Source organism: Phocoena phocoena, chromosome 11, assembly GCF_963924675.1.
Source record: "Phocoena phocoena chromosome 11, mPhoPho1.1, whole genome shotgun sequence".
In the NCBI taxonomy this organism is placed as follows: Eukaryota; Metazoa; Chordata; class Mammalia; order Artiodactyla; family Phocoenidae; genus Phocoena; species Phocoena phocoena.
This window is the reverse complement of record NC_089229.1, coordinates 9,131,816-9,202,521: the sequence shown is the minus strand read 5'-3', so window position 1 is coordinate 9,202,521 and position 70,706 is coordinate 9,131,816. Positions and strand designations below refer to the sequence as shown.

The 70,706-nt window shown below is 51.1% G+C and overlaps 1 protein-coding gene across 1 annotated transcript; it reads left to right on the top strand.

Annotated features, from left to right (window-relative positions):
* Positions 1-37,174: 37,174 nt before the first annotated feature.
* TAB1 (TGF-beta activated kinase 1 (MAP3K7) binding protein 1) lies at positions 37,175-48,694 on the top strand. Its single transcript, XM_065888125.1, has 11 exons — positions 37,175-37,201; positions 37,842-37,978; positions 38,350-38,503; positions 39,594-39,680; positions 40,179-40,317; positions 41,287-41,400; positions 42,026-42,137; positions 43,913-44,057; positions 45,624-45,846; positions 46,741-46,903; positions 48,487-48,694. The coding sequence occupies exons 1-11, from the start codon at positions 37,175-37,177 to the stop codon at positions 48,692-48,694; spliced, it is 1,509 nt and encodes a 502-aa protein (XP_065744197.1).
* Positions 48,695-70,706: the final 22,012 nt, after the last annotated feature.

The window sequence follows — 70,706 nt, the reverse complement described above, 5'->3', positions numbered from 1 at the left end:
GAAGAGCCCCACCACCCGTGGAAGGCCCGCCCTTGAGGCTGCTGTCCCCCCACCCCCAGCCCGGCGTGAGGAAGCGTAACCCTGGGACACAGTGGGGCCGGGCTCCAGCCCGCTAGCTTCTGCTTGACCCTGGGGCTCACCTGTAACAGCCTTTCCCCTCAGTCTTCAAGAAGATTAATGGAATTGTGATCACTTAGTAGTCACACCGTCCTCTATTTGCACTTTCTGTCCTCGTCATCATTATTCAGGTTATTCCCTCCACTCTTTACAGTTACCACTTGTCACATATTGCCAAAGGACTTCAAAAATTGACATCGAAGGACTCAGATCTGCCATCTGGGATGGGGGTGGGGGAGCGATTCAGAGGAAAGTGTCTCAGGTTGAGAAGACCGCGCCCCAAAGGGGATGAATAGGACATCACAGTGAAGAGTGTCACTCTTCCAAGATGACCAGCGCTCCACACTGTGATGTGGGTTTTAGAAAGTTATCACGTGGTGGCCATTCATTGGACTGGAGGAAAGTCTGTAAAAGCCTGAAAGTGTTGTCACAGAGGCAGGACAATTTGCAGAAGTGTGAAAACCCTTGAAAAAAATACTAGTTTTCAGAATCAGGGCCGCTACATAATTTGCAGAGCCCAGTTCAAAATTAAACGCAGTGCCTCTTGTTCAAAAAGCAGTAAAAAAAAAAAAACAAAAAAAAACCCTGCAGTTAAAGGTGCTAAAATATAAAGATTTTTCTTTTCAAAATATTTTATTACTTTTTTTTTTTTTTTTTGCGGTACACGGGCCTCTCACTGTTGTGGTCTCTCCCGTTGTGGAGCACAGGCTCCGGACGCACAGGCTCAGCAGCCATGGCTCACGTGCCCAGCCACTCCGCAGCATGTGGGATCTTCCCGGACCGGGGCACGAACCCGTGTCTCCTGCATCGGCAGGCGGACTCTCAACCACTGCGATACCAGGGAAGCCCATTTTATTACTTATAATGATAAGTAAGGGGTAATAGTGATACATGAGTAACACCATAAACCTAAAATTGAAAAATAAATTTTTTATTGTCATAATTTTATATAATACAATAAATAATAATACCTTGTTAATATGATATCCGATCATTAAATTATTCTGGCTTACTTTTTTAAAATTCATTTATTAAGTCATCAAAACATACTTTTGTCAACTACATTTCCATTGACATAATTAAAAGCTATGACAGTCATTCTTGGCAAATGCAAGATCACAAATAATTTTTTATAATTTTTAATTTTGAGGATCTTTCTGCTGATGCAGTTGTTACTGGAGTTGTTAAGAATATTTTATAGGCTGTCACATTAGGAGAAATTTCTGATAAACTACTTCAAAATACATCAAATATTAGTACATCTAGAACTGATGATTCTTGTGGAACAATTTTTCTAAAAAGACTTAACTCTTCATACAAACCAATTTCACGTGTCTGAATTTAATTTTATATGTAAAGTTATACAGTGACATTTTAATGTTTCCCCTAACATTTTCTGTAACTTGTGGAAGTTGTATAAGAAACTGAGTGACTTCATGATTTGTATATAATTTTTTTTTTAATTTGGTTGCACCAGGTCTCAGTTGAGGCAAGTGGGTTCCTTAGTTGCAGCTCACGGACTCCTTAGTTGTGGCATTAGAACTCTTAGTTGCAGCGTGCATGGGGGATCTAGTTCCCTGACCAGGGTTTGAACTCGGGCCCTCTGCATTGGGAGCGTGGAGTCTTAACCACTGTGCCACCAGGGAAGTCCCTGTATATAATTTTAATAACCTGTTTATACATTTGCTTGCTCTATCTTCGGTTACAAGGAAAAATTAATTTTAAATTGCCTTCTTCATTAATAATGAAACTTCAGTGAAAATAGAATTCTTTTCTGAAGAATATGATCTTTAAATTTAATTTGTATTTCTAAGCCTGTGAATACTTGCTTTGCAATGCTGCAGCGGTTTTTACAACCAGAGGTTCTAGTGCTAATGAATTCTGATGACTCCCTGATATGCTTTATTGCAACATCCATGTGTATGCTTTAGTTTTGTGATAATTTACTGACATCTTACTGTGTGAGTGCTGGCAGTTCCTGTCCCAGACTTAGGCCGCAGAGCTTATATTTGTGTATATGCTACAGAACGGGCTCTTCCATATGGGGTTCCTTCTCTCACCACGGCCTTGGTGGACTGCTACCATCTTCTACTGCTGCCGATCTGGGCTCAGATCCTGGCCCCTTGCAGCCCCACGGTGTCCCAGATTGCCCAGCCAAATGGGTGCACGTGGGGTGGCCAGGCCAACTGCTCAGCACCCATACCGCCCACTGCCTGCTGTTCTTGATGGCCAGAGCCTGCTTGCTGCCACCTGGTGTATCTTCTCTGCTCATACACATGCATCATCGTCCCACTGGACTTCTCTTACAAAACAAGTTCAAGGAGGGCTTCCCTGGTGGCGCAGTGGTTGAGAGTCCGCCTGCCGATGCAGGGGACACGGGTTCGTGCCCTGGTCCGGGAAGATCCTACATGGCGTGGAGCGGCCGGGCCCGTGAGCCGTGGCCGCTGAGCCTGCGCGTCTAGAGCCTGCGCGTCCGGAGCCTGTGCTCCGCAACGGAAGAAGCTGCATGCTGGCATTAAACCAAAAGCTGGGTCCATTCTGAGAGCAGGGCTCTGTGTGACTGCACAGGTCACGTGCCCATGAGTTCAGCCCTACCCAGAATACTGATTCTGGCCCCCTCTCCATTTCTCCTTTATTCTATTCTGAATCTTCTTTTTCCTTCTCCTTTTACTCTCCTTGTCAAGTACATAGCCACACTTGACTGTGGGCCTGTAATATTGTGCTATAAGAAGAAATACATATTTGATCTTCATCCAGTCCCAGTTCCTGGCACAGAGCTCCTAAAATCCTTGGAATTTCTGAATGATATGTGTAAAAGAAATGTCTTTTATTATTCATAATAAGCCCCTTTCAACCACACCTGAGCAGATGTCAATGAGGTGACTTTTGGAAAGCCCCTAAGGATGGGGGATTAGTTCCAGGGGTACCAACCATGTGCTTAGAGGGTTGGAACTTTCAGCCCTACCCCCTGACTTCTGGAGAGATGGGAGGGGCTGCAGATTGAGTTCAATCACCAACAGCCAATGATTTAATCAATCATGCCTACATCATGAAGCCGCCATAAAACTCAAAGGGGTTCCAAGAGCTTGTAGGTTGGTGCTGGGAGGATGGCAGGCCTGAAGAGGGTATGGAAGCCCTGTACCCACTTCCACATGCCTTGCCCTATTCATCTCTTCCATCTGACTGTTCCTGAGATGTATCCTTTTATAATAAATAGGTAAAAATAAGTAAAGTACTTTCTGGAGTTCTGTGAGCCATTCTACCAAATTATTGAACACGAGGAGGGGGTCATGGGAACCTCTGATTTATATCTGGTAGGTCAGAAATAGTTTCTGAAGTGACGGCAGTCTGTGGAACTGATCCCCTAACTTATGGGATGGGACCCTAACTCCAGGTGGATAGTATCAGAACTGAATAGGGTTCGGTTAGGACACCCAGCTGGTGTCAGAGAATTGGTCAGTGTGGGAGAAACCCCACACTTTTAGTGTCACAAGTGTGAGTGGGAGTAGGTATAGAAGAAAACAGTGTTTACCTGCTGTATAGCCCAGGGAACTCTACGTCACTATGCTGTACAGTAGAAGTGAACACAACACTAAAACAACTATACCCCGATTAAAAAAAAAAAAAGGGAAGAAAACTGTTTTTTTCTTTTGGGGCCAGCGCTATGCTAGGCACTTTGTATTATCTATTTCACTTCTTCAACGCCTATGGATAGAGGCACTAAGCTGATCCCATTCTACTGAGGAGGAGCTGGGTAGAGCCAGGGTCACACTGGGGCAGAGCCTGAAGCACCGTAGTGCACCCACCTTCAAAACCCATGGCTCTGCTGCGCTCTAGAGCCCGCGAGCCACAACTACTGAAGCCCGCGCACCTAGAGCCCTTGCTCCACAACAAGAGAAGCCACTGCAATGAGAAGCCCACGCACCGCAACGCAGAGTAGCTCCCACTCGCTGCAACTAGAGAAAGCCCGTGCGCAGCAACGAAGATCCAACGCAGCCGAAAATAAATAAATAAATTTATAAAAAACAAAAAACCCATGCTCTGGGACTTCCCTGGTGGTCCCGTGGTTAAGACTCCACACTTCTCCTGCAGGGGGCGCGAGTTTGATCTCTGGTTGGGGAACTAAGATCCCGCACGTTGGGCGGTGCAGCCAAAAAAAAAAAAAAAAAAGCTCTTATTCCCCCGGCTCTGAATATTTCTGGATCAGCAAAGGCGTCAGCTTTGGTACCCATCCATCCTCTGGGCTTACCCATCTCTGCTGTCTTCCCAAGCCTGTCCCAATACATGTCCTAGAAATGCTACTTCAAAGGTTTGAGAGAGCTCCGAGAAAACCAAAAACCTTTTACTCAAGCTTTTTCCAAAGTCTGCAGGCTTTTCAAGTCACATCAATTGGGTGGTGGCATTGGTTGAGCCCTAGAGTCAACATGGCAGACTCCCAGACCCATCCTTGGCCCTTTTCTCAATCCATACTCGCTTCCTGGGTGAGCCCATCTGGTCTGTTGGCTTTAAACATCCACCGTATACTGACCACTCCCAAGGTTACACCCCCAGCTCAGGTCACTTGTAGATCCAAGCGCCTTTACACGGAGATACCTCGTCGACATCTCCCATTTAACATACTCAAAGCCCAAGTCCTGATGATGTTCCGCCCTGAAACCCAGACTCCCCAGCTCAGTGAACTCCGTCTTCCACATGTTCAGGGTGAAATCCTTGGAGCGGTCCTTGGTTCCCCTTTCTGTCATATTTCACATCTGATCCATTGGCAAATGCTGTCAGCTCTTCCTAATTCTCCATTTCCACTGTGGCCTCTAGTCCAAGCCCTTCTCATCGTTCTCCTGGACCACGGCAGGAGCTGCCCAGATGGCATCCCTGCTTCCACCGTGGTCCCCTCCAGTCTGTTCTCAACGTCAGCAGCCAAGATATAACTATTCAATATTATCATAATCACTGCTCCCACTATACGGTGCTATAATGTGCCAGAAACTGTTCTAAGTGCTTTCTTTATATTAACTTTATATAATCCTCACAATATCCATACAGAGTGAGTACTATTATTATCCTCATTTTACAGATAATGAAACCGAGGCACAGAGAAATTAAATAACTTGTCCAAGAAGGGAGGGATAAATTTGGAACATGGGGTTAATAGATACACACTACTAAATATAAAGTAGATAAACAACAAGGACCTGCTGTACAGCACAGGGAGCTCTATTCAGTATCTTGTAGTAACCTATAAGGGAAAAGAATCTGGAAAAGAACACATACATACATATATGTATCTATACGTACATACATACATAAAACTTATCCAAGGTCACCCAGCTAGAAAATGGTGGAATTGGGAATCTAAAGACCAAAGAATTCTTAATCACTAAGCTTTTAAAATACAGGTTAGAGCTTCCCTGGTGGCACAGTGCTTAAGAATCTGCCTGCCAATGCAGGGGACACGGGTTCGATCCCCGGTCCGGGAAGATCCCACATGCCGCGGAGCAACTAAGCCCGTGAGCCACAACTACTGAGCCCGTGAGCCACAACTACTGAGCCCGTGCGCCACAACTACTGAGGCTGTGCTCTAAAGCCCGTGCTCTGCAGCAAGAGAAGCCACCACAATGAGAAGCCCACGCACCGCAACGAAGACCCAATGCAGCCAAAAATAAATTAATTAAAAAATAAAAATTAAAAAAGATAAAATACAGGTTAGCTCATGGTCCTCTTCTGCTTAAGACTCTCCAGAAAGTTTTCCTGTCCTTCTGAGCATAAAAGCCAGAGTCTTTACAATGACCTACATGGCCCCACAGGATCTGCCTCTGCCACCTCTCCCATCGCATGTTCTCCAGCCACACTGGCCTCCTCACTGTGTCTTGAACACACCTAGCACGTTCCTGCCTCAGGGCATTTGCACTTGCAGTTTCCTCTGCCTGGAATGTTCTTCCCCACTCCAAGTCTCTGCCCACATGACACCTTCTCAATGGCACCTTCCCTAGTCATGCCTTTAAAAACAGCAGTCCCCACCCCCACTGTATTTTCCTCCATAGCACTTTTTTTTTTTTTTTTTTTTTTTTTTTTTCATAGCACTTTTTACCATTTAACATGTTTGCCTGTTTATTTCTTTACTGTCTGGCTCTCCTCACTGAATGTACATCTCACGAGAGCAGAGATTTTGTCATTGCTCTATCCCAAATACAAAAGTACCTGGCATTAAAAAAAAAGAAAGAGTGGATATATGTATATATATGTATAACTGATTCACTTTGCTGTACACCTGAAACTGACACAACATTGTAAATCAACTATACTCCAATAAAAATTTTTTAAAAAAGGTACCTGGCATAGAGCAATTAGGTGCTTAATTGGGAATTGCTGAGTTACTGAATTGATCTTCCCATCAAACCTCCACTTTTCTCTGTGTTCACCACCTCAGAAAAAGATGCCATCAGTCTCCAGTTCCTGCCGGGGGTCTTATCAGAGATTTATCCCTCTCTGCAGAAATACACCCCTGGATCTTATTGACTCAACTTCCTAAATTTTTTTTTTTTTTTTTGCGGTACGCAGGCCTCTCACTGTTGTGGCCTCTCCCGTTGCGGAGCACAGGCTCCGGACGCACAGGCTCAGCGGCCATGGCTCACGGGCCCAGTCGCTCCGTGGCATGTGGGATCTTCCTGGACCGGGGCACGAACCCGTGTCCCCTGCATCGGCAGGTAGACTCTCAACCACTGTGCCACCAGGGAAGCCCCCTAAGTATTTTTTAAACCATCCACTTCCCACCATCCCTTCTGCCACTTCCTTGGTTCTGCCCTTTCACAACAGATGCCAGGAATGCATACAGTAATACACTGAGTTTGCATATTTTGAATTTTTCTGTGTCTTCTCCACCCCTGCCTCTCCCCATCCATCCCCAAGTCCTCCCAGCCCGGGCCCCAACCTGCTCCTCCTGTCTCAGAAAACCCTCCACCATTGGCCCAGCTGCCCGAGCCAGGCACCCGGGAGGCATCCTCAGCTCCCCTCTCTGCCAATCTAAGGCCATTCTTTCTATTTTACCTATTTGGATATTTTGGAAAACTGCCCATTTCCTTTCCTCCTCATGGCCACCATTCTAGTCCAGGCCACCACCCCTGGACTTTTATTTGGGTTTTCTTAGCAGCCTCTTAGTCCTGGTCTCCCTGCCTGCTGCCTGGCCTGGGGTGATCTTCCAAAAACACAAGTACGATCACGTGACTCTCCCGCTTAAATGAAGCCCTACTCCTTCCCGTGCACCCTCCCCAGCATTCTGCCACATTCAACTTCAGCCATTGCCCAACACCCCGCAACCCACCCCTTGGTCGAGCTGTTCCCTTGGCCTGAAATGCCTTCTCCCTTCTCTGCCTGCCCAATTCCTCTCCCCTCCTAGACCCAGCTCCGAGGTCACCTCCACTGTGAACTCTTCCCTGACCTCCACTGTGAACTCTTCCCTGACCACCACTTCCCACCTCCCCAGCACTGTGTAATTACCACCTTCCTCACCGGGGGCTCACTCGTCCAGTTCTCACGAGCAAGGTCACCCTGGCTGAGATGATTAGCAGTTTGGGGGGCCCAAATGGCAAAGGCCTTAGTAAACACCTTCTGTGAATCTGGAACTGTTCCCAGAATCCCAAGGTCAAATGGTAGATGCATGTGGCATGAGAATAGGGAAATGGGACTGGGAAAGAGAAGAAGAAGGGACGAGAACCAACATGTTTGGAGCAGATTCTATGTTCTCGTGCTAAAGGCTCTGAAGAAGCTACTTCATTTAATCATCATCACATCGCTGGGAGGTAGTAGGGATTTTAAAAACAAAGGAACTGGTGTATAGGATTTCCAAAACTAATAAAGGTAGCATTTCAAAGCCGTGGGGGAAAGAAGAGACTATTCAATAGAAGACTTTAATGTGAAATTGGCTATATACTTGGAAACAATCAAGTTGGATCCCTTACACTGCATTAAAACTCCAAATGGAGTAAACACAACCACTTAAGTGATTATTTATGTGAATTTGGGGTAGGGGAGGTCTTTCTCAGCATAACACAGAAGGCGGCCACCAGAAAGGAAAGTACTAAGAGACTTGACTATGTAAAAGTGTAAACGCTTTAGGTCAACAAATTAAGTTAAAAAGACAATGGAAAACTGGAAAAAATACTTCCTACATGTTACCAGAGAGAAATATAGGTTCCTAATCTAAACAGACAATTCAGGCCAGAGTTCAATTTTTCTAGTAATCAGAGAAATATAAATTAAATCAAATTGAAGTACCATTTAAAATTTACCAAATTAGGGACTTCCCTGGTGGCGCAGTAGTTAAGAATCCACCTGCCAATGTAGGGGACACGGGTTCGAGCCCTGGTCCGGGAAGATCCCACATGCCACGGAGCAACTAAGCCTGTGTGCCACAACTACTGAGCCTGCACTCTAAAGCCCGCGAGCCACAACTATTCAAGCCCGTGCACCTAAAGCCTGTGCTCCGCAACAAGAGAAGCCACTGCAATGAGAAGCCCGCACACTGCAAAGAAGAGTAGCCCCTGCTCGCTGCAACTAGAGAAAGCCCGTGCGCAGCAACGAAGACCCAACGCAGCCAAAATAAATAAATTAATTTTAAAAATAAATTTTACTAAATTATCAAACATTCATTTTAATAAAACGAGAGCATCATGGGGTGCCACAGGAGAATGCATCATAAAACTGCCGATGATAGAAACTGTGACAATCGTAAAGGTTATAAACATCTTTTGCATTCTAGGGCAGCAGAGGGGATCTGTTTACAGAGACGATCCTCCCTTTGTTCTGCGTTGTTTTGGAAAGACCACTTTCTTGAGCCCTCTTGGTCAGGCAGCTGCGAAGAAAGAGCTTCCTGCTGTTCTTGGGGACGCCCAAAGACAGCTGCTTTAGACTAAGAGGTTAAGTATTCTATTCAGTTATATAAACTGGGTCAGCTAGTTAAAGAACTTTCTTTCCCCCTTAATCTCGATTTTGGACTGCTCTGTGCAGGAGGGTGCAGGAGAAGGAGGTGAAGCAAGCTTTAGACGGGAGGCCAGGATTTCTTCTCCCCTGGGGTGGGGGGCTGGACAGGTCTACATGCTGGGCAATAGGGACCCAGTCAAGGGCACTGAGCCCCTGCACAGAGGCCAGTGGGGGCTAAGAAGAAAGCAGGCACGTGGCCCCCGTGAAGAATCCCAGACTGTGGACTTCCAGTTTATTTTAAATTTTTAAATATTTATTTATTTATTTGGCTGTGCTGGGTCTTTAGTTGCGGCCTGTGGACTCTTAGTTACGGTATGTGGGATCTAGTTCCCTGACCAGGGATCGAACCCAGGGCCCCCTGCATTGGGAGCACGGAATCTTAACCCCTGGACCACCAGGGAAGTCCCTGATCTCCGATTTAAATCTGCCTTTTGTTCTCCCCAAACCTGCAGCCAGGTTTTGTCAGGTTGGTGGTAGCTGTGTTTCAGGGAATTCAGGGAGGGTGCTGAGCCCAGAGAAGCCATCCTGAGAGCTGAAGCCTGGAGATGTCACCAGATGGCAGGAGGTTACCCATTTCTGGGGAGAAGGGCAGTGGTCCAGAGGAAGGGAGGTGGCCGAGGTGATGAGTGGCAACCAGGTCAGAGCAGGAAACAGAAAGCATTGCTTGGAAGTCACTGGCAAAGTGAGCCTTGACGCTTAGGTGATTTTCACTTCAGTATTGAAGAGCAGAGTGGCCCAGGGATGCAGAATCCCAGGACCCCTGGCTGCAGGTTGGAGGCAGGAGAACAGGCCCTTTTATATGCTGGGTGACTGGAAACTGCACCTGCAAACTGGAAGACAATTTTCCAATTGCAGCAAAACCTTTTAACAATGTGCATCTTCTGACCCGACAAAACCATTTCCTGGAGTTTATCAGAAGGTCAAAGAAAGGTAACTGTACAGCAGGGATCTGTGAACCTGGATGGGGAACAAAAACATGACACCTTTATTTCCAGGAACGTCTCGATGAAATTTAGCACTTCCTTCACTTACAAATATAGGCAGCAAACCACAGTAGAATTAGCCATACCTGTGGCTTTGCTGTCAACAGAAATCACAGCGTTGTAGAAATCAGAGCGTCGGCCACTCATCACCATTTCAGAGTTCCATCATTATTAGCCCCGCTATGGGATCTTGCTATTAAATGCATTCATAAGAAGCACATCCATAAGTACAACCCATTTTCTTTTGTTTCATAAGACTATTTTTTAGAGCAGGTTCAGGTTTACGTAAAAGTTGAGTGGTGATCATTTTGAAATGTACAGAAATATCGAATCACTATGCTGTGCACCAAGAACTAACATAGTATTGTAGGTCATTATATTTCAAAAACAGCTGAACAAACTCATAGAAAGAGAGATCAGATTTGTGGCAGGGGTGGGGGGGTGGGGAAAGGGGGAATTGGATGAAGGTGGTCAAAAGTACAAACTTCCAGTTATAAGATAAATAAGTACTAGGGATGTAATGTACAACCTGATAAATAATATAATGAATGCTGCTGTATGTTACACATGAAAAGCTCTTAAGGAAGTAAATCCTAAGAGTTCTCATCCCAAGGAAAACAACTTTTTTCTATTTTTGAAAATTTTGTATCTATATGAGATGATGGATATTCACTAAACTTACTGGGGTCATCATTTCATAATGTATGTTAGTCAAATCACTATGCTGTACACTTTAAACTTATACAGTGCTGTGCGTCAGTAATATCTCAGTAAAACCGACAGAAAATAAAATTGAGCAGGAGGGAATTCCCTGGTGACCCAGTGATTAGCACTTGGCGCTTTCACTGCCAAGGGCCCGGGTTCAATCCCAGTTCGCGGAACTAAGATCCCACAGGCCACGCTGCGTGGCCAAAAAAAAAAAAAAAAATTAAAATTGAGCAGGAAGGGACTTCCCTGGTGGTGCAGTGGTTAAGAATCCGCCTGCCGATGCAGGGGACGCGGGTTCGAGCCCTGGTCCGGGAAGATCCCACATGCCACGGAGCAACTAAGCCCATTAGCTGTAACTACCAAGCGTGTGCTCTAGAGCCTGTGAGCCACAACTACTGAGCCCGCGCTCCTCAACAAAGAGTAGCCCCCGCTCGCCACAACTAGAGAAAGCCCGAATTCCCAACGCAGCCAAAAATAAATAAATTAATTTTTTAAAAAATGTTAACAAAAATTGGGCTTCCCTGGTGGCACAGTGGTTGAGAGTCCGTCTGCCGATGCAGGGGACACGGGTTCGTGCCCCGGTCCGGGAAGATCCCACATGCCGCGGAGCGGCTGGGCCCGTGAGCCATGGCCGCTGAGCCTGCACGTCCGGAGCCTGTGCTCCGCAACGGGAGAGGCCACAACAGTGAGAGGCCCGGGAAAAAAAAAAGAAAAAAAAAAAAATTGAGCAGGAAATACAGAAAGTTCCCACATACTTCTCATCTCACTGCCCCCAGAGTTTACCCTATTATTAATGTCCTGCATTACTGATACATTTGTTACCATTGTTAAACCAATAATGATGCATTTTTTTTTAAATTTAAGGACATATTTTATTGAACTGAATATATTCAGATATTATCATTTCAACATGTGACACAAGCCTCATTTCTTTTTGCGGTACGCAGACCTCTCACTGCTGTGGCCTCTCCCGTTGCGGAGCACAGGCTCCGGACACGCAGGCTCAGCGGCCATGGCTCATGGGCCCAGCCGCTCCGCAGCATGTGGGATCTTCCCGGACCGGGGCACGAACCCGCATCCCCTGCATCAGCAGGCGGACTCTCAACCACTGCGCCACCAGGGAAGCCCAATGATGCATTATTATTACTACTTTTAAAAAATTTATTTTGTTGAAGTACAGTTGTGTTAATTTCTACTGTACAGCAAAGTGATTCAGTTATACATATATATATATATATATATATATATATATATATATATATATATTCCTTTTTATATTCGTTTCCATTATGGTTTATCACAGGATATCGAATATAGTTCCCTGCTCTGTACAGTAGGACCTTGTTGCTTACCCATTCTATATATAATAGTTTTCATCTGCTAACCCCAAACTCCCAATCCCTCCCTCCCCCACCCCCTTTCTCCCTTGGCAACCACAAGTCTGTTCTCTATGTCTCTGTGTCTGTTTGTTTCATAGATAAGTTCATTTGTGTTATATTTTAGATTCCACATATAAGTGATATAGAATGGTATTTATCTTTCTCTTCCTGACTTATTTCACTTAGTATGATAATCTCTAGGCCCATCCATGTTGCTGCAAATGGCATTATTTCAATCTTTTTTATGGCTGAGTAGTATTTCATTGTATATATGAATGATACATTATGCTTAACTAAAGTCCACAGTTTACATCAGGGTTCACTCTTTATGTTGCACAATCTATGAGTTTTGACAAATGCATAATGTCACGTATCCACCATTACAGTACTGTATAGAATATTTACATTGCCCTAGAAATGCCCTGTGCTTCACCTATTCCTCCCTTCCTCTCTCTTCCTGAACCCCTGGAACCACTGATTTTTTACTGTGTCTAGTTTTGCCTTTTCCAGAGTGTCATATAGCTGGTATCATACAGTACGTGGCCTTTTCAGACTGGCTTCGTTACTTAACAATATGCAGTTAAGGTTACTCCACGTCTTTTCATGAAGCTTAATAGCTCTTTTCTTTTTTTTTGGCCGTGCTGTGCGGCTTGCAGGATCTTAATTCCTTGACTGGGGATTGAACCCCGGGCCACAGCAGTGAAAAGTGCAGAGTCCTAACCACTGGAACGCCAGGGAAGTCCCAATAGCTCATTTCTTTTTATCTCTGATAATATTTCCTTGTCTGGATTCCCAGTTCTTTATCCATTCATCTACTGAAGGATATCTTGGTTGCTTCAGTTTTGGCAATCATGAATAAAGCTTCTATAAATATCCATGTGCAGGTTTTTTTTTTTTTTTTTTTTTTTTGTGGTTTGCGGGCCTCTCACCGTTGTGGCCTCTCCCGTTGCGGAGCACAGGCTCCAGACGCGCAGGCTCAGCGGCCATGGCTCACGGGCCCAGCCGCTCCGCAGCATGTGGGATCTTCCCGGACCGGGGCACGAACCCGTGTCCCCTGCATCGGCAGGCGGACTCTCAACCACTGCGCCACCAGGGAAGCCCCATGTGCAGGTTTTTGTGTGGATGTAATTTTCAACTCATTTAGATAAATACTAAGGTGCGCAATTGCTGGATCATATTGTGAAACTATGTTTAACTCTGTAAGAAACCACCAAACTGTCTTCCAAAGTGTCTGTGCCGTTTTGCATTCCCACCAGCAATGAAGGAAAATTCCTCTTGTTCTACATCCTTGCGAGCATTTGGTGGTGTCAGTGTTTTGGATTTTAGACATTCTAATAAGTATGTAGTGGTAACTCATTGTTGTTTAATTTGCAGTTCCCCAAAGACATGTGGAGCATCTTTTCATATGCTTATTTGCCATTTCTGCTCCAGGTTTAATCATAAGCTTAGGTGATGCTTTCTGTAGGAAGACTATCCTCCCCCACTGTTATCAGTTAGCCTTTGCTGTGTAACACACTATTCCAAAACTCAGTCGTTTATTTATTTTTAATATTTATTTCTATTTATTTATTTGGTTGTGCCGGGTCTTAGTTGCGGCAGGCGGGCTGCTTAGTTGAGGCTCCAGGGCTCCTTAGTTGCAGCACATGGGCTCCTTAGTTGTGGCATGCGAACTTTTAGTTGCAGCATGCATGCGGGACCTAGTTCCCTGACCAGGGATCGAACCCGGGCCCCCTTCCTTGGGAGTGCGGAGTCTTAGCCACTGCTCCACCAGGGAAGTCCCAAAACTCAGTGGTTTAAAATAAACTCACACATCTGTGGGTGTTGCGGGGTTCAGCTGATCACGGCTGGGCAGGGCTGGGTGGGGTTGGGTGCTTCAGGCCACAGCCAGCCTGAAGACCCGTGGGCTGCTCTGTTCCATGGGTCTCACACCTTCTTTGGACCGCTGTAGCCCAATTTTAAAACATATTTTGATAAATGTGTTTCAGGATAATTGGTTTCCTTTGCAAACTTTGGTATATTATTTTATGCATTTTAAAATATTATTTTTTGAGGGTGGCAGGCTTCTCCTGGTGGCCAGGGGCTCTCTTGCACAGAGAAGGTTAAGAAATCTTGGTCTACAGGGATACACCATGCAACCTGGAGTTGAATCCTGAGGAGCAGGAAACAACCAAGACATCATGCAAGGGAAACTGGTTAATTAATCTTGGTTGTATCTTTACAATGGAATGCCATGAGGGAAATAAGAACTTTATTGTAGAAGAATAATGAAATAAAACATTAAAATTATATTCAGTGGAAAAAACAGGTTATAAAATAATATGTACAGTGCTATCCAACTGCTTCCCTGCACCCCTGGTACCTACTGACCTGCTTTTGGTGACTACAGTTTTGCCTAAGAATTACTCGTTAAAGAAAATAAACAATTGATGAGATGCTTAGAGAAGTTAGCTGAATTCCCTAAGGTTGGGCACCTCCTCCGGGAAGCCTTTTGGATTCTCCATCCTCTTTATTCCTCCCTGCCCCCACCCCATCCAGCGAGTCTGTCCTTCTACGCCAAACCCAGGGTGTGTTTTTACTAATCACTGATTCAGGTTCATCTCTCTCTCTCCATTTGCTTCTCAAGGGCAGAGGCTCCACGTTACTTACCTTTCAACCTCCAGTACCTTCTATAGCAGCAACAAGGCCATTTATGGAGTACTCATTGGGTGCCGGGTGCATGCAAAACTCCTTACCGATGTCTATTCTATCTTCCCAGCAATCCTGAAAAGAGGATGGTAAAATTCCTTCCATTTAACTGATGAGACAAAGAAAGCTCAGAGAGGTTAAGCAACTCGTCTGAGGTCACACAGTAAAGGGCTAAGCTGGGACTTGAACCAGGTCTGTTCGAGTCCAGAGTCGTGCATATACCACCCTCTCTAAGGGTCTGATGCACGGTGAGTGCTAGGTAGGTATTTGTTGAATGAGTGGCTGGATGGAGGGCCACGCAGCTAGCAGTGTTCTAGCTGAGACTCAAACACCAGTCCTGCTTTTTCCATAGCCCTCTGGATGCTCAGGAAAGACACCTTTTGCCCTTTTCTTTGTCAGTTCTGACCGTCTTCCAGCAAACTCCCCTTCCTTTGGGCTCCTGAAGCCTGGGGTGGGCACTGGGGGTCTGGCGTCTGGGGTGCTCAGGGAGGGGTCTGGAGTGCCGGAAAGGAGAGGCCCTTGTCTCCAGGAGCTGCCAGGTGGGGAAACAGCCTGCAGATGGGCAGCCTGGTGGCACCGGGCTGGACTCAAGGAGGACCTGCTTCCCTTGGACGGCTCGGAAGCCAGGAGTCTCCACAGACAGAGCTGAGGGGCAGATGCAGGAGGGAGGTCACGACTGGGCCCCGGGGGTGGCTGGCCAGAGGAGTCCCCCACACAGATATCCTCCAGAGGGTTGAGCCACAGGAGGCAGGGACAGGAGCCACAGGACATGGTGTTGTCCGCGAGCACCTGGCCATGGTCAGGAGCTGGAACCGAGCCGGGGAAGGATCCCAGCCTCGGTCATGCTGCTGGCTGAGGGCCGGGGCACATTCCTGCAGGAGTTGGCTTCCTCTTGTCACGCTGGGCCATTTCCAGGGGTTGGCAGGGACCAGAGGAAGTCAGATCCACCCGGGGCTCTAAGGGGCCTGCGTTAAGTTCCTGGCTCTGCCACATTCTAGCTGTCACTTCAACTCCCTGGGCCTCAGTCTCCCTCTCTGTAATAAGAGCACCACCTTGCCTTTCCCAGTTTGGACATCTTTGCATACATTCCCCCGTGTGTTGTGAACCCACGACAACACTGTGAAGTAGGTATTATGGCTCCACTTTAGAGAGGAATTCACACCGTCATATTGGATTAGAGGCCCACCTGACTCCAGTATGATCACATATTAACATATTACATCTGGGACTTCCCTGGCGGTCCAGTGGTTAAGACTTCGTGCTTCCACTGCAGGGGGCGTGGGTTCGATCCCTGATTGGGGAACTAAGATCCCACATGCCATGCAGCACGGCCAAAACAAAACAAAACAAAACATATTACAACTGCAACGACCTATTTTCAAATAAGGTCACATTCTGAGGTACTGGGGATTAGGACTCCATGAATCTGGGGGGACACGATTCAACCCATAACAACACTGTCATGAAGTAGGGGGTCACAAAGACAGCTCTTGAAGCAAAGGAGCTCCACTGCTTCCTAGCTGTGTGACCTTGGGCAAGTGACCTAACTTCTCTGGGCTTCATTTTTCATGACTGTAAAATAGGGATTGTGCATATCACTGACAGACGGCTCCAGCTGCTGCCTTTCCAGATCCACCCTCATGTTCCTGCCAAGGTTACAGGAATGGACTGCTCCTAACTAGTGACTGAGCAGAGGGGAGCTAACTCGGGCTGGTCCCCACGAGACACAGGACGCCTTTAACCAGGACTCTCCAGGTCACCTGACACTTTCCTATGACTGCACTACCTGCCATCTGAGACCCTTCTCACTCAACCCCCCGCCCCCCCCCCACCCCCAGGAGTCAGACCTTTAGACCTGCATCATGGTCTGATGGCATATCCCAGTCAGGGGTAATAGTAACACATTCCACGGGAGTGGTTATGACAACCCTGCACACGAAGTAATATGTGTAAAGCACTGAGAAAAGTGCTTGGCACTTGGTACGTGCTCAATAAAAGTTCATTCATTCACAAAGCATTTATTTAGTGTCTGCTATGTGCGAAAGACTGGGGTTGCAGAGACGAGTAAAACCTAGTCCCGGCTTTCAAAGAGGTCACAGCATCTTTGAAGAGGTAAACCAAAGTGAAGATAGCAGTAGTGCACAGAGAAATTGAGAGCACGACGCGGGGGTGAGCATTCTGGAAATGATCTTAAAGGAGTAATTCAGGGGAAAGGAAAGCTGCGAACATGAGGACGCCTGGGGCTTTCCCCACCACCCACAATCCACCCCGCGCCCAGGAATCACAGAGATCAGAACGATCGGCCTCAAATCCAGATCTGATCACATCCTTCCCCAGCTGCCAGGCACCTGGAGGCCCCCAGACACTTACGGTTCACGAAGCACCGCTGGTCCTGCCCCTGCCTCTGCTCCAGCTTTGGCTCAGCCTCACCAGCACTGAAGCCAGACAGACCATCGCTTCAGGCTTTAGCTGCCACCTTTCTTTCTCTACCAGTTGTATGCTCTTGCAGGTACCTCTGCCTGGAACACCCTTCCCTTCCATATCATTTGACCACCTCCTATGTATCCTTCAGGCCTCAGCTAAGATGTCACTTCCTCTGGGAGGCCTTCCCTGATTTCCTAAGTAGAGGAGGTGGCCCTCTTCCGGGTCCCCTAGCCCCATGCTATACTGCTCTGCCAGGGTCTGGTTCCTTGTCTGTTTCCTCACAGGACTGTGAGTTCCTTCAGGGCAGGAACTGTGTTTACATTTCTATTTTTAATTTCTTATGAAAAATTTCAAACATACACAAAAAAGGGAGAGAACAGCACCATAAAATCCCATTCACGCATCACCCCAGATTATACTGATTTTGTCCCACTGGTTCTATCTCTCTCCCCTTGTTTTCTTTTTTCCCCTTTGCTAAAATTGTAAAGCAAATCATTCCCTCCCCCCCCCCCCCGCCATGTATTTCACTGTGCTTCTGTAAGAAATTTAATGAATGGTTTTCAATCATATGAATGACTGCTGCCAAGCTGTTTATAATAGCCCCCAACTGGAAACACGCTCATCAGCTAACATTTGAAAATGAGGGGGTGCTCAAAGGACTCTGATGCATCCTTTCAGATGGTCAGTATGAAGACCACACAGCCCCATGGAAAAATGCTTGTGACCAAGAAAAGCCCAGAAAGGCAGAGAGCCCAGCCCAAGGTGGTCTCTGCATTCTCTTTTGGCAACCAGGCCAAAATATCTGCCTGGGTTCCCAGCCAGAATGGAGAAGGCAGAAAGGAGGGTGAGGATGAGGGTGGTGGGATGTGGGCGAATCAGCTATTCTCTCTTCCAAGTATTCTTCAGCGTCTTTAACAGCACCTTTCCAAGCTGTTACCTGCAAACCAGATTCGCTGCAGGGCTGTGTGTGAGGCTGAACAAAGGACTGATGGCATCTCCTGGCTCCATGGGGAGCTTGCTGGAGCCATAGAAAGCCTTGCTGAAGACCTCATGACAAAGGGCGGATCCAACCCCCAGGCACAGCCCTTCTCAGTTCCCAGAAGGTGGCCAACGAGCTACATGGCTGTTTGTTCTTCTGCTGTTGGGGGTTTGGAAAGGCCACGGTGTGGTGGCATGGAGTTATCTGATGTCCCGGGCCATGTGTGTGCTTCACCGTGCATCGGGGCCCTTGTCCCCGCCAGGTGGCTTGTCCACCTGGGCACCTGGAGCTTGCTCTGGCCATTTAAACAGTTATCAAGGTCAGCAGCTGTGACATCTTTGTTCCTTGGCAGAAGCATGACTTGGACTGATGGCAAACCCTGACCCACAGGGTTGTCCTGGGGAAAACAGGATCCACTTTACAGCTTGGTTCCCAGGCACGGTGACCTCAGAGAAGGGGGCCTGTCCCCAGCAGACTTCCTTGGATCCACCCCTACCCCTTGGGAGCTCAGTGTCCTGCAAACAGGAGGCGCTGACTTAATGCTTGTTCTCCCAAGTGCCATGCTGAGCCCAGCGTCTTTTTGCTCCCTGGAAGATCAGACTCGAGGAATTTTGGAAAAAAGGACCCATCATGGTGCATTGGTTAGGGGGTCGGGGTGGAAAGAGGCATTGGGGGGTTATCTAGAAGCCCCAAGTCTAGTCCCAGCTCCCCTGTAAGTCACTTGGGGACCTTGGGACTGCCTGTCCCCCACTTGCCTCATCTACCAATGTATCCATTCATCTCTGACTCTTCAATCAATTTGATGCCACACACAGTCACTGAGAAGCTTCCCCAGGGCCTACGAGGAGACCCAGAGCTGAAATGCCATAGTTCCTGTCGTCGGAAAGGCCACTCCAAACAATAACTGTGTTTTTTTTTTTGTTTTTTTTTTTTTGCGGTACACGGGCCTCTCATTGCCGTGGCCTCTCCCGCCGCGGAGCATAGGCTCCGGACGCTCAGGCTTAGCAGCCATGGCTCACGGGCCCAGCCGCTCCGCGGCATGTGGGCTCTTCCCAGACCAGGGCACGAACCCGTGTCCCCTGCATCGGCAGGCGGACTCTCAACCACTGCGCCACCAGGGAAGCTCTGTGGTTTTAAATGATCAACAAATGACTGAGGGAGTGATTCTTGGTGAGGGAATTGATGGAGTTCAGGGCAGGCCACCTCCAAACATGCCACTCTGGCATATTGATTATTTTGAATTAAAGTTTCTTGGGAAACAGCCCGTGCAAGAACATGCTTACCCTCCTTTGTCCCCCTGAAAAAGCAGGAAATAAATCTCCCATGTGAAGATACCCTCTACCAGGAGGAGAGGAGGCATCCTTATCGCCAGAGATAGCGAATTCAAGGTCTCAAGGCCAAGAAGGCTGTATAAACAAACTTTGTTACTTCTTCATTAATTTGCTACCCCAAGCAAAAAGGCTTCCGTGTTGTCAAATCTTCACAAGTAATTGTTTCTTTGCCTACAAGGTATAAAAGCTGCCTGCTTTAGTCACTTCTTTGAGCTTCATATGTTTGGGGCTCCTGGACGTTCGAAATTAAATTTGATTGTTTTTCTCCTGTTGATCTGTCTTATGCCAATTTAATTATATTAGACCAGCCAAAGAGAACCTAGAAGGGCAGAGGGAAATTTTTGCTCCCCTACAGGATCAAGAAAAATGTCAAGGGCTTTCATTTGCTAAGGGTCTTGAAGATGGAGCAGAAGTTCAGCGGGCAGGCAAGTGTGGGAACAACAGGGACAAAGATGGAGGCAGGAAACACGTGGTCGTCTGAGAAACTTGAAGAAGTTATGCCGAGGCTTAGCTGGGAAGGGCCTTGGCGGGTCTGCTTACCTCACTGGTTGCCAGGAAAGGCCTTGGTGTCTCCTACTAACGTGTTTTTACCCACAACAGCAGGACACTTTTTTTTTTTAATTTTGTTTGTTTTTGGCTGCGTTGGGTCTTCGTTGCTGCGCACAGGCTTTCTCTAGTTGTGGCGAGCAGGAGCTACTCTTTGTTGCGGTGCACAGGCTTCTCATTGTGGTGGCTTCTCTTGTTGCAGAGCATGGGTTCTAGGCGCACAGGCTTCAGTAGTTGTGGCACGTGGGCTTAGTATTTGTGGTGCACGGGTTCTAGAGCGCAGGCTCAGTAGTTGTGGCGCACGGGCTTAGTTGCTCCGCGGCATGTGGGATCTTCCCAGACCAGGGCTTGAACCTGTGTCCCCTGCATTGGCAGGCAGATTCTTTTTTTTTTTTGCGTTACGCGGGCCTCTCACTGTTGTGGCCTCTCCCGCTGCGGAGCACAGGCTCCGGACACGCAGGCTCAGCGGCCATGGCTCACGGGCCCAGCCACTCTGCGGCATGTGGGATCTTCCCGGACCGGGGCACGAACCCATGTCCCCTGCCTCAGCAGGCAGACTCTCAACCACTGCACCACCAGGGAAGCCCTGGCAGGCGGATTCTTAACCACTGTGCCACCAGGGAAGTCCCAGCAGGACACTTCTGACACCAAGTGTGTGGTTCCCCCAGCCAGCAATTCTCCAGCTCTCTGCAGACACCAATGGGGCGCCCGGTAATTTAATTCATTCTAATGCTAAGTATCTGGAGTCAGTGCAGACCCCACAGGTTAAGGGCCGAGTACACAAGACTATCCCCCTCTTCAGTTGCAAGTAGAGATTCCTCAGGTTACCCACATTTCTGTACAATTTGGCTACAAATCAGGGATTCCCTCCACCCCCTCCTCACCTTTCATAATTTGCTGTAACAGCTCACATAACTCAGGGAAACACCTTACTTCTGCCGGGTTATTACAAAGGATACAAACAGCTACATGAAGAGGTACATAGGGCAAGATCTGGTAGGGTCCACAGAGAACAGAGCTTCTGTCCCCATGGAGTTTGGGGTGTACCACGCTCCCAGGAAGTGTATGTACTCACAACTCAGAAGCTCTCCAAACCCCTTCGTTCAGGGTTTTTATGGAGGTTCCATTACATAGGCATGATTGATGAAATCACTGGCCACTGGTGATTAACTCAATTTCCAGCCCCTCTCCCCTCCCTGGGGCAGGGGAAGGGGGACTGAAAGTTCCAATCCGCTAATCACAAGGTTGGTCCCTCTGCGATTAACCCCCAACCTGAAGTTATCTAGGGGCCTCCAGACACCAGTCATTCATTAACCGTAAACTCCAGTACAGTGGAAAGCTGCTTGTTACGAAAAACAAAAGATGCTCCTATCACCTCTGTCAGGAAATTTCAAAACCCTTTCAGAAGCTCTGCGCTAGGAACTGGGACAAAGATGAAATATACATGTCTTATTATATCACAACATTGCAGAGTCAGACCTGAGTTCAAAATCCTGACATTTCTATGTTGGATGACTTGCTGAATTGGAGTTTCCTGCTTTATAAATTAGGAGATTACAATACCTATCTCACCAGGTTGGAGTGAGAAGTAAATAAGTGTATGATGAAAAAACATCCAACAAGTTCCTGGCATCCAGTAGGTGCTCGATGCGTGTTTATTCTCTTTTAAAAAATTAAAGTTTACTCTGAATGTAATAAACATCAGCACCTACCACAGGTCAGGTCTCCCCGTGGCATCTCATTTAATCCTTGCAGTCATTCTGTCAGGTAGATTATCACTCTCATTCTACAGAGGAGGATACTGAGGCTCAGAGAGGGCAGGTAGCTTGTTCAAGGTCACACAGGCGACAGGATATGGAGCCAGAATTAGAATGGAGTGGGCTGGACTCCAAATCTTAATTCTTTCCAGACTCTCCCTCAACAGACACACCACCAGGCCTCAGCAACCCCGTTCATGGCAGAGACTGCACATAAGCTCCTGGTATCCATTTCCCAATCTTTTTTCAGTAACAGAAACTGTAGTTGGTCACTTTGTAGTTCAGTCCAAAGCCTTCATTTCCTGACCTCCCTTTCAGTGAGATACGGCCATGGGGCTAGGTTACTGCCATTCCGATGTAAGGAGAAGCATCATGAGGGACCTCTAAAGTCTCCTTAAAAGGGAAGGGAGATTGCTTGCAAGTAAATGTTGATGTGAATAAAAAAAAAAAGGAGGAAGCAAATGCCACCTTCCTACCTTTCTCTTTCCTTCCTGCTGGATGAACTCAGACTAAATGACTAGAGCTCAAGCAGTCATCTTGGGCCATGTGAAGCTGTGCTGGTAGGACAGCAAGATGGTGAATTACCATCCCAGTCCTAGACTGCCTCCCTCTTCCCTCTTCTGAATATCAGCTCTTCTCTATTAAGCCTTTCCTTCAGCATTTAAACAGGCTCAAGTTTCTCCCAACCTAAAAGAAAAAACTCTTCTCAAACCCATGTTCCCGCCCACCAACTGGGAAGAACCACCTATTCTCAAGGTCTTTGTGTCTCCTTTTCCCAGCCATTCCTCAACTCACTGCATCTGGGTTTCTGTCCTACCATTCCATCGGAATTGCCTGGGCCAAGGGCCTCCAGACAGCTAAATCTAACAGGCTTTCTTCGGTTACCTTCTAACTGGATCTCTCAAAAGCATGTCATGTTGCTGCCCATGCCCCCCTCATCTTGGGTTCTGTGCCACCTCTGCTCCCCCTGCCTCTCTAGCTGCTCACTCTCTGTTGGCTTTGCTTACTAACCCGCTGCTCTGAGCTCTAGTCTTCTCTAAGGAATGATCTGACTTCTTTTCTTGCGTGTCTCAAAAGCAACTCAAACTCAACATATCCAAGGAATTCCCTGGCGGTCCAGTGGTTAGGACTTTGCGCTTTCACTGCCGAGGGCCGGGGTTCAATCCCTGGTCGGGCAACTAAGATCCCACAAGCCACGCTGCACAGCCAGAAAAACCCAACATGTCGAAAATGAACATTCTCCCTCTCCTCAGACCTAGTTGTTCTTGCCAGAAATCTGGGAGAATCTTTGACACATCATTTCCCATCATCACCCACAACCAATCCATGGTCAAGCCCTGACGATTTCATCTCCTAAATAAAGTTCACCACCATCAGCTGACACAAACCACTCTAGGGACTGTTGCCTGGATCCAGTACAACATTCTCCGAATTAGTCTTTCTGTCTCCATGCCAATCCTCTTCTAAACACCAATTTTGTACACAGTAGTCGAAGGGATCTTTCTACCAACAGGGTCATGTCAATGGCTTGCTCAGAAGTCAACAACTTTCCTTTGTCCTCCAGACAAATAGCCCAACTCCTGCCTGGGGCTAGCAAGGTCAGAGCCTGCCCCCTACCCCCTTCACCTCACTCCCCCTCCATCTCTGTTCCAGCCACAGCGGCCTTCGGTGACACCCATGCTTCCTGAACCCACCCGCTCCCTTTCCTCGTGCCTTGTGCACTAGCTGTCCCCTCCAGCCCTTCCTTGTCGCCAGTTACCTGCCACACTGCCACGCCTGCCACATGCATAAACTCCCTTCCCAGTAAGCAGCAGCATTCGAAATGACTTACGTATGTAAATGTTGTCCTTCCCAATTAACATGTTAGCTTTTGGAGGGCCTGTCTTCCTTGCTGCTTCACCCCAAAGGGCCAGGCACAGTCACCCAAGGAATATTTATTGAGTGAATGAATAATTCGCCCTCTCCCGCCCCCATAGTGCTCATAAAGTACCCTAATCCAGGGTCTTAAGAGCCCCACCTGAAAGGGATCCTGAAGAAAGTTCTGTAAATAAAGATGAAGAGGGGCTACTACATAAGGAAGCCGTCCTTCCCTTTATCTCTTACGGGAGAAAGGGTGGAAGAGCGCGCCTGCGCACTCGCTTCCCTACGGCCACATCCTACTTCGGCCGTAGGGTGGCGCTGGGCTCAAGCTCCCTGGCAGCGCGGTCCTCCTGGCCGGCTTTGGGCCGCTCTAGCCGCCTTTCTCGCCTGCTCTGCCGGGAGGCGGGCGCGCTCGCGGGGGTCCCTCCAAGATGGCGGCACAGAGGAGGAGCCTGCTGCAGAGTGTGAGGAACCCACTCGCTCTTCGGGATGGGGGTTGGGAGCCCGGGGGGACCTGTCGGGTGCAAGCGCGGCTCCTTCTCCGCCTTTGGTCGCCTCCCCGTCCCTGGCAGGGTGTGGCCGCCGCCCTCCCCTTTCCCGGGCCGGCCCCCCCTCATTCCCGACCCCGGGTGCGTGCCGCGCGTGCGCGTTGCCGGCCGGGCCGTCGGGGGCTCGGATTCGCGGTCCAGCGGCCGCGAGCGTCAAGGGCGCGTGGAGGTTAGGAGCGTTCTGGAGCCTGCAGGGACAGTGGTGCGCGGCCGCCGAGAGAGGCGGGGTAGCGAGCCTACCCCGGGCCCTGGGCGGGTCGTGCGATAGTAATCATCATAGCAGCAGCAGCCAGTTGTGTATCGCTTACTATATCCCAGGCTTTGTGCCAATAGCTTTATATTTCTAAGTTTAATTTTTCATAACAGCCCCGTGAGACAAGTACTGTAATTCTCCCTGTTTTACAGATGAGGAAACTGAGGCACAGAGAGGTGGTCATTTGCCAAAGGCCACACAGCTGGTAAGTGGCAGAGGCAGGATTAAAATCAGGGATTCTGATTCCAGAAACCCTCTTAACCTCTAGGCTATAGGAGGGAATGACTGGGTTCTGGTCCTGGCTGTAACTCACTGTGCTTCCCTCAGTCTCAGTTTCCTTATCCATTAGGTAAGAGCAGGCAGTGGGAGGATTGTCTTGAGGCTCCCCCCTCCCCCCCTCCCCCCAGTCTGGACCCTCATGGGATTGTCACTGGTATCTTCCAGCACCTGCATCCTTTTGACACACATATACACATGCACATGCGTGTTGGCACCATGGACCAAGGGCAGGTTGCTGGTCCCCTGGGTCCTCCTCAGACATGGCAGTCTGTTGTACTTGCCTGCGGACTTGTCTGCCTCCTGTACTGGAAAGTGAACTTGAAGAGAGGGGAACACTGAATAGTGTTACCAGCACCTCCCATCACTAGGTGCTGGGCATTCAATAAATTGTTTATAAAATAATGAGTAAAGCATTTGAGGCCAGGTTCAGTGCTCAGCCCTGACTTTACAGAAATGCAGCACATCTTGGCCCTACTGCCCTAAGGGGTCTTGAAGCATTGGAACCAGAGGGTAAGGGTGGCCTTCACTGCTGTAATCTAATGAGAGGCTTTGTGTAGACTCCCTTTGAAATTGCTCCTCCAGGACGGCAATTCCCAGCTTTTCCCAGTGGGGAATGCTCTCTTCCCCTCCACACCTTTGGCTGTCCCTTTATTTTACTACTGCCTGGCAGTTTGGCCTTACCCTTTTTTTTTTTTTTTTGCGGCACACTGGCCTCTCACTGTTGTGGCCTCTTCCGTTGCGGAGCACAGGCTCCGGACGCGCAGGCTCAGCGGCCATGGCTCACGGGCCCAGCCGCTCCGCGGCATGTGGGATCCTCCCGGAACGGGGCACGAACCCGTGTCCCCTGCATTGGCAGGCGGACTCCCAACCACTGCGCCACCAGGGAAGCCCTGGCCTTATCCTTGAGTTGGTTAGGTAGGCCTGGCCCTCTGCTTTGTAGGAGGGCAGGGCCCTTATGTAAATGTCCCCAGTGTAGTAAATATTCCAGAAATACTGGGTGGATTGTGGCAGATGCTGGTGTGGTTAACTGTCATAGGCTGACCTGGCTTGCTGAGGAGAGTGGCTACCAGCTTCCCTCCCTTATCGGTGTGATGGAGCCCAGGGGACTCAGGTTAGACAGAGGCGAGCATTGCTAGCTCCAGAACGTGTGCAGTCTTTTAAAGTTGGATGGTTAGCTTTAAGCACATAGCACTGTGATGAAAGGCAAAGGGATGATAGGGATGTCCACACCAGACCCCTCCCACGCTAATGATGATCCAGACATCTCTGCTCACAGGGTATCCAAGGGTCCACACGGTGTGCTGGGCTTGGCCTGCCGTCCACTGTCCTGAGTCCGGTGAGAGTAGCTCAGACACCGTCATTCAGCAGGTGGCTATGAGATCTGCTGGTCTGTAGTTACTGGGCCTGGGGATACGAAGATAAATAAGGCAGGTGTCCACCCCCACTGCATTTGCAGTCCTGCGTGGGAGAAGGAGCCTGTATCACTAATGTGATGTGTAAGGCACTCTAGTGTCAATGTGTTGAGGGGCTGCAGATGGCCTAATTTGACCAGGCCAGTGCAGGAGGGGCTGGGGATCTGCTGTCATGGTGCTGGGAGGGAGTGCCAGGGACAAGATGGCAGAGCGCTTCGTGGAATGTCATCCTGAGGAGTCTCACCTTTGCTCCCCAGGTAGTGTAGTACCTTGAAAGGTCTTGTGAAGAAAAGATGAGCTTTTGAAGTAGCTTCAAAAGAACTTGGGCCCTTCACAGCCTGTTAAAATAGCTCACGGGTCCTGTATGACCTTGGGCAATTCACTAACATCCCTAAACCTTGGTTTTTCACTTAACATCCCTGAACCTTGGTTTCCCCACCCGAGAGGACTCCCAGGAGAGTTGTTAGTATTAAATGAACATGTTACTCTCCTGACCTGGTGTGGTTACCTCCAGCCATGAAGCTCCACCTTCAGTCCTGATGTGAACGAAGGCCTACAGTTCATTCCCTTAAACGTCACTGAGTACTCAGTATGTGGCAGGCACTGTGTAGATGCAGGGGACCCTGCCCTCGTGAAGCTTATGTTCTAGTGAGTGAGATAGGAAACAGAAAGAAGTACAGATTATATATGATATAATAATATCCAGAATATAACATAGGGGTGGTGCGAGGAAGAATAGGCCAGATTCACAGACAGCGGGGTGAAGGGCCTGTTTTAGACAGAGTGGTCGGGGAAGACAGTTGAACGTTTGATGAGATGAGGTGGGCGATGTGAGAGGGAGTATTCCTGCGTGAGGGAACAGGGGTGCAAAGGCTCCCCTATTAGGGGAGCGTCAGGCTGGAGTGGAGTATGTTGGGGGAGTAGTAGAAGCCGAGGTCCGAGGGAGCCTTGTGGATCCTGATGTGAGCTTTGGATTCTGTGCTAAGTGTGATGTGAAACTCTAGGGTGGGTTTGAGTAGGGGCATGAAGTGATCTGATTCGTGGCTGGAGAAAGAGCCTTCTGTCGAGAGGCAGGCGTTTGAGCGGCCAGAGTGGAAGCTTGGGACCTGCTGCGTGGTGCTCCCCGTTGCCCAGGTGTGAGACGACAGAGGCTCGGTCAGAGTGACGGAAGAGGGGTGGTGAGAAGGACCCAGTTCTGGCTGTGTTTGGGGGGAAGAGCTGATATGGTTTGCTGACAGATCAAGTGTGAGGCGTGTGACAGAGGAAGAAGAGTCGAGAAGGACTACAAGGTTTTGGTTGGAACAACAGTGGTGCTGTTTACTGAGGTGGGGAGCCCTGGAGGAGGCGTGCCCTGGGGGCGGGGAGAATCAAGAGTTTAATTTTGCCTAAACTACTATTTACTTAATTATTTAAAAAGTCAACTTGAAATCAAAATTTTCCTGAGCAATTATATCTATGAAATCACAGGTCCTAGCCATATATTTTTCTTCTAATGTATGTTAAAATAAACACATAGCCTTAAAATAAAAACATCCTTTAGACCATCACCTACAACTGTCTCATATGCCGTCAGAATGTGGTCCAGCTGCTCCGGCACACGGTAAGCTCCACAATTATTAGTAGCCCCTTTAAAATGTATTAGTGCTATATTTGTGATGAAAACATAGAGAACCTTTGATGGAAACCCTAGTGAAACAGGTGGGGGCCAGGAGTGGGGTCGGTCCCAGAGAAGTGAGGAAGGAAAAGGGGGTCATTCTGAAAGATAGAGATGGCAGGAGGCATCGGGGTGTTTTAGGCTTTTTGGAGAGAAAGAACTGCTACCCCCACCCAGAGTCATCTTGCTGAGGGCATGATTCTCCCTTTCTGAGCTTCCTTTTTGCTTCTAAGTAATCCGGGTGCTTCCGCCACAAAAACACTCGGCCTTTTCATACTATAATTTGATATTCAGGCTGTGGCCTGAACTTGGAATCATGCTTTTGTCTATTTCTGCTGCCCAGGAGTTTGAGATGAGTCTCTGTGGGGACTTTTATGGACTACTTTTTAAAAATTAATTTATTTTATTTTTGGCTGTGTTGGGTCTTCGTTGCTGTGCTCAGGCTTTCTCTAGTTGCGGTGAGTGGGGGTTACTCTTTGTCGCCGTGCGCGGGCTTCTCATTGCGGTGCCTTGTTTTGTTGCGGAGCACGGGCTCTAGGTGTGTGGGCTTCAGTAGTTGTGGCTCGCGGGCTCTAGAGCACAGGCTCAGTAGTTGTGGCGCATGGGCTTAGTTGCTCCGTGGCATGTGGGATCTTCCCAGGCCAGGGCTCGAACCTTTGTCCCCTGCATTGGTGCAACCACTGCGCCACCAGGGAAGCCCTTATGGACTATCTTTATGTGACATGGTCACGTGTACATGAGGTGCTGATGCTGAAATATATGTGTGCAAGGTGTGACCCCCTTAATGGGTTAAATACAATTGAATAACTAGAGAAATTTATACCAAAATATGAATTTTGGAATCTCTCTCAGAAAATCAAGTTAAAATTAGGCTTTTCGAAACAGATTCTTTCTTGTGAGAAATGGGTTTGTAACCCATCAAAGAGTTAAGTGAGCCATACTCACTGCTGTATGTGTTTATGAGGCTCTAGCCTGAGGCTCCCCTTTCTCAGCTTCTCAGGACTCATGTTCAGGCGCTAAGCACCGCTTGCTGCTGGTGCTGTGGGCCTGGCATTTGCGGGCGTGGGAGAAAGTGTGCATCAGTGCGTGCAGGGGTGGAAGGGTGGGTGGTTTGTGTGAGTAGAAAATACATGACCTTTCCGAAAACTGTTCAGAAACGTGGAGGAAGGAAGCAAGAGTGTTGGCAGTCTGGTGGGTTTTAATAGAATCAGCAATGAGTGCTTGGTATGGATAATCCCCGATGGCGGTGGACAGAAGGGGGAGAATACAATTGAAGCTTACCCGGCCACAGCAGGGTGAGAATGATTTGAGGGCCACTGCTGAAATCAGGGAGGACCAGATACTCTCCCACCCCCACACGGGTAGCACCTCCTGGAATTGTCTGGCAGCTTGTTACCGAATGTTTGAGCTGCTGTGGGGACTGCACTCCATGCAGGGCCATCGCTGAAGGAGCACTCATGAGTATCTGAGAAATGGCCCATATGTCATTGGGTCTAAGACACTATGGATTATAAGGACACATCATTATTTTATATACTACTAAGAAGGAAAGTGCCCTGCTAATTAACTTGTAACACACTAACTTCAGCGATATTAAAAATGTTGAAAATACATGTCTTTGAATCGGTGAAATAAAGTAGCCAATTAACAATACCAGGCTATAACCTGAGAGTTGCCACAAGTTGCCAAATAGTTAATAGCCAGTGAGTAGGTACCCAGAATGCACGGTGAGGCCACGGGATGCATTTCTCAGGGAAGGGGCCCCAAGGCCTTGGGCAGTATTTTCCCAGAACCTGGAACACATTCAGTGAGGTGGTTAGGTGTATGCCGATGTAAAACGCATCCTTACATGTGGGGGTTATTTGCTCTTTAGTTCTCTTTGAAACTTTCTGATGATACCAGGAGATAAACTTGGTTTGGTCCTAGTACGTATGTAACACCTTTCTGGTTCTTGCTAATCTCCCTTTATTTCAACAGAGAGAACAGGGCTTCAGCTCAGAGTGCAGCAGCCCATGACTTAAGCTAGAATTTAATAACCTTGTTTTGTTTTCCTTTTATATTACCGTCAAGATTTGGCAGGTAATAATGGTTTTCCACTTATAATACTGAAGAGTTTACATTCAAAATGAAGTCATTTTAATAAAAGAAAACATGGCAGATTAAAGAAAAAACATGAAATGGATAATTTGTTGAAGATGGTGAGTGGATGGTTGAGGTTTGGGAAACACGGGCCTCTGGCACCAGTGGGATTTGAGCTGGGCTTTTGTGGGTGGATAGGACTTGGAAAGATAGAAAGGGGGAGGCTCTGCCTTACCGTAGATACTATTTAATATGCTCTTTGGGTAATTTTTTTCTTATTTCTTCTTTCTTTATTTAAATAGCAAGGCAAGTTGGCTAGAAACTCATTGTTTAAAGAATGTCAATGTGAAATAGGAGAACTTCGCTCAGCAAGGTTCATATATAAATAGTTGGTTTGTTTTAAAGTATGTGCTTGTTTCTGTGACTGTACCTCTAGGGTCAGTAGCCTCTTTATTTGAGGTTCCAAAAATACATATGGCTTTTCAAGTATCATAAACCTTTGGCGGAGGTGTTACTTCCCTTCTGTGTTTGGTGCAGACACCTCCTGTCAGAAGCGGGTTAGCTTCCCACGCTTTTTCTTCTGGTCACAGTTTTTTAGAAGTCATTTGAAACACTCTGTAGCAGGCCTTATCTGTACAAGATAGACAGCTGAGTGAGATTGTTAATCTGTCAAAGGGTGAGATTCAAAACTATGTCAACAGGCTGGATGGCTGAGATGAAAGCATTAAGATATAATCCAACCGATATAAATTGAAGTTTAAAAAACTCCTCTACAGGAGTGTGGTTTTGGGGAACTGACTCAAGAGAACTTCAGAGGAAAAAGGCTTTGTTATTTTAGTTGACAGTAAGTAGAGGCTAGATGCCCATCTTTTCTTTAAGTATATGAAGGCTGTTGATTTTTTGTGTTGATTTTGTATCCTGCCATCTTACTGATTTATTTCATTTGAGTTAGTTTTATTATTTATTCTTTAGGGTTTCCAAATACCATCACATCAACTGCAAATAGAGATGACTGTACGTCTTTTCCAAGTCGTATGCTCTCCTTCTTTTCTCTTGTCTAATTGCATGTGCTGACACCTCCAGTTCATTAAGTAATGCAGATTATAGGTATCCTTGCTTTGTTCCTGATCCTAATGCGAATGCCTTTTGTGTTTACCCACTAAGTAAGATGCTGGTATTAGGACTGACTGAAGTATATATATAATCATTAAGAAAATATCCATCAATGACTGTTTCCTTAAGTGTTTTTATCAGAAATGGACAAACACTGCCCTTAAGCCCTGGAGTACTTACCCACTGACCTAAACACTGATTGCCAATTACTAAAACAATGCATTTCCAAAATATTACTAGCTCAACATTATGAAAATCCAATTTCAGAAAAAGCACTTAACACTGTAGAAGTATCCAGACACTAAGCGTAAATACTTTCTGAAGAATAAGGTACTTGTTAAGTAGGTTGACCACTGTCAGACACACAGTCTTTCTGGTTTGGGGAGCTTGCTACGCTCATGTCAGCTGGGCATGGCTGCAGCAGCCAGCATGGCATCAGCCCGCTCCTGAGAGCAGCTTCGTGAGCTCCCATCGTGAAGTGCTTTTACATGAGTTGTTCCTCTGCCACGACACAGTGATGTGGCAAGTTCCTCAGTCATCCATTTTGAGTTTGTCTCCTTCCTTGTGAAAGACTAACATACTAGTCTTTTTCATAGTGTATTTCTCAATGCCGAGTGGGCCCATAAGTTGCTTGGGTAATATTTTTTTTTTCTGGAAAGTATGAATTTATTGGAAAGATTTAAGTCCCCGGAAGCCTGTCTCTGACCCTTGCGGGAGTTAGATAATGGCAGAGGAAGCACTGTGATTGCAGCATCGATGACGGGTTTTGCATCGTGGGCGACACATTCATATTGTTCATCTCACATTAGAGGACGAGTTCAATCCATCTTAATCTCAGTTTTAATCACAGACAGGATTCTAGAAAGTATAAATGTCTTCTCCTCCCATGCTTTAAAACAGCTGGGACATTTTGGGGTGCCGAATACTGGCTTCTTGGCCCATCTTTTCAGGACAGGGGACACTCCTAGTTGGGGAGATGCTTTTGTGCCTCTGCCTTATCTTATGCTTAATTTCTTCCCAGTTGGAGGCAGGAGGCAGACCCTAGAAAAAGGAGCTTCTTTGGGAAATTTACTTGCGAGGTTGCCTGAGACCTTTGTGAGGTCCTTGGTGATGGAGTTATATTAATCAGATCTAAGACATAGGGGATGATTGGCAATATCTGTTCCTTGAAATATAATTCCTTGGCAATGACCTCCTTTCTGTGGCCTTAAAGGCCTTACACTGTCCTTACTTGGGCACACACGTGCGTGCATGTGTGTAAAACGCAGGAGCAAGCCACTTTCCCCGCTGCTCACTACAGAGGCCACGCCAGCCTCACACTTCCTTAAACCTAAGTCATTCTATTTTCTACCTCAGGGTCTTTGCATCTGCTTGGAAGGCTCCTTACCCACTTTCTGAAATGGCCACTGCTCCATAATCGTTCAGGTCTGTCTCAGAGGTCACCTCCCCAGAGAGGCTTCTTCTGGCCACCTCATCTGAAAGAGCCCTCCCCACCACTGTCTGTCCCCTTACCCTGATGTATTTTCTCCATAGCACGTTCCCTTGTCTAAAAGTGCCTTGTTTATTTATCGTATTACATGTTTGAAGTCTCTCTCCCTAGAAAGGAAGTTTCAAGCCAGGACCCTCGGTTGTTTTCTCCACTGTGTCCACAGCACCTGGAGTAATGCCAGCCTGTTGTAAATGTTCAGTAAACATTTGTTGAATGAATATATGTGTTAATCAAATATACTCTCATTGCATAATGTCATATGTGGATTCCAAAGACTGAAGTTCACACTTATGTTAAGAGAGACATTTTTGTTGCTTTAAAGTGAGACAGGTCAGGATTAAAACTAGAAACAGTTTTGTGTTGCTGTGAAGCAGTTTTTTGTTTTGTTTTGTTTTATTTCCCTGTAGCTTGACCTGAAAGAGTTAAATGCTCAGCACCATCGGGAGCTGAGCAGAATTTCAGCTCTTGTTGCCGTTCCTTTTCTATTAGTAGATTTTAGTCATATGTTCTGTTGTCAAAGACTGCTCGTAGGCATTGGTAGCTTTTTAGCCCTTGTGGTGAAGTTGTGTGAATTTTTAAAGTCCCATAAAGAAGACACAAGGACTTTCAAAGACATACCGTTTCATGAATTGCAAGATTCAATATAGTGAAGATGTCACATCTCCTCAGATTGATCTATAGATTTGAAACAATTCCAATCAAAATCCCGGCAGGATTTTCTTGTCAATACAAGCTGATTCTAAAATTTATATGGAAAGGTAAAGGAACTAGAATAGCCAAAACAGTTTTGAAAAAGAATAAAGTTAGAGGCATCACACCAACTGATGTTATAATGTAGATATTAAATACAGATTAATAAAGCTATGGTCATCAAGAGCTTTGAGTTGGTGGAAGGATAGACACATAGATCAATGGAATAGAATAGAGTCAAGAAATAGACCCAGGGCTTCCCTGGTGGCGCAGTGGTTGAGAGTCCGCCTGCCGATGCAGGGGATACGGGTTCGTGCCCCAGTCTGGGAAGATCCCACATCCCGCGGAGCAGCTGGGCCCGTGAGCCATGGCCGCTGAGCCTGCGCTTCCGGAGCCTGTGCTCCGCAACGGGAGAGGCCACAGCAGTGAGAGGCCCGCGTACCGAAAAAGGAAAAAAAAAAAAAAAGAAATAGACCCATACGAGTATGGCCAGTTAATTTTTGACAAAGGTGCAAAAGGTAATTAAATGGAGAAAGGATAGTCTTTTTTTTTTAAAGTAACCAGAAGTATTTAAAATACTCTTTTTTAAAAAAATTTATTTTTGGCTGCGTTGGGTCTTTGTTGCTGCACACAGGCTTTCTCTAGTTGCGGCGACTGGGGGGGCTGCTTTTCGTTGCGGTGCACGGGCTTCTCACTGTGGTGGCTTCTCTTGTTGCGGAGCACAGGCTGTAGGTGCACGGCCTTCAGTAGTTGTGGCGCATGGACTCTAGAGCACAGGCTCAGTAGTTGTGGCGTACGGGCCTAGGTGCTCTGCGGCATGTGGGATCTTCCCGGACCAGGGCTCAAACCTGTGTACCCTGCATTGGCAGGCAGATTCCTAACCACAGCGCCACCAGGGAAGTCCAGAGAAAGGATGGTCTTTTCAACAAATACTATTGGAAAAATTGGACATCCATTTGCAAAAAAAAAAAAAAAAAAAATTTACCTAAATCTCCTGCCTTATATAGAAATTAACTCAAAATGGATCACAGGTCTAAATGTAAAACTATAACACTTTTATTTTTTATTTATTTATTTTAAAATTTATTTATTTGGCTGTGCCGGGTCTTAGTTGTGGCATGAGGGATCCTTTAGTTGAGGCATGCAGGCTCTTAGTTGCAGCGTGCATGTGGGATCTAATTTCCTGACCAGGGATCATCCTGGGCCCCCTGCATTGAGAGCATGGAGTCTTAACCTCTGGACCACCAGGGAAGTCCCTATAACACTTTTAGAAGAAAACAGAAGATATTGTGACCTGAGCCTGGGCAAAGAGTTCTTAGAGATGACATCAAAAACATGAACCATGAAAGAAAAAAAATGAATAAATGGATTTCATCAGGGTCCACAACTATTGAGCTCCCGCGCCTCAGTGAGAGAGCCTGCGTGCTGCAAACTACAGAGCCCACGTGCTCTGGAGCCCATGTGCCACAACTACAGAGAAGCCTGAGCACTGCAACGCAGAGACAGCTCACAGTAACGAAAGATCCCACATGCCTTAAAGATCCTGTGTGCTGCAACTAAGACCCGACACAGCCAAAAAAATAAGGAAAATAAATAAATATTTTTAAAAAAAGGATTTCATCACAAGTAAAATCTTTTGCTTTACAAAAGACACTCACTGGTAAGTGAATGAAATAGCAGGTAGAGACTGGGAAAAATATTTGCAAATCACATATGCAAGAAAAGACTTTTATCCAAAATATATGAAGGACTCTCAAAATTCAGTAGTTAAGAAAACAAACAACACAATTAAAACATAGGTATGAGACTTTTTAAAGAGACACTTCACCAAAGAAGATATGTGAATGGCAAATAGGCACATGAAAAGATGCTCAACATCATTATTAGCCATTAGGGAAATGCAAATTAAAGATGTGATGAGATATCATTATACACTTCTTAGAATGTCTTAAAAAAAAATACCATGTGATGAGAATGTGGAGGAGCAAGAAGGGTCGTGCGTTACCTGTGGGAGGCAAGTGGCGCGCCGCTTTGCAAAGCAGTTTGGCAGCTTCGTATAAAGTTAAACAGCAGTCTCACTCCTAGGTGTTTACCCTAGAGATACGAAGAGTTATGTTCACACAGAAACCTGCCCATGAGTGTTTATAACAGCTCTCTTCATAATTGCCAAAAACTGGAAACAGCCCAAATGCCCTTAAGGGGATGAATGGATAAACTATACTATGTCCATATGACAGAATACTGCTCTACAATAAAAAGGGGCCAACTGTTGGTGCACGCACCAGCTTGGATGGATCTCAAAGGCATAATGCTGAGTGAGAGAAGCCAGTCTCAAAAGGTTATGTACTTAAAGACATAGAGTACAGTGGTGGTTGCCAGGGGCCGGAGGGAAGGGAGAACGGGGAGTTTTTGTTTAATGGGTAGAGTTTCAGTTTATGGGGATGGATGGTGGCGATGGCTGCACAGCACTATGAATATATGTAACACCAGTAAAATGTACACTTAAAGATGGCTTGAAAAATGGTTAAGATGATAAAGTTTATGTTATATGTGTTAACCACAATAGAAAGAGGAAGAAAAAGGTTATGCATTGTATAATTTGATTTATGGCATTCTTGAAAAGACTGTAGAGTGATGGGGCACAGGTCACTGGTTGCCAGGAGTTAGGGGAGGGTGTGGCTTCAAAGGGGCAGCATGAGGGCGTGTTTGGGGAAGATGGGCTGTTCTGTATCTTTATTGTGGCGGTAGTTACACAAATCTCTACGAGTGTTAAAACTCATAGTCATAGACCTGGGGCTTCCCTGGTGGCGCCGTGGTTGAGAGTCCGCCTGCCGATGCAGGGGACGCGGGTTCGTGCCCCGGTCCGGGAAGATCCCACATGCCGCGGAGCGGCTGGGCCTGTGAGCCATGGCCGCTGAGCCTGCGCGTCTGGAGCCTGTGCTCTGCAACGGAAGAGGCCACAACAGTGAGAGGCCCGAGCACCACAAAAAAAAAACAAAAAAAAAAACCTCATAGACCTGCCCACCAGAAACGCAGTTTTACTATATGCTAATTTAAAAATAAAAACACACCCTGCTGAAGTTGCTCCAGGGTGCAAAGCACAAAACTAAAGCGCTGGAATAAATGCAGCATAAAAGCAATTGAAATGAAAAAAAAAAAATAAAAAAGCTATGAAGTCACTCCCTGTCAGTATGTAAATAAACAAAAGATGAAATTGGCCAGGAAAGCTAACCACAGGCTTTTTACATATCTGATTGCAAAAGCCTGTTGAAGTAGTTTTCACATCCTTTTTTGAAGTCTTACTGCTAACTTGTAAGCAGTTGTGCACAGTATTCGTGCTTTTTAAATTTTCAATAAAGCTTTCAATCCAAATTTTACTCTCCTTGCAGTTGAACTTTGATTTTCCCAGTTTTAGTTTGCTCTAGTTCAGCTTGGTGGGCACGGGAATGCCTTTGTGAACCAGGCGGGGCTCTCAAGTGGGGGCTGGGTGTAGGGGAGGCTTTCAGTGAGTTAGTGGATCACACCTGCGCCTTGTGTCAGGGTCGATTCTGGGGCTTAGAAAGTGCAGGTGCTCAGAGTGCCCCCCCAAGGAGATTTAGGAAATTCAGAGTCTGTGTTTGGGCTGCCTCCTAGACAGCTCTGTGTATATGTGCGTGTTTGTGTTTAAAGCTCTGTCGTGGTTATACTGAACAGCCTGCTTTGAGATCCATGGGGTAGAATGGGAGTCAGACACAGGCAAGAGTGTGGGGCCAAGTGTAGTAGGGATACACAAGAGGGCTGGCAGCCAAGCCTGGGGAGGGGCGTCCTGAAGGAAGTCTTCCTGGAGGCGGTGACTCCCGAGCCAGAGTCCCGAAGGACGTGGAGAATTATTAGACAAGGACAAGGAGGGTGTTCCACGCAGAGGGCAAGAGCGGGATGTGGACAGGGTACTGCAAGCGTTTGGTACTAGTGGAGAAGCATATGGCAGGGGGGCAGATGGGAGAGGACACCAGGGTGGAGTGGGGACCAGGGTGTGGAGACCCCAGTGCCAGGAAGAGTGACTGAGGCTGAGCTTCTAAGTCAGTTTCTCTAGGTGTGGATCTGTGTTGCTTGAATCAGTCCCCTGGGAGGAGCTGTCTACACTGCATATATCCTGAGCCCCCCCAGGATCAGACATTCTGTGGGCGGGGCCTGGAAATCTGCGGTTTTAACCAGTGCCCAAGGGATTGGAGTCAGAGCCATTGCAGTGCAAGGTGGGGACCACCAAAGAGTTTTTATACGAGGAGTTTGCTTCACTTGTGTGTGTGTGTTTCACTCATGCTCCACAGCGTAGCGCACTCCTGGAGATCCCTGCTGAGCCTTGCATGTGGGAACTCTAGTCTTTTTCAGGTTTCCCGGGGAAGTTTGTGGATTAGCCATAAACCACGCAAACCCTTCTGCAAGTGTTTGTTCATACACGCATCATTGTTTTCCAGGAGGAAGTGGAACCCTCTGGGTGGGGCTCCGGGCCTGCTAGGTTTTTGTTGGGGAAGAAAAAGCAGATGAGGTGGGGTCTGCCCTGGGTGAGAAGGTAACGCGCTTGGTTTCCTGGTGTCCTTCCCAGGAGCAGCAACCAAGCTGGACGGATGACCTGCCGCTCTGCCACCTCTCTGGAGTTGGCTCAGCCTCCAACCGCAGCTACTCTGCCGATGGCAAGGGCACTGAGAGCCACCCACCAGAGGACAACTGGCTCAAGTTCAGGTGAGAGTGCTGGCAGCGCTCTCCTGGGCACCAGAAGTAGGTTTGCAAGCAAGAGAAAGCAGTTTTGCAGCTGTTTTCCGTGGGGCTTCCTAGTACGATATGGCCCACGGGAGGTGGTGTCTGCTGCTGTCCCTTCCACATCTAGACCTCAGACCAGCTGAAGGCCTGCTACAGGGGGCAGGGGTATCCTAGAAAGTCACAGCCAGAGTGCAATGATAGTCAAAGTGGGGGACCCACGTGGGCACCTGAAGCCACAGCTGCTGTCTTTTGTCTCCCCAATGCCTTTCCTTTCTCCCCTTCACTCTGGAGCTGGCATCACTCTTCTGTGAGCCCCTGGTCTCAGGCCACCTCCTGCCCTCTCCCTCTGTCAGGAGTGAGAACAGCTGCTTCCTGTACGGGGTCTTCAACGGCTACGATGGCAACCGGGTAACCAACTTTGTGGCCCAGCGGCTGTCTGCGGAGCTCCTGCTGGGCCAGCTCAGCACCGAGCACACTGAGGCCGACGTGCGGCGGGTCCTGCTGCAGGTACTGGGGCTCGGGCTGGCTGGCCATGGCTGAGTTCCCTGGGCCTCGGCCCTGCAACTGCAGAGCGTGCGGTTAGCCCGGGGCTGGTCTGAAGGCCTCGCTGGCTCCTTGTCTCCGCAGAAGAACCAGCTCTGGGAGCCTCTTGCAGCGGCAGGGGCACCCCACTTCCCAGGTGCAGGGCCGGGCAGCCAGCAGCAGTCCTTCCCCACGCCTGGCAGGGTTGGCTCTGGACGAGATGCTCCTGGGGAAGGGGATTATGGACGTCACCTTGGACGTGGGGTATAGTGGCAGCTGCTGAGCCCTGGTAGAGACAAGGTCGTTGGGGGTGGCCCTCTCCCCCGGCGTGGCTCAGGCACTCAGTCACTGGGGGCTCCCCAGGCCCTGCCTCCTCGCTCCCGCTGGGCTTGTGCTTGTTTTGCCACTTCTGCGTTTCTGCTTGCTGCTGTTCTGGAGTTTGTCCTCCTGGCATCGGCTTTTGGAAGCAAGTCCAGGGGCACTTAGTCTTAGACGAGAAATGTGGATTCCTCTTCCTCGAAAACAGCGTTCCCAGCCATTTTCCTGCCTTGGCACCTGCGGGCCCGCGCGCCGGCCATGGCCTTAGGGCCCAGTGCCAGTGAGTGTCAGCTGGCGCCCTTGGGAAAGGTGGCAGCGTGAGCTGTGTTGAGAGGCCTTCAGGATGTGGCAGTGACACTAGCTGTCACTGACCTAGACTTGGTCTGAGCCGGGCGCTGGGTGCTCAAGGCGGACACCCTCAGTCACTGTCAGAACAGTGCTTCCTCTGAGGAGGCCGCGCTGCCTGGCCGGCAAGTGCCAAGCTGGCCGTCACCCTCAGGCAGCCTGTGCTCCCTACCTCTCTGCCACGTCCCGCCTCTCTGGTCGCTCTGCACTGCCACCTGGAAGGCACCAGCCCCACGGGGCCATCTTCATCAGACCTTGCTCTGCGGGAGCAGCAGTGCCTGGTGGTGCGCTGTGCGAAGCCCCATCACATGGTAACCTGCGGCTGATGCAACTCGTTGCCGTTAATAGCACTTCAGCCTCAGACGACAGTGGTGTTTGAACTGGCCTTTGCCGCCTTGTCCTCTGCCTCCAGGCCTTCGATGTGGTGGAGAGGAGCTTCCTAGAGTCCATCGATGACGCGTTGGCAGAGAAGGCGAGCCTCCAGTCCCAGCTGCCTGAGGTAACGTCCCCAGCCTGTGCCCCACGAGCAGCAGATCAAGGTCCAGCTTTGCTAGGAGCAAGGACTCATCTGCCATGTCCCTCCCAGGCCATTGATACAACTGGGCCAGAGCGGCAGGCGTTAGGGGACAGTTTCTGATGGGATGCAGGTGGCAACGGGTCTGCCCTCCTAGGGCCCTCCTTGGCTGGCTACGAGCAGCCATACTCTGCGACTCCACTTGGGGTGGGCATAGGGTGTGAGAGAAGCTCCTTCCAGGTCGGTCCTCGGCCCGAATCTGTCCAGGCCTCGTCACCCGCCTGCTCACGTCATGCGCAGGTACCTTCAGGGCCGACGGGACGAATTAGGTCACGCCTGGCTCTCCTGAAAGAAGCCTGCCCTGGAGCTGCAGCCAGCTTCCTTCCCGGCCGGGCCTCAGATGCTCTGTCTTTAAGGGAGGGGAGGTTGGTGAGATGCTCTCCAAGGCCCTGGCCTGCTCTGACCGCCGGTGATGGCTTCTAGGGCACCCCTCAGCACCAGCTGCCCCCTCAGTATCAGAAGATCCTCGAAAGACTCAAGACGTTGGAGAAGGAGATTTCGGGAGGAGCCATGGCCGTGGTGGCGGTCCTTCTCAACAACAGGCTCTATGTCGCCAATGTCGGTGAGCCACCTGCCTGTCCCAAGGCAGGAGAGCAGGGGAGAAGGTCAGCCTCGGGATCCGTGTGTCCTTTGGGCGGTCTGCTTCCCAGACACGGAAGACCTCCACCTCGAGCATCCTGAGACCACTAAGTGTTTCCCGTTAACTTCATAGGACGTCTCAGTCCCAGGCCGGGGCATTTGAAGTACCTGCTGAGAGGCTGGTGTCCCGGCTTGAGTCCCCCCTGTGCCCCTAACTGGCTTGTGGCCTTGGGGAGTTGTGTCCCCTCTCTGGGCTACCTTAGTGGCTTCCTTGTCTAGAAGAAGTTGTCCGGCTGTGGAAGACCCACTTGGCATGAAGGGCGGCAAGATGGGCTGGGTTTGGGCTGGAGGGTGAGAGGTCACAGGGACGTTTGGGTTTGTAGGTGAAGAAGGGCCATGTTCGAGCCTGAGAAGGTGGTGCCCTCAGGTTGCAGTTTACTGCAGGGGCTCTGGAGAGACCCCACTGATATGGTCCCTCTTCTCTTCTCCTTTCCTTAAGATTTCGTTACGGAAAACATTCAAAACTGTAATAAACAGCATTTTTATGTGAAGAGCATTTAATGAACTGCTGTGTGCCCATCCCCCAGCCCCAGCATCCTCCCCCGGCCAGCCTCACTTCATCTACAGCCCTCTGTCCCCGCGTTGTTGTTAAGCAAACGCAGACGCTGTGTCCTGCTGTCTGTAAATACTGCAGTGTGGCTCCTTAGGGAAAAGGTCTCGTTAAAATCCTAATCATAATTGTCCTCGGATGTCACTGGAAAAGTTTAACCTAATTCCTTAATATTATCAGCTCTCCCTGACTGGTGACTGGCTCCAGTGGTCTGAGCCTATTTTCTTTGCTCATTTCAAGGATTTCCACGTGTGAGATGCTTGCCTTTTCTCTCTTTTCTCAACGTGTCCTGTTCTTCGCTGTGCTCTCAGTCTTTGCTCAGCTGCTTGAATTCTTCTGCAGGTACGAACCGTGCGCTTTTATGCAAATCCACGGTGGATGGTCTTCAGGTGACACAGTTGAACGTGGACCACACCACGGAGAATGAGGATGAGCTCTTCCGGCTCTCACAGCTGGGTGAGTGGGGGGCGGGGCCTGGTGGCTCACCCTGTGCCTTCTGTTGGCCACGTAGAGAAAGGCATGAAGTGGACGGGCTGTGACCTTGGGCTTGGGACCAGCCTGCCTGGGGTTGAATCCCAGCTCTTCCACTTACTAGTTGGTGATTTTGGAACTTACTCAAGTTTTCTGTGCCTCAGTTTACCCTTCTGTGTAATGAGGATAATAGTAACACTTAACCTCAGGGTGTTGTGGGGATTGAAAGAGTTACTACATGTGAAATGCTTCCAGGAGTCTCTGGTATGCACTGTTATTGGTGGAGACTGAGAGGCCAAAGAAGTCCTGGGGCTCCAGCTGCCGCCATGGCCACCCCCTCCCTTCCCTGTGAGCCCAGGCTGCAGAGGGAGCTGAGCTGGGCGGTGCTGGATCTGCTGTCCCGTAGGGGAGGACTCTGAGCCACGGGTGTTCTGATGGGGATGGGGGCTGAGGACACTGGGGGACTTTGGGCTAACTGCCCTCCAAGGTGCCTGCTATGATTTCACTTCCTGTTCAGTGCCTCGTTTTTGTGGACATGTCTGTATCCCCTTCTTTTGGTTCTTCTTTACGAACAAACTCTGAGGTTGTCGTGTTGTTCTTCCTCTGGGAGGTTTGGATGCAGGAAAAATCAAGCAAGTGGGCGTCATCTGCGGGCAGGAGAGCACCAGGCGCATTGGGGACTACAAGGTCAAATACGGCTACACTGACATCGACCTGCTCAGGTGAGTGGCCGACCCAGCTGCCCCCATTTGTGAGACCAGAGGCCTGGGGCAGGTGCAGATTTTAGGCTCTAGGGACAAAAGGTACAGTTGAGGTAGTTTGGAGCCCAAGGAGATTCTTTCGTTCTCCCGGAGAGGCTGGTGTGGGGCAGGCCCTGGACCCAGCAGGCAGCAGGCCAGGAGTTGGGGTCCTGTAGAGCTAGGCTGGCAAGGGGTTAGGTGGGGAGCTGGGCCAAAGCCAAGGGCAGCAACCAATGCTACAGGGCCTGGCAGGAGAGGCCAGAGTTGGCATGAGCTGCCTGGTGTGGATAGAGACAGACCGAAGGCCTGTTGGTCGGTATTGTCATGACTGGGGCCAGGGCGGGGCTGCCAGATGGGTTGTCCCTTCTGGATGCCACCCACTGCTCATAGCAAACAGACGATGATAATAACGTGAGCCTTCATCCAAGCCCATGCGCAGTTTTTTACATCCATTCTCTTATTCAGTCCTCAGGCCCTATGAAGTGGGTGCTCTTATTGCCCCAGAGGTATTTTCGTATGAGGAAACTGACACATGCAGACACTAGGTAGCCTGCCTGGTCTCAGGGCTAATAGTGGGCTTAGGCAAGACTTGAAGCCAGGCAGGCTGAATTCAGAGCTTGTGTCCTGAACTACGGCGACCCTGTATGCGACAACACTGTGTGTGCGTGTGTGTGTGTGTGTGTGTGTGTGTGTGTGTGATGCCCACCTTGTGTCTTAGAAAACATGTGTTACAGCTCCTTACCCTCACAAGGTTTAAATAATTACGTTTGGAACCTTTTGTCTCTAATTTGTCGGGCTCTGTTTGCTTTATGGAAAGGTCCATCTGTGGTTTAAAACAATTCAAACAGTGCCCAGGATATGCCGTGAAAAGTGAATCTTCCTCCCCCCACAAGCCCAGACTCCTTCCTCAGAAGCTGCTAGTTTCTGAGGTTTCCTGCCCTGGAGTTTCTGTGTACGTGCGCGCGTGTGTGTGCGCTCTGCATGCACTGTGCATGGCGCGTGCTTGTTGGGGGTGGGGAGGGAGCAAGTTGCCCTTTCAAAACACCCACAAATGCTAGCATTCCGCGCCCAGTGTTGTGCACTTCACTTTTTCCAGTATAGGCACCCACGCCTCCATTCCTGCACACCTACAATTAAGGCTGGCAGCGTTCTTGGTAACAGTTGCTAGGATTCCAGTGTGTAGCTGTCAGCACTCACCTAACCCGCCCCTACTGATGGACCGGCCTTCAGGATGTTGCCAGACTCACTCTTTCAAATCCTGTTGCCAGGAACATCTTCTTGTCCTTGCCCTGTGTGCATGTGTGCACGTTGGAGCTTCCTGACATTGGCCAGCTCTGATGGTGCATCAGTTCATAGTCCCTCTGCAGCTAGAGTGTATGTGGGGCCTGGGTCAGCTTGGAGGAGCCCAAGAGGAGTGGGCTTTTAAAAGAGAACCCATCCCTCTGGCTGTCCCACCCTCCCCCTGCCACCCCCCAGCTCTGTGGACAGGAAATGCGGAGTGGGACCAGGATTGGGCATTTGACCTTGGCCGTTGTGACCCCAGCCTCGCCCTGGCTTTCCTGGCCCTCTGAGCTTTATTTTAAGCGCTGCCCTCAGAAGACAGGTCTGTTTTTCTGGTTTTCTCTCTCCTCTCTTTCTTTTCCTCTTGTCAGATGTGTGTTTTATTTTACATTCTGGATGTAGATTCTTCTCACCAGAATAAATGTCCCCAGGGGGCCATTCCAAGCACAGCTGTGCCCTCTGCTCTCTTCCCACAGCGCTGCCAAGTCCAAGCCCATCATCGCGGAGCCTGAAATCCACGGTGCACAGCCCCTGGATGGGGTGACTGGCTTCCTGGTGCTGATGTCCGAGGGGCTGTACAAGGCCCTGGAGGCAGCCCACGGACCTGGGCAGGCCAACCAGGTGAGCTGGGCCCGAGCAGAGCATGGCTGGCCAGCCTGCAGGGTGGCATGCTCCCCAGAGCTCTGATTCTCACATGCTTTCACCAGACATCTTCTCTGGGTTCAAAGTTGGGAGAAGAAAAAGCCCAGAGTTCCAAGAACACCCATCCTACCCAAAAGCTTTGCTCATCTGGGCTTGAAGCAGTTCCAGTCCCCAGGGTCCTGAGCAAAGCTAAGGGAAGAGGGTGAGGGAAATGAATTTCCACAGGCACACGTGGCTCTGGAGACTGTCTGGGAAGGGCCCGGGTGGGCCGCGGAGGAAAGCCCAACAGGGGCGCAGCCTGGTACATAGAACGCTGGCCAAGGAGTCGTGAGGCCCGCCCAGGTCCCGCTCCACTGCCTCGGTCGCTTCCCTCTTTGAGTTGCAGATGATATACAGTTCATTCCTTGTTTCTGAGATGGGGATGATGACATCTGCCTTTGTGGGGTTGTGATGAAGGCTGGGCGTGGTAGACATAGGTTCTCAGCCAGGGGGAGCTGCTGCTTTTTCCTACACCTTGGGATGCACATGTCAGACGGTCGTCACTAAAGCGGGACTTGGAGGCAGTCACATTGAGGATGACCTTGAAGGGAAGCTGCCTTTACCTGACCTGGGCTTGCTGGGTCAGTCAGAGAAGTTCAGCTTGTGTTTCTCCTTCCATCTGTGATTCTGGTGAGAAGGTAACCTTTTCTGCTCTGTCCTAATTAAAAATAATGAGGGCAAGTCTTAGGCGCCTCACTGTCTCCTAATACCTGTGTTCAAGGTTTTTCATCTATTTTATCTCATTCCTTCCAGTAGCCTTATAACATGGTAGGGGCAGGGGCTCACTGCCATGTCAGGCTAGGGAACTTGGGGCTCACAGAGTTCAGGGTCTTGCCTGAGCAGACAAAGCTGGTCAGTGCTGGAGCTGAGCCCCCCGGATCGGGCCCAGGTCATTTCCTGTTACCTGCCAGCCTGCCCTCCTACCTCCAGGAGACTGCAGCCAGCCATCATGTAGAGGATTTTGTGTTTATATTTTTTATCTTACCATAAATGTGATCTTTTTTTCCTTTCTTTGCTCTTCGTGATAAGACTATCCAGTGGCTTCTGCTGGGTTCTAGAATACACGGGACAGTGGACTTCTCTGAGGGCAGGGACCCTCTCTTCATCCTGTATCCTCAGTTTCTGACAAAATCGACATATCATCTCCCACAATAAGTTTGTTCCAGGAAAGAAAGCCGACAATTTGTACTGAGCTTGAAGTGCCCTCACATCCGTTATGTTATTTAATCTTCACTGTAATGCAGTGAGGTGGATATTATCCCCCATTTTTTTGGTGTGTGGAAGCCAAAAATCAGAGAAATCACAAGGTCACACCTTTTCTAATGAGAAAGTTCCAAAAGAATTATCCTGAATACCTTGAGAAGCTCAGGTGGCAGGCTTGGCTGGTGGGGACGTCCACTTGCTTGGCTGGTGACCCCTAAGTGTCCTGATTTGGCTGTGAAGGTGTGGCCTACACTCCCTGCGCCCCCTCGTTGCTCACCAGGTTTGTGCTCCCGTCGCCCCCAGGAGATCGCCGCCATGATCGACACGGAGTTCGCCAAGCAGACTTCCCTGGATGCAGTGGCCCAGGCCGTGGTGGACCGGGTGAAGCGCATCCACAGTGACACCTTCGCCAGTGGCGGGGAGCGTGCCAAGTTCTGCCCAAGGCACGAGGACATGACCCTGCTGGTGCGGAACTTCGGCTACCCCCTGGGAGAGATGAGCCAGGCCGCACCTACCCCTGCCCCAGGTATGTGTGCCGCAAGCCTGTGCCCGAGGCCACGGCCTTGCTGCCTGGGGCGGAGTGGAGTCGGGAGGCCTGGCTTTGAGCAGTTCCAGGCCCGGCCCTGACTTTAAAGCTGTCTGAGCTGTGCTTATTTTTCCCTTTTTGTCTGTGAAATGAGGACAATACCACCTGCCCTGGCCTCCTTTGAAAGACCTGAGGGCGCGGGAAGCACTTTGCAGCACCACGGGCCGCATATTTCCTTTCGTCCTCATCAACAACCCTTTTACAGAAAGGAAACTGAGGCCCTAGAAGGAAGGGACCCAGCCGAGGTTGGGCATGTCAGAGGTGAGGGAGAGACGCTTTACTCTCTACCTTCTTAATTCTGAATCATGTTGCCCAGGAAGAATTATTCTTTTGTTCTCCCTCCCAGTGCTGCTTTAGTGTCAAGACCATCAGTTCCTGGGGGCTGCATTTCTTCTTCTTTTTTTCAAACAAGCAAGCTCTAGCACTCAGGCATCAGATGGATTTGTTCTCCCACGGACCCCGGGGTTACTGGAGTTTCTCTAGCTTGTTATTGCAACCGTATTTTTGTTGGGCCAGCCTCAACTAGCAGCATACTTAGCCCTTGGGTTAAGGCACCGTGGGAAGCCAGGCAGTAGCCCTCCCGTGGGGCAGCTCAGCACTTCTCTTCCTGCCTTGAGCACCGGCATGCTTTCCTGCTGAGCCGAGGCCCCTGCCTGGCCCGGAAGAGTCTCTGCCGCACGTACGCCTTCGCTGTCCTAAGGGGCAGAGGGTCAAGCTAGGGGATCCAAGCCGGGCCACCGCCTACCTTCTCGGGCCCTGGAGCGGCCCTGTTGCTGCCACCCCAGGGTCCCCCCGAGCTGCGTCCTGTAGCCCACCACTCTCTTCCTCCCATAGCTGCAGGAGGACGCGTGTACCCTGTATCCGTGCCTTACTCAAGCGCCCAGAGCACCAGCAAAACCAGCGTGACCCTGTCCCTCGTCATGCCCTCCCAGGGCCAGCTAGTCAACGGGGCCCACAGCGCCTCCACCCTGGACGAAGCCACTCCCACCCTCACCAAGTAAGCGGCCACCCCCAGCCCCAGCCATCACAGGCCTGCTTCCTGGGCACAGCCCTAGGTCCCTGGACAGGAGTGGCCGTAGGGCCAGGTCCTATGCCTGAGGAACCTTGGATGAGACGCCCTGAGGTGTGCTGGGGTCTTGTTCCTCTCAAATCCCCCAGTTCCATCCCTGGGGAGGCCTCCGTAGCCTCCCAGGCGGGACTGCAGGTTCCAGCAGCTCCTTGAAGCCGGAAGGTAGGGGGTGGAGACGGGCAGCTCAGGCTGACTGCCTGCTGCTCATTTCTTCTTGCAGGTGCCATGTATTCGTTTTCATTTAATGGGAAGGTTGTCCTCTTGTTCTTTTCTCTTCTCCCGTCTTGGAGTGTGTGATTTGGGGGACCTCCCCCATGGTATCTGTGCTTGTGGGACATTGTTTGGCCTGTGCCGGCTTATGAGAGCCAGTGCTCTCTGACTGAAGCGTCCGATTTTAGCTTTGAAGCGAGTTCTCTAGTTTCAGGCTGGGGGAGGGGTGGAGGCAGCAGGGGGTCTGGAGCCTGGGGGTGTGGTGGGCGGGCCCCCTCCTCACTCCTGGCAGACCTGCCTGACAGGTCGGGTGTCTGCCCCGCCCCCTCCACGTCTGGGGAATGTACCCCCCACCTGCCACACCAGGGGGCTGGGCTCTGGTTTCCACATTCCAGCCCTGCACAGAATAATAGAGGTGCCCCACCCAGCCCACTCAGGATCTGGCCGGTTGGAAGGGCCACCGGGAAGGTTTCCCTGTGCCTCGCAGGGGGCCTTTCCTTCTCCCTGCCCCCAGGCTGCTGCCGCCGCCGCCCCTGTGGGCTGGACGGGCCTGCCGGGCAGCTGCGTGATGGGCATCCCAAGCGTTGTACGGGTGGCCTCCCCACCCCTGCAGGGCTGCTCAGAGGAGCCACCAGCTGTGTCCACAAAGGCAGGGCGTGGAGCAGCCATCCCAGACCAGGCAGGAGAACCAGCCATTTTTCTGTGCCTCCAGCTCCCTGGGTCCCTCCATCCTGTGTCAGAGCTTAGTTGCCCCCCCACCCCGCTGCCGGGCTGGCCCAGCTCTGAGTGCTGGGAGTGTGCAGGACAGTGTGTTAGTAGGTAATTCCCAGATGTTGCAGGCTGTGTGGCAGAGGGTGGGTGCCCGGGGAGCTCTGGGAACGTGGGGGGTCCGTCCCCACCCAGCTTGCAAGAGAAACGAGGAGGAGGGAGTAGGGAGGTTTTCCGGGAGAAGAGCCCTGGCCTGCCTGTGACCAGTGGGGTTTGGTCTGGGATGGATTTGGAGAGGTTGGAGTGGGTGGCACCCAGCTCGGTGCCGCTCCGCGGGTGGCAGGTTCTGCATCCTACGCAGTAGCCGCTAGCCACGCGTGATCATTGAGCACTGAAGTGGGGGCTCCATTTGTTTCATTCTAGTTAATTTAAAGAGCTACATGTGGTTAGAGCTTCAAAAATACATTTGACTTTTCCTCTGCCCCGAAGGACATCTGGCCGGCTGGCCCTTGTGGTTGCCTTTGTGGCCTGTGCCCTGAGGGGCTGGCCAGACGCCACGGCCCATCACTGATTTGCCCCTGTTGTGCTCCCAGCCAGAGCCCGACCCTGACCCTGCAGTCCACCAACACGCACACCCAGAGCAGCAGCTCCAGCTCTGACGGGGGCCTTTTCCGCTCCCGGCCCGCCCACTCGCTCCCGCCCGGCGAGGATGGCCGCGTCGAGCCTTACGTGGACTTTGCGGAGTTCTACCGCCTCTGGAGCGTGGACCATGGCGAGCAGAGTGTGGTGATGGCGCCGTAGCCCGGCCGTGGAGTGCAGCCTGAGCAGGACCTTGCCTGGGGACGGGGCCCAGCTCCGGGCCTTTTCCTGCCATTTGCCTGTGCCCCGGGGGCCAGCGGGGGCCTGGTGCTCAGCCTGCGTCGTACTCTCACTCCACAGCCTGCGATGCTGTAGAGAATGTTCTCTCAGTGCACCAACGCAGACCGGACCCCTTGCCACGGCGGCAGCACAGGGGCCGGAGGCTCAGTCCCCCGGCAGCCTCAGCCACGACCATTGCTGTTTCTCAGAGCAAGGGGCACAAGTGCGGCAGCCCACGAGCCCCGCGAGTGGCAGCCACTGCTTTCCCAAGGCCACCCCCTTCCCGACACCATCTCCCCTGGAGGAGCCTGTGGCCACTGCTAGCGCCCCCTCGCCTTCTCCAGCCGGCCTCCAGAGTGGAACCCCAGTTGGCGTCTGTACCTTCGAGGCCTGCACCCGTCCCTGGGCCCCGTCCCTAGGCCTCTTTGGGCTCAGGGGCACTGGGATGGCTGCAGAGGGGGCAGTCAGGTAGAAAGGAACCAGAGAGAACTGGTCCAAGAGGAGCACTGGTCCGGGAACCCACCAGAGTGGGCAGGCTGGGCAGGGCTGGCTCCCCAGGGCCGGGTGAAGAGGGGAGGTGTGCCCGGCCTGAGTGGGGGCAGGGGCCGCCCTTGTCAGGCCCCTCCGGGAGTGGCGAGGCCCTGAATCAGGGTGAGCCAGTTCTGCTCTGCTTTTCCCCGCTGGAGCTGGGGAGGGCCCCAGGGTGGGAGCTGCTAAGACTGCAGTCTTAACCACTGACTGTGAGTCTCTGCCAGCTCCACGGTAACAGACAGGTCTTAGGCCAGGCCTCGGGGCTCACTGGAAACAGAGAACAGTGGAGAATGGTTCCAAAAGGTCCTGGAGACCGGCTGCTCTGGGTGGTCGAGGGCTTTGGAGACATGCACTGTTCTTACAGACACTTAGGGTCGGGATCAGGCCAGCCCAGGCCCTCAGTTAGACCATTTCATGCATGTTCTCTGCCTTCATCGGGGAAGGGGTGCCACCAGGGCTGTCAGCTGGAATTGCCCTTCGTATTTTCAGAGGAGGAAGCAGGCCCAGGAGACTCACACCTTGTCCAAGTCACGCAGTCAGTGGTGGAGCAGAACTCAGACTTTCTTGTCAGTCTCTGAGGCCCCCCTGGGTTCTTGCCAACACCCCCCCACCTGGTGCCCAGCCTCCTGCCCCATGATGCCCCAGACACAGCTCACCAGGAACTGGCTGCTGTGCACGGCCTCCAGTGTGCTTGGACTCTGAAAAGTCAAAGGCCAGTTCCAAGGTTCCGTGTTCGCCCTGTGGTCCAGGAGCATGTTTTCCTGTGGCAGGGCCGGGCCCACTGTGGTGCCGGTTTCCGAGGGGAGCCGCGGCACGAGCAGACGAAAAGCGGATCTCAGCAGAGGGCCCTGACCCCCTCCACCACGAAGCCATCTCCGTTGTGCGGGTGAGCAGATTTAAAATCAGTCACAGAGGCTTGGGCACAGAGGGATTCTCTTCCGAGAATGTCTCTAGAGATAGAATCACCTTTTTACGGCAGTAAAGAGATAATAAAGGGTGGTATAATGTGTCGTGCTGTTAATAGTCTACGGGTGTCTTGTGTAGCTCGCGGCGGCCCTGGGAGGTGGCCGTTGCCTCCTGCCCCGCTCAGCATCTGGAAGTGCCAGCTCACCAGGCCTGGGAGTGGCAGAGCCAGGATGTGAACCCGGCCTCCGGACCGGACTGGTGCTGCCACCTCACAGCCTGAGGGGAGGGCGCTGGGTTGCTCAGCATCCCCCGAGGTCCCTGCACACCTGGAGAGGGTGACAGGCCTCCCCTGCTGCGCGCCAGCTCCTCCTCTTCCTGAAGGCAAGGCCGGTTCTCGGCGTGTGAGTGTGGTGTGGCTGGCAGGGCTGCGGGTCACCAGGACCCAGTCCTCCCACTCCCGCTCCCCACTGGTCAGTAGACCTTGAGAAGGTTCCTCAGCCTCATTTTGGTTTCGTCTGCATGGAGGATACTCTGAATACTAGTCCACAAAGCACCTCTTCCCGCTTTACGGGACCTAAGACCTTGTCCCTCCAACACTGTAAAGTCATGTATAAGGAAGGGTCTGCCTGGGGCCTTGAGTGCAGCTGGTGCTACTTGCCACTTCCCCTGGGAACCCAGACGCTGGGCTGTGGGTGTGGTTATTGCCTCTTCTCAGCGAAGCCCAGAGGGAGGCTGTCAACCGGGCTCCCGGACGTTTCCTCCAGCAAGGGCATCTTTCATGATTCTTCTTTCTGGGCCCCCTGCTTTGAAGCCAAACAAGGACACAGATTCCTGCCAATCCTGACGGGCTCGGCAGGAGCACGTGCTTTGTTCCCACGCAGAGGTGATGTCAGCCCGGAGCAAAGAAGGGCATTTCCATGAGCCTCTGGGCGTGCAGCCTCCTCAAGGAGGCTTTGAGGAGTATTGACACCAGCTCAGGGACTCCATTCCTGCCTCCGAGACACTCCTGCCTTCAGGCTGTGTGGACCAGCCGGCTCATCCAGCCCCTTCTTGCCCCGTTCTCCCAGGTCCCTCAGTGGGCCAGGGCCAGGGTGGACCTCAGGGCCCCACGCATTGCCTCAAGGCCAGAGCCCCCGCCTGTTTCCGCACCCTCTTGCAATTGTCACTTCAGCAAAGCCTGCCCTTTACCCAGATGGTGCTGAGCTCAAGAACCTTCCAGAGCTCCTGCGTCCTACCTCGAGGCACCTGCTGCGTTGGAGTCCTTCGTGTGCTTACCCCTCTCCCCCCGCCCCTCCACCCTGGATCCTGCACAGCCCCTGGGCAGGTCGAAGAAACGTCAGGTGAACGACGGTAGGTGCACTGCCCAGAGAAGAACTTCTGGAACTTTCCTACAGGAAACATCTGTACCCTGTAGAAAACTCCCACCCCAGTACCCCCCGAGTTTGGAAGTGTGTAAGCAATTCGATGTCTCCTAACTTACTTTGAATATCTAGGTGAATTCTGCAGGCAAATCCACAATAATCTCATGGTTGTTTTAGTACAAAAGCAACATTTTTTTCAAAAATAATATTTAAAGTTACTTATTGTCAAGTAAATTGATGCTTCAGGAAGTGCTCCATGTCAGTCCTACAGGTTTGTAGGTCTCAGCCCACCGCAGGGAACCCAGCAGGACCCAGGTGGAGGGGCCCAGGTGACCCTATAAAACCCGCTAACTGCTATGTGCCAGATGGGAACTTGCAAGGCATTAACTCCTGAGAGGCCCTCACGGTGGTCGCCCCCCACATGCCCCCCAGTGCCAGCAGGCAGGGATTTGTGTCTGAAGGTTCACTGGGTCCTATTGTTGGTTCCCACTTTGGAGATGAGGAAATAAAGCACAGACAGGTGGAGGAGTTTGCGCGGAGTGATCGGGAGACAGATTTCTGCTCAGGGTCGGAAAGAACTTTCTGATAGCGTGTGAGTTAAACGTCGGAGGGGCTGCCTATGGGAGGTGGGAGGTTCCGATCTTTACGGCGTGTGAGCAGAGCGGCACCCACAGCATCCGATGGAGCCGGAAGCGTTGAGCTGCAGGCCCAGCCTGGGTGCACGTCAGAGCCGTGTGCCAATGGTGGGGGGGGGGGGGGTAGTTGTTGAAAATACAGATTCCTTGGCCCTACCCTGGGCTCACAAATCACAGCCTCCAGAGGGAGGCCCCCGAGTCTGGAATCTCACAAGACCACGTGCTCCTGGAGTTCCTGACTAAAGGCCGAGCTGAATGGCTTCTGCCCTCCGGCCCGCTCCATGTGCCCTTCCGTGATTTGGTGCTTCTGTGAGTCCTACGTCTGTGTGTCCCTGAGTGGCCTTGGATGAGGCCCAAAAGCTCTCTGATCCCTGTCTCATCTCAAAATGAAGGTTTACAGTTCAGCTTTTTGTGAAAACAAAAACAAGCCCCACACCTATCACCTAATGAGTTGTAACCATGTACCAGGCATGTACCTGACGTGATCTCACGGGATAGTTAACAACTCTGCAAGGAGCAGATGTCAGTGATCCCACTATAGACATAAGGAAGCCAAGACTCAGAAAATAAGCCAGGTGCCCAAGATCACACAGGAGCAGGAATTTGAACTCGGGACTTTTCTCTGTGCCCCACAATGTTTCCTCATGATTTTCAAAGGCCCTTCCAGGCCTGAGAGCTGGGATTTGACAGCAGTCTCTCCATGCTAGTTTAACACATCCTGACTCTCCTGGGTGTAGGAGAGAAACTTTCACAAGGACCCTCTGAGATCAAAGGTCACACTGGAATTTTGTCACCTGGTCTAACTTGTATGCTGGACTGGGGACAAGGGAGGTACCAAGCCTTTCCCAGCACTGGGACTTGGCCCTCAACTTCAGACCAGGCGAGAATCAGCCACAACCCTGTCCTGGCAGAGCTCACAGGCTGGGGCTGCCCCTGACCAAGACTCAGGGGCTCCTGGAAGGTTGCCTGGAGGAAGTGGGCTTGCATCTTGATGGAGCAGTAGCGATCAGCTGGGGGAGGAAGGGAGAGAAGGCAGGAGCACAGGCCTAGGGTGTGGAGGGCCAGGCGGGGGCGGCCGCAGGGGGCCTGGGGACGCCATGGGGGTCAGGCCATTCTTTCTCCAGAGTCCTGGAGGAGACAGTGCACGTTTTAGCAGGGGGTGGGGCTGGCTGACAGAGCAGGTGACAGGGATCTGGGAGGAGAGTCAGGCAGTGGTGGGGTGGCAGGGAATGAGGGGGAGTTTTGCTGGCGCCAGTCCTTCCCAGGAGGTCCCAACCCCTGAGGCTCTGTGTCTGTAGCACCTAATGAGGTCGGCCCTGCCTCGCAGGGACCAGCAGGGCCTCAGTTCCCTTTAGTGGGGTGGCCTGCAGTTGAGGTCCTGGCCCCAGCCTTCCTGAACTTCCAAGCACTCTTGTGGTCTCAGGCCCAGGAAGAAGATCCAAGAAGGGTTCAAGAGCAGGTAGGGGGAGATCAGGAGCTGAAAGCAGAGGGATGTCCCCTCACACTCGGCAGTCGGCGGCTCCAAGCCTTTGCCCAGCTGTGTCTTCTTCCCCGTGTGCCCTTCCCTTTTTCCTCTGTCTAGCGACAAAACACGCCTAGTGCCATCTCTGTGCAGCCCTGAGCCAGAGGGTGTGGGTGGGAGGGTGGAGAGAGGAGGGAGTCAAATGACCCAGTTAAGACTCCTGCCCTGGAGAGAAGATAAACCAGCACCTGGAGCTCCAGCCCGAATAGGCCCCGAGACCCAGGCTGAGCTGGGGACCGCTTCCGGCTGATGGGTTCAGAAGCTCCCCGGAGTGGGGGCTGGTGTACTTGTGAAGGATATGGGCTTCCAGGCTAGTCGTATCCTGACAACCTCCCTAAAGGTGGCAGACTAAACACATACGCCAAACGTCTTCTGCTCCTAAGGCCCCATGAAGACTACAGAAAGGAATTGATTCTCTTTTTCTTTCTTTTAAGGTATAGGATTCCCTGGCGGTCCAGTTTTAAGGTATAGGATTCCCTGGCGGTCCAGTGGTTAGGACTCCGCGCTTGAAAGCAGAGGACCTGGGTTCAATCCCTAGTTGGGGACTAAGGTCCCACAAGACGTGTGGCACAGCCGGAAAAAAAAAAAAAAAGTATAAACCCATGAGGATGGGGCAAGCAGGACAGGAGGCAAATCAGTGCAATTTTGAAGCTGGAAAGTAAACGTAGAGTGACGGCTGACTTAAAGGACTCGGGCTTCCCTGGTGGCGCAGTGGTTGGGAGTCCGCCTGCCGATGCAGGGGACACGGGTTTGTGCCCCGGTCCGGGAAGATCCCACATGCCGCCGAGTGGCTGGGCCCGTGAGCCATGGCCGCTGGGCCTGCGCGTCCGGAGCCTGTGCTCCGCAACGGGAGAGGCCACGGCAGTGAGAGGCCCGCGTACCACAAAAAAAAAAAAAAAAGAGGTCTCAGAAAAGCCACATGCCAGCCAAGCAGGGTGGCAGCTAAGCCCCAGCATGATTTACCCCACAGGACTGCCAAGGGCTCAGCCTGAGCTGGCAGCCCCAAGTGGGGGTAATGGATGGGGGTGAAATATGGAGCAGTCAGACCCCCAAATCCCCTCCCAGAGCTGCTAGGTAGTCACCCTCCCCCACCCCAGCAGGAAACCAGAGGCATTCTCTGGCGACGGTAAACCAGGGGTCCCTGGCCTGGGGATAGGGGCATTGTACTGAAAACAGGGAGCTGAGAGTCAGGGGCTTCTGAGTCTGGGTTCCCACCCTTGTCTCCTGTCCTGCTCCCAGCGACAGCCAGGTCTTTACCCTCCAGGCAGGACACTGAAGGTCCTCTCTGGAGATTCGAATCCTCCCAAGAACAAAGTCCCAAAAATACTGACATGGGGGGGATCCCCAGCAAGTGCCCCCCACAAGCCTCCTTTCAGCAAGATCTAGTGTCTGTCCTAACACACCCTGAGGAAGCAGTCGTCTCTTTGACAAAGTGTATCTAGGACTCTGGTAAATAAGGTAAAAAAGACAAACAGAACCAGCCTTTACCATATGACCGAGCAATTCCACTCCCAGGATGTGGAAACATGTCCACACAGAATTTATACACAAATGTTCATAGCACCATTGCTTATAACAGCCAAAAGGCAGAAACAACCCAAACATCCCTCAGTGGGTGAATGGATAAGCTAACGGTGGTCTGTGTGTACAATGGAATATTATTCAGCCATAAAAAGCAACGAAGCCCTGATAGATTCTATAAAATGGATGACCCTTGGAAACAATATGCCCAGTGAAAGAAGATAGACACAAAAGGTCATGTATTATATAATTCCATTTATATGAAATGTCCAGAATAGGCAAATCCATAGAGATAGACAGCAGATTAGTGGTTGCCAGGGGCTGGGGGAGGAAAGAATGGGAGTGATTTCTCAGTGGATATGTGGTGTTTTTCTGGGGTGATGAGAAAGTCTGAAACTAGAGAGAGGTGGTGGTTGTCCAACGTCGTAAACACACCAGGGACCACATAGAATTGTACACTTTCACGTGGTTGAGTGTATGTTACGTGAACTTTATCTGAATTAAAAACAAACAAGTAAGAGAACCGGCCAAGGCTTCTGAGCTCCAGATGGCTCCTCTAGGCTCGCAAAGCACCTGGATTAACCCGCGAGGGTTATGTTTCCAACAGAGAGAGAATTCAAACCACAAACGCCATGCCAGATTCCGTAGTGGTCACACTCAAAAAGTGAAAAGATACAAGTGAAGTTGATAAGGACAGAGTAAAGGGACAAAGTAGGTGATTAAGTAGTTAATCCCACTAGGGGATTGTAAGTAAAGAAAAACGCATGGGAGACCCCTGTAAGTTAATGATCACTCAAGAAAGCAGGTTTACTTAACCACAAAACCAAGCAGGCTTGCTTAGCAACAAAACCATGCAACAGAAGCATGAGATGCCCCAAAACAATAAAACAATGGTGGCATGAGACCCACATCCTGCCCAGTGAGCTCAGTAAGTTAATGATTCCCAGGACACACTCCTCTGTGTGCACTAACAAAAATATAAGGAAAGGGTGACATTATACTGAAACCTGAGATGATTTACCATATTTTAGTATACGTTACTACCTTTTTGCTCATTTCTGTTGCACCATGACAGTCCCAGCTTGACCATGGAGGGACAAGAAAACTCCCCCACCTGACGTGGAGGAGGAACTGATGATGGAAGCTTGACATCTACTCAAGAGTGAGGAAGAAGATGGTCTTCTCCCACTCCTCACTCTTCCTTTGATTATAAAACTGTAGCCCACTAAGTTCTCGGGGCATGGCACCCTCTGGCCCACCCGCTTGTAAGCCTCACAAACGTTCTATTCTAATAAGTCACTTCTTATCTATCACTTTGCCTCTTGCTGAATTCTTTCTGCCCTGAGACATAAAGAACCAGAGCTCCTTGGAGCCCCCAAGACGCATTGCTGGGGTTTCCAAATTAATTTTAGTACTCTACTTCCTTTAACCCAGCATAGCCAAAATATTATCATTTCAACATGCAATCAATATAAAAACTACTAATGAGATGGCTCTTTCATGCTAAGTCTTTGAAACATGGGTGCCTTTACTCGCACAAAGCATCTCAAGTACAGGAAGGCTGGCCGAGTTCCTGCACTTCATAGCCACTCGTGGCACATGGTCACCCCAATAGGATGGCGTAGCTCTAGAGAGTCTCAAACTAGAGTCTCGGGACATAATTTGCAGAGTATGAGAGTTTTCAAATTAAAACTGTGAATTAGGGACTTTCCTGGTGGTGCAGTGGTTAAGAATCCGCCTGCCAATACAGGGGACACGGGTTAGATCCCTGGTCCAGGAAGATCCCACATGCCGCAGAGCAACTAAGCCCATGCGCGACAACTACTGAGCCTGTGCTCTAGAGCCCGCGAGCTACAACTACTGAAGCCTGCGCGTCTAGAGCCCGTGCTCCGCAACAACAGAAGCCACCACAATGAGAAGCCCATGCACTGAAACGAAGACCCAACGCAGCCAACAATAAATAAATTAATTAATTTTAAAAAGAACTATGAATTAAAAACAAATTGACGATAATCCTATTTAGGATCATCTGAGCAATCACCTAAAAATAAGTCCTAAATTAAACATAGAATTACCATATGATCCAGCAAATCCGTTTCTGGGTACACACCCAGGAGAAGAGAAAGCAGGGACTTGAACAATTGTTTATACACCAATGTCCATGGCAGCATTATTCACGGTAGGGAAAAGGTGGAAACGACCCATCGATGGATAAAATGCCTATTGACGATGAATGGATAAGTGAAATGTATTCACACAGTGGGATATTATTCAACTGTAAAAAGGAAGGAAATTCTGACACAGGCTACAACACAGGAACCTTGAGGATTACACTAAAGAGAAATAAGCCAGCCGCAAAGACAAATACTGTGTGTCTCACTCCTATGCCGTACTTAGAGGAGTCAAATTCATGGAGACAGAAGGTAGAAGGGTGGGTGCTGTGGCGTAGGGGAGGCGGGGATGGGGAGTTAGTGTTTAATAGGGACAGAGTTTCAGTTTGGGAAGATGAGAAAGTGCAGGAGATGGATGGTGGTGGCTCTGCAACAATGTGAATGTACTTAATGCCACTGAATTATACACTTAAAAGTGGCTTAAATGGTAGATTTTATGTTATGTATATTTTACCACAATTAAAAAAAATAGGTCCTGCCCCTCAGTGTGTTGGGTGGGTGCTGACCAGGGCAGTTGAGAGTTTACAGTCTCTGGTGGTTAATGAGAAAAGATGCGGAGAGACTTCGTGCCCAGCGAGGCCTGCCTGGCTGCCCAGGACGGCCAGGAGCTGTCCCGGCACTGTCCCTGCTGGGGCCTCGCAGGGTGGGTGGGAGAGGACAGAGGTGGTGCAAGGAGTGGGGAGGGCCCACACTGTGGCCAAGGCCCCCCAGCCCCAGAGAACCAGCTCTTCGTTGTGTCCCCTGGACTGTGGTGAGAGCTGGCAAGGTCCGTTCCTGTGGTCAACTTGGTTTTTTTTTTTTTTTTTTGGCTACGCCATGTGGGATCTTAGTTTCCTGACCAGGGATCGAACCCCTGCCCCCTGCAGTGGAAGCACAGAGTCCTAACCACTGGACCACCAGGGAACTCCCCTGTCACCTTGTACTTTTATTGGTTCTGCTAATATTCTTTATATTTGTTTGTACATTTGCTTTGGTTTTAATGTGGGAGGCAAACGTAAGCACAGGAGGTTTATACCTGGCTCTGAGTCTGTGCGCGGTTAAGAAACACTGTAGTAAAAACCATCGAAGACAACCCCAGGGTCCCGGAGCTAACTTTTTTCTTTAAGAGAGTGTCCACACGGCATCGCTTGGATGTTGGGGTAACGCTGTGCTTTGGCTTCTGGGTCTGTTTCCCTTGAAGCACAGTCATCTCTGTGTCCCTGCAGGGCCAGCGTCCGGGCTGGGCCAGCGAGGCAGCAGAGCTGGAGACTCAGGGAAGGCTGGGGTGGGGCTGCATCCTGGGTCTTGAAGAGGGAGTTTGAGGAGTAGGAGATGGGGCTGGGGAAGGGCCCATCTCGGGGGGAGGCACCCGCCCCAGCCCAGAGGGTGTCAGGGCGTCCAAACAAGCCCCTGCTTTGCCCGACTGTCAGGGTTGGGCGGCCAAGAGACCAGCCTTCCCCCTCAGACACCCCGCAGCTCCCTCCTCCCCCTACCCCAGACATTACCTTGTCCTGTTGGTCTCAGCTCCTCTCTCAGCGCCACCTCACCTGGCCCAGCCACCATCACTTCTTCCCTACATCCCTGCACCTTTAGCCTCCCCTGCCAGTAAGGGATGTACTGGGTCCAGCAGGCCTTCACTCATTCACTCAGTGAACATGCACTGACTAGGGCAACACCGATTGGGAACCAAGCAAAGGCCCTGCCCAGTGGGAGACAGACAACAAACAAGGAAATGTAAGTGACATATGACAGCAAGGGGCCGCAAGAGCCAGAGGAAAACAAAAGGAATCGGGGGAGGGGTGCTGTGATACCTTCCCTGGGTCCTCAGGTGGGTCCGCGCCTCCGGGCCCCTCCGGGGATGCCTGCCATGATCCAGCCCCCGCTCCTGGAGGATCTGATCACGTAGCCTGGCAGCCCCGGTGAGTGCCCCAGCCACAAGTGGTGAGAAAGCCGCCTTGGTGTGGCCTCAGGAAAGGGGGCCTCAGGGAAGCGACATGTCCAGGGCCATGCAGCTTAGGGGGTGTGCTCCTGGGGCTGGGCCCAGGCCTGACCCCACTTGGCCATCACATTACATGGTGTGGCTGTGTGACGTTGGGCGTGTTACCTTCCAGCTCCGAGCCTCAGCTTCTCCACCTGTAGGATGGGCATGGAATGGTAGGCAGAGACACTGCAGGGATCAGCAGGGCCTGGAATCCTCCAGGGAGGTTGAAGAGGAGCAGCCCGGGGAGGGAGGAGTGGCTGTCATCCCAGCCTCATTTACAGCAGCCCCTCTCCTGGCTCCAGGGCTGGAGACACCGGAATCTCACGGTTGTCTGCAAAGACAGATGTAGGAGGCCTGGCAGACTCCCAGCTCCCATCAGATCGCCCTGTGGGCCAGGAATCCAGGTAACAGACGCCCCCACCAGCAGCCTCAGAGTCTGCCATGTGACCATCAACGCCTCCTCCTACCCCCAGGGCCCACGTACTGATAAGCCTGGGAGGTGGAGGAAACCGGTTGGGAAAGCAGGAGCTCTAAAGCCCCCCTAACAACTCTGGGTTCAGGGCTTGCTCTGCACCGCGAGCCCTGGGACTTCCAAACCTCTCCCAGCCTCAGTTTCCATGTCTATAAAGTGAAGATGGTCGCTCCCGAGGTAGTAGGAAGAGTAGATCATGGTAGGTAAACCATCCTCTACTGGGAACGAGCTTTTTTTGTTTTTAATTTATTTATGGCTGCATTGGGTCTTCGTTGCGGCGCGCAGGCTTTCTCTAGTTGCGGCCAGCGGGGGCTACTCTTCGTTGCCATGCACGGGCTTCTCATTGCGGTGGCTTCTCTTGTTGCAGAGCACGGGCTCTAGGCGCGCGGGCTTCAGTAGTTGTGGCTCGCGGGCTCTAGAGCGCAGTCTCAGTAGTTGTGGCACACGGGCTTAGTTGCTCCGTGGCACGTGGGATCTTCCCGGACCAGGGCTCGAACCCGTGTCCCCTGGATTGGCAGGTGGATTCTTAACCTCTGCGCCACCAGGGAAGTCCCAGGAACGAGCGTTTTTAAGTTGGTGATCATCTTGGTGGCAGTGGAGTGTTGGTCACAGGAAATGGGGTGGGGTGATCTGGGGTCACCTTAGTCCTCCCTTCAGCCGCAAAGGAGCCATTTCCCGTGAGCTGCTGAGAATTCAATCGGGAAGCTGGGGTCTGGGTGCAGGGCCAGGCCCAGCTCTGTCTCTTTCCTGCTGTGTGGTGTGGGCAGGTCACTCCCCCTCTCTGGGCCTCTGCTTTCTCTTTGGGGGCTGGTCTTGAAGGTAGCGAGGGTTGGCCCCCTAGGGGCTAGCCCCGGGACCCAGCTGCTTTGGACACCCTCCCCACCCCCACCTGGGGCGAATGGCAAGGTCTGCTTAGGCAGCCCTGGCACCCACCCAGGCTCCTTTCTGCAGAGATGACCCACAAGATAAAGTGGCGGGAGTGTGGAGACACGGCTTTCAGGAGACAGCGGGCAGTGAGCAGTGCTTGTATCCAGGCCCACAGGAAGGAGGGTGGGGGATGGGGGAGGGCAAAGCTGGGCACAGGGGTGCAAATGGACCCCCGGCTGGGGGACAGACACATACAGACAGATGGCCCCACGGTTGTCTTGGCAACCCCCAAACTCCATCAGCCCCAAGTAGACGTGCTTGCTCTGGGGAGCAGCTGAAGACACAGCTCTTCCTCAAGATTCCCCCTTGCACAAGCCTCTCCTGTGTAGAAATGTGGTCCTACAGTCCGTCTGGGGCAGACTGAGTGCCCTTCTTTCCATCGATTTCTCAAACAGGAGAGCCAGAAATGGGATGGTGGGCGGAGGGAAGAATGCGGCCCCCCGGGGGAGCGCGTGGGCCAAGCTGCTGCTCTCTTTCTGTGTGGACTCAAGGCCCTCCAAGGGCCCTTTCAGCCCAGCCCTTCCACACCTGGTCCCGCAAGAGGGACCCCGGTACCGCAGGGGCTTGGTGGGACTGACAGAGGTGTGGCAGTGGACGGCCGTCTGCTGCCCCTGAGTAGCCTGGCTGGGGCCACTGGCACGTCTCCGTCTTCCCCAGAGCAGGAAAGGGTGGAGGTGGAGGGGAAGGTGGACAGGCGTGGAGACACAGGCCTAAGTGGTGTCGGAGAGTCACTTTGACTTTTGGCCTCACCCTCCCCTTCTGTCACTTGGAGATTCAATCCTGGCTCTGCCACTCTTAGCTGTACCATCTTGGGAAAGTTACCTCTCTGTACCTCAGTTGCCTCATCTAAAAAATGGGGAGAAGAGAGGGCAAATGTAACCACTCTGTGCAGGCCCTGTTCTCAGCAGTTTACATCTAGCAGCTCATTTAATCCTCCCCAAAACTCTATGTGGGCCAGGGGCAGGGGGCTCTGTTATTAGTCTCACTTTACAGATGAGGAGATGAAAGCACAGAGAGGTCAAGTAGCTAGCCTGGGCTCACACAGTTAGTCATCATTCCGGAGCCTATGCTCCATCCACTCCTGCAGTGTCTGCTCCCCATCTCCTAATTCCTTCCTTTTTTTTTTTTATTATGGTAAAATATACATAACATAAAATTTACCATTTTAACCACTTTTAAATGTATAATTCAGTGGCATTAAGTACATTCACATTGTTGTAAAACCATGACCACCATCCATTTCCAGAACTCTTTTCATCTTCCCAAAGTGAAACTACCCATTAAACAATAATTCCCCAGGACTTCCTTGGTGGTCCAGCGGTTAAGACTGCACTTCCACTGCAGGGGGCACGGGTTCAAGCCGTGGTTGGGGAACTAAGATCCTGTATGCTGTACAGCCAAAAAAAAACAAAACAACCCAATAACCCCCCATTTCCTGTCAACCACTGTCCTGTCTCTATGAATTTGGCTTCTCTGGGGACCTCATGGAGCTGGAATCATACACTATTTGTCCTTTTGTGACTCGCTTATTTCATTTATAATGCCTTCAGGTTTCACCCATGTTGTAGCAGCTGTCAGAATTCCCTTCTTTTTTAAGGCCGAATAATTTTCTGTTACACATTGACACCACATTTTGCTTATCCATTTATTCATCAATGGACACCTGGGTCGCTTCTACATTTGGCTATTGTGATTAAAGAGGCTGTGAACGTGGATGCATAACTACCTGTTCAAGTCCGTGCTTTCCATTCTTTGGGGTATATACCCAGAAGTAACACTGCTGGATCATAGGCTAATTCTATGTTTAATTTTTTGAGGAAGTGCTGTACTGTTTTCCACAGTGGCTGCACCATTTTACATTCCCACCAGCAAAACACAAGGGTTCCTTCTTTCACCCAAGTGTGACTCCAAGCCCGGGGAATGCTGGCAGCCCTGGCAGGGCCAGGTAAGAAGCTGTAAGAGACTGTCCAGCAGCTCCTGAGTGAGGGGCATGCGGGGAGGGGCAGTGATGCTGGCCATCCTGGTGGGCACCAGAAAGCCTGTTCTGCCAACATCCCCATCTGTGGACACTGAGCTCTGGGCTCAGTCCTCTGGCTCTGACCTTTCCTGACCCCTCTCTGCCAGACCAGGCTGCCCCAGGGCAGAGGGAATGAGAGGGGCCCACGTGGGAGATGCTGGCAGGCTTAAGGCCATGGGACAGTCAGGCCCTGGGGCAGGAGGGTCCCTGCTCAACCAGGCCTCACCCTGCCCTGCTGCATCCCTTTACCTTGTCATCCCCCTTCCCCAGCCTCGGTTGCCTCCTCCCCCTTGTAGGGACAAGCCTGAGAATTGGCTTTGTGACCTGGGAGATGCAAAGCTCCTTTGAGGAACTGTCAAGGCCAAGGCCTTCACTGTGCACGTGCCTGTTGGTGAGTCAAGGGATGTGGCTGTTCTAGAACCCTGGCTCCTGGCTCCCACCCTGGCTTTCTCTACACCCTGCCCAGGCTGCCAGCAGCCTCCCAAGAGGTGTAAGGCCAGCAGGCCCCCGAAAGTCTGGACTCATTGAAGGCCCTGGTCCCAGGCTGAGGGTGGGTGCTCTGCCCTCCAGAGAAGGTGCCAGAAACAGGTGTCTCTTCTGGATAGGCCCCAGTCCTGGCGGGAGGCAGGGGCCAAACATTCTGAAGGTGGCAGCGCAGAGCCCAGGGGAGTGGTCTGGGCTTCAGAGCCTTGGGGCCACACACATGCTGTAGGTTGAAGACCATGGTTATGGGGTCTTGTCCTAGCAGCTTCGTATGGTCTCGGACAGGCCCCAGCCTCTCTCTGAGCCCTGTCTCCTCACTGGTGTAATGGGGGTAGGCTGGAACTCAGTGGTCTTCAAAGACCATTCCATGACCCTAAACTTTCAGAAAGGGAGGAGAAGTCAGGGGGGCTCTGAGTGGCTGGAGTTTCTGGACAGTAACCAGCTACGAGTAGTAGTAATAACGGCCCTTGCTATGTTCCAAGCATTTTTTTTTTTTTCGGTACGCGGGCCTCTCACCGTTGTGGCCTCTCCCGTTGCGGAGCACAGACTCTGGATGCGCAGGCTCAGCGGCCATGGCTCACGGGCCCAGCCGCTCTGTGGCATGTGCGATCTTCCCGGACTGGGGCGCAAACCCGCGTCCCCTGCATCGGCAGGCGGACTTTCAACCACTGCGCCACCAGGGAAGCCCTGTTCCAAGCATTTTGACACGTGTAAACTTATTTCATCTTTACAACAACCTTATGCAGAAGATACGATTCTTTTTTTTTTTTTTTGGCCGCACCCCGTGGCATGCGGGATCTTATTTCCCCGACCAGGAATCGAACCCGTGCCCCCTGCAGTGGGAGCGCAGAGTCCTAACCACTGGACCGCCAGGGAATTCCCAGTAGATACGATTCTTATTCCTACTGATAATTTACAAAAGAGGAAACTGAGGCACAGAGAGGTTCAATGGCCCAAAAGTGCAACAATAGCAAAATTCAAAGCCTGCCTTGTTGACCCATATTCTAACCCACGATCCTATACCATAATGTGGCTGAGGTGTTTTTTTTAAACCAGAATTTTTATGAGCACCTGAGCCTTTCCAAGTGCCAAGTCCCTGAACTTCAGGTAGCAGCTGGCAGGAAGTGTACAAGAGTGGTCAGAAACCTGACCGCAAAGGCAGGCGGCGTAAACCGGAGGGTCGGCCCGTAGTGGGAGGGGAGAGGCCCTCGGCCGTTGTCTGTACTAGTCAGGCTGCATCTGGGGAAGGGCAGGGGCAAGTGGGAGAGTGGCTGGAATGGAAATTTCTAGAAACCCTGTCATAAGAGTAGCTGCTAAAGAACCTGGGAGGAGAAGTGGTGCAGGGACTCTTGCCAAATTTCTGAAGGACTGTGGCATTCATGAAGAAACTGACTTGCTCTAACCAGTTCCAGGTGGCGGGATCTAGGATTTCTAACAGCCAAATCTGTCCCACAATAAAGAGCTGCTGTGGGAGAGAGTGAGCGCCATATCACAGGAAGCATGTAAGCAGAGCTGCCTGGGACGGGGGTCGGAGGAGTTGACCTTGAGCGTGAGGCTCAGTTGAGCCACATCTGCGCAGCCACAGTAGCCTCGGGGTGCACATGGGTGAGAGGTTACCAGCTGAGCCCCTGCTGCCAGCTTGGGCCCCCAGGTGGAGACCCATCCCCACCTGGGGCCTTTCTCTGTGGCCGACCCACAGAAAGATTTCGGGATGAATTCCTCTTTTCTTCCACTCCCACCCGTCCACCCAGCTCCAGCTGGACAGCCAGGGCTCCCCACACCACCTCATTATTTACATTTCTGGTGTCAAAAGGACCAGAGAGCCTGCTGGGCCAAGGGACCTCTGAGGCCACTGGAGGGCCACCTCTGGGCCCGGGGCTTTCAGGCTCAGACAAGTTAAAACAGTCTGGACGTTCCAAAGGTCGCCTTCCAGGCATGGGAGATGTGACCGAGGTGCTGTGGGCAAGGTCCTGGCTCAGCAGCTGTGAGGATGGAACCTCGCTGATGGGCCCCAGGAGCGCAAGCTGCCATCGGGTGGACGGGCCGTGCGTCAGCATCGTGGATTTGTGCCCCTACCTCTGTTCATGGCGTTTCAAGGCGCATTTGCCAAGGCAGGTGCTGGTGGCATGGATGGGAGCCGCGGCTGCAGGAGGAGGGGGCTCTGGGTGGGTGGGGCCCAGCCCTGCCCTCCCGTCTATGGCCCACAGGAATGTTGTCGGGTGAGTCTGTGGGGAGTGCCCAGCAGTGTTTTGTGGGTGCGGGGTGTGTATCCTGTGTGTGTGCACATGGGGTGTGTCTGTGGGTCTCTGTGTACAAGGCTGGTTGTGTATGTGTGAGTGTGTGAGTGACATTAGGGTGGGGAGTCTCCAGTGGGCACACCTGCTCCATGCATGTGCCCGGCATAGGCATGCAGGTGTGGTTGTGTGTACTTCTCTCTGTGGGCACGGCCACTGGTGTGACCCAGCGCGTTCCCCTTGGCGACCTGGCCCCCGAGTCTCACTCCAGCAGGCCCCCCTCCTGGCTGGCATCTACCACAGTGGGGGTCACTAGCTCAGCTGGTGACAGTCCAGCTCTCAGCACGTTTGGTGTCCTTGGAGCCTGTGGGGGTCCTCAGGCGGAATCCCTCCCTCTGTGTCCCCTGCACACTTTCTGCCTCTAACCAGTCCCTTCCCTGTCCACCCTCAGCCTGGATGCCCTTTCTCCTCTTTTGCTAGTTTCCAAATCTACCCCACCCTTTGAGGCCTGGCTGAGATGCTGCTTCCACCTTCCCAGCCCTGCAGGGGGATGGCACGGCTGCCTCCTGTTGTGTTTCTGCCTCATCCCCTGCTCCCCATGTCTCAGGTTCTCCTGGGGGCAGGAAAGAGTCTGATTCGTCTAGCCCAGGGCCTGGCATACGGTAGGTGCTCAATCAATGAATAGATGTAACCTCAGCCCCGCCCAAATGTACTCTCCCTCCTCTCTCAATGGGGTCTGCAGATGTGGATGAGAGAACTTGCGGGGTGACCCGCCCCCGGTGGCTGGAGCTCTGGCTCTGGAGTCTGAGTCCTGGCTCTGCCCTCAGCTGTCGGGTGGGCTCTGTCAATCAGTTTCCTCACCTGGGGTTCCAGTGTGTGAGGCTTGGGGGGGCTCCGGGGAAGGCAGCGGGGTGGAGATGGAACAGGCTCCCGAGTTTCTAGGAGAGGTTGCTGGGGCCCAACTAAGTGCAGTTCATGGTACAAAAAGCGACCGGCTTCCTGGGTCACATCCGTTTACAACCACACAGCTGCCCTGGTCCTGATGGGAGGACTCTTCCATCCGAAGGTCTCCCTCGACCCGCTCCCTCCGGAAGGCTGACACTTCCCTCTCTAGGCTCCCACCAGCCCTCAAGCCCCACACAGAAGACACTTACAGCTGAGGGATGTCCCCCAAACCCACACGGGGGTGAGGCTTCCTTCCTACAGAACAGAGCTTACTGAGCGGCTGCTATGTGCCAGGCTAGTGGGTACTGGGGAGACAACAGCGGGGTCAGGATAAAGATCGCTGCCTTGCTAGGGGTTATATTTAGTGGGGAGACAAGCAAAGAACAAGAAACATAGGAGGGGGTGTTCCCTGGTGGCCTGGTGTTTGGGATTCTGGGCTTTCACTGCCGTGGCCTGGGTTCAGTCCCTGTTCAGGGAACTGAGATTCTGCAAGCCATGCAGCACAGTAAAGGAAGAAGGGAGGGAGGGAGGGAGGGAGGGAGGGAGGGAGGGAGGAAGGAAGGAAGAAAAATAGGAAATTACCTAGTGTGCCAGAAGGTGAACTACTGGGCATATACCCTGAGAAAACCATAATTCAAACAGAGCCATGTACCACAGTGTTCACTGCAGCTCTATTTACAATAGCCAGGACATGGAAGCAACCTAAGTGTCCATCGACAGATGAATGGATAAAGAAGATGTGGCACATATACACAATGGAATATTACTCAGCCATAAAAAGAAAAGAAACTGAGTTATTTGTAGTGAGGTGGATGGACCTAGAGTCTGTCATACAGAGTGAAGTAAGTCAGAAAGAGAAAAACAAATACCATATGCTAACACATATATATGGAATCTGAAAAAATGGTACTGATGAACCTAGGGGCAGGACAGGAATAAAGACGCAGATGTAGAGAATGGACTTGAGGACACGGGGAGGGGGAAGGGTAAGCTGGGACGAAGTGAGAGAGTGGCATGGACTTATATATACTACCAAATGTGAAATAGCTAGCTAGTGGGAAGCAGCCGCATAGCACAGGGAGATCAGCTCAGTGCTTTGTGACCACCTAGAGGGGTGGGATAGGGAGGGTGGGAGGGAGACACAAGAGGGAGGGGATATGGGGATATATGTATATGTATAGCTGATTCACTTTGTTATAAAGCAGAAACTAACACACCATTGTAAAGCAATTATACTCCAATAAAGATGTTAAAAAAAAAAAAAGTGCTAAGAAAAAAGAAGAGCAGGCAGAGCGATTAGGAAGCCTGCACCTAACAGGGTGCTTGGGGAGTCCCCGCATTTGCACTGAGACTGGGAAGAGGAGGAACCGAGCGGCACCTGGGGAAGAGCATTCCAGAGGAGAGAACAGCCAGCCCGAAGGAAGTAGATGAGTTCAGGGAGCCCTGAGGGGAACGGGGCAGGGGGGCAGCAGCTCAGACCGGGCGGGCCCTTGTGGCTCCTGAAGGACTCTGGCCTCACGCTGGGTGAGATGGGAGCCACAGCAGGATTTGAGCAGAGGAGGGAGGGGGTCGGACTTGTGCCTTCCAGAAACACACTGACTGTTCTATGAGGCAGGAGCAGAAGCATCAGTGGAAAAGCTACGGCAAGAATACAGGTGAGAGCCATGGAGGGGTGAGAGGGCAATGTGGGAGCCCGCAGGATCCTCCACCGTGGGAGGAGAGTGGAAGAATTGGGGGAGGGGCCTCTGAAAAGCCAGGAGAGCCCAGGAGTCCCTCAGCTTGGTCCCCCACCCTTTGAGAATCCGATAACAGCTATGGACCCTCAGTAGCAGCAAAGGCCTTGAGGTGGGAACTCTCCACATAGGGCATGAGCAAGGCCTCTGGGAACCAGAGTGGCTTTCAGGGGTAGGGGATATGTGGGTTGGGTCTTGAAGGATGAGTAGGAGTTTTTCCAGAAAGGCTCTCTGCGCAGGGCTAATATATGCCAAGGCACAGAGGTAAGAAACGTTGGAGAAACTACAAGCTTTTCAGAGGGCTGCTTGCTGTACGCTTTGGGGAGGGGCTCAGTAATGAAGGAATGGATGAATGAATGAATGAATGAATGGAGAGCATGTGGGGGAGGGTAGGAGAGGATGCCAAGTTTGGTGACTTCATCTGGCAGGTGATGAGGAAGGAAGGGGACTAACATTTATGGAATCCTTCTGCTGCCAGCCCACACGCTGTCAGGCAGTCACCTCATGTCCATTCTTCAGATGAAGAAGCCAAAGCTTTATTTATTTATTTTTTGCCACACCACCAGGCGGCATGTGGGGATCTTAGTTCCCTGACCAGGGATGGAAACGGTGGCATCGGCAGTGAAAGCGCAGAGTCCTAACCACTGGACCGCCAGGGAAGTCCCGAAGGCAAAGCTTTGAGCCAGCTCACTCTGCCCGTGGCGCTGCCGTGCTGCTGGCCCCCAAGGAGCCTTGGCAAGGGCAGGTGCTTGACCCTTATCACGGGTCAGGGGACTCCTCAACTGGAGACCCAGGGCCAGGCATGAGATGACCCAGGGAGGGGAGAATGTAGTTCCCACAGGCCAGGCAGCAGCTGCCAAAAGGGATAACAGACCTAGCGATTGTTCCCAGAACCAAACAGGTCCCGGGTGAAAGGGGACAGCAGATCTGTAAGGCAACACCTGCCTTGGGGTGGCTAATCTTGTATCTGGCCTCTCTCAGCTCCAGCCTCCCACAGCCTCCTTGTCAGGCAGCCTGGCCCCAGAGGAGGAGTGGAGAGGGAGGACCACCTACTGAGCCTCTGCCTCCCCACATCCCTCTGATGGCCTGGAGACACGGCGGGGAGTGAGTGAGGGGAAGGGAGAGGATGGGGACGTCCAGGTTCCACACTAATATCAACGTGATGACTGGGCAGGGATCATCCCCATTTTCCAGATGGGGAAGCGGAGGCTTAGCACAGTGAAATGACTGGAACAGGCAGTGGAGGTGCATTAGAACCCAGATCTTTTTTAAAAATTTTTTATTTTATTGAAATATAGTTGATTTACAATGTTGTGATGTTGTGTTAGTTTCAGGTGTACAGCAAAGTGATTCAGATATATATATATACACTTTTTTAGATTCTTTTCCATTATAGGTTATTACAAGATTTTTTTAAAATAAATTTATTTTTGGCTGTGTTGGGTCTTTGTTGCTGCGTGCAGGCTCCTCATTGTGGTGGCTTCTCTTGTTGTGGGGCATCGGCTTCAGTAGCTGTGGCTCACAGTCTCTAGAGCGCAGGCTCAGCGGCCATGGCTCACGGGCCCAGCCACTCCGTGGCACGTGGGATCTTCCCGGACCAGGGCTCGAACCCGTGTCCCCTGCATTGGCAGGCAGATTCTTAACCATTGTGCCACCAGACAAGCCCCTAGAACCCAGGTCTTAATCACGACAATACTTGGCTTCTCCCCCTGTCGAGCAGCTACTGGCAGCCAGCCCTCTATAAAAGCTGGAGGGGAAGAGACTGGGGAGGAAAGAACTGGGGGTTGTTTCCCTCCTGGCAGCTATCTCAGAGGTGGGCTCCTGGCGCTGCAGGGCCTGTGCAGGGAGGGTGGAGAGGTGGGGCCTGGTGTGCCCAGCTCTGCCAGAGGCAGGTTGTGTGTGACTGGGCAAGTCACCTGTCATCTCTGTTGGGGTGGGTGGCAGGCATTTGCCACGTGCAGTTCCCAACACAATGGGCAGATGGAGGCCAACTGTGGTGTGGCCCCAACCAAGTCTGACTCCCCTGTGGTCTCCCAAGAAGCTTGGGAATCTGGAAAGTTCCGGAGAACAAGGACCCAAGTGGGGAGAGGACACAGCATGCTTGAGCAGGCCCCCAGAGTCTCCCTGTCCCGGCCAGCTCCGAGCAGGGAAGGCCAATCGCACTCTTGTTCCTCCACACAACTGCCCTCCCTGGGAGGTGCCTGCCTTTAGGTCCCTCTCCAGTGCATGGGCCTAAAAGCACCCACATGTGGGTGGAGGTGCCCCAGTGAGGGATGCAGGGTATAGCCTCCTGAAGCAGGACACTGGGGACACAGCTTTCCCAAGTGGCCATTTTCAGACAGGTCAAAATGGCCAATCACTGTTTTTTTTAATGACAAGCAACATGCACACAGCACGAACTCATTTTTTTTTCTCTGCAAGTGTTGATTCAGTGCCTCCTGCATGTCAAGCCCTGTACTCAGGGCTCAGGAGAAGGCAGCCCTGAAGCTAAGATAGAGACTGGATGGCAGGCCCTGAGGAGGGCCTCGTGTACAGGG

Excerpts from the sequence above, each read along its gene's own strand:
- TAB1 (XM_065888125.1), top strand. The coding sequence starts at position 37,175 with ATGTGGACAGGGTACTGCAAGCGTTTG. Across the intron at positions 38,504-39,593 it reads TGCGGCGGGTCCTGCTGCAG|GCCTTCGATGTGGTGGAGAG; the intron begins GTACTGGGGCTC and ends CTCTGCCTCCAG. Across the intron at positions 40,318-41,286 it reads GCTCTATGTCGCCAATGTCG|GTACGAACCGTGCGCTTTTA; the intron begins GTGAGCCACCTG and ends ATTCTTCTGCAG.